General features: G+C 34.7%; 4 protein-coding genes across 4 annotated transcripts; 1 reads left to right on the top strand and 3 right to left on the bottom strand.

The window, feature by feature from the left end:
* Positions 1 to 1294: 1294 nt before the first annotated feature.
* On the top strand, positions 1295 to 3950 carry LOC133316593 (cytochrome P450 710A1-like). Its single transcript, XM_061518363.1, has one exon. The coding sequence runs from the start codon at positions 2180 to 2182 to the stop codon at positions 3725 to 3727; it is 1548 nt and encodes a 515-aa protein (XP_061374347.1). The 5' UTR covers positions 1295 to 2179; the 3' UTR covers positions 3728 to 3950.
* A 20004-nt stretch (positions 3951 to 23954) lies between these two features.
* LOC133316610 (phospho-N-acetylmuramoyl-pentapeptide-transferase homolog) lies at positions 23955 to 29195 on the bottom strand. The gene is made up of 8 exons (XM_061518386.1): positions 29070 to 29195; positions 28882 to 28956; positions 28224 to 28441; positions 27313 to 27763; positions 26909 to 26973; positions 25897 to 26084; positions 24921 to 25129; positions 23955 to 24163 (listed from the first exon to the last, which is right to left on the bottom strand). The coding sequence occupies exons 1-8, from the start codon at positions 29193 to 29195 to the stop codon at positions 23981 to 23983; spliced, it is 1515 nt and encodes a 504-aa protein (XP_061374370.1). The 3' UTR covers positions 23955 to 23980.
* Positions 29196 to 30924: 1729 nt separating this feature from the next.
* LOC133316581 (la-related protein 6A) lies at positions 30925 to 38230 on the bottom strand. Its single transcript, XM_061518350.1, has 11 exons — positions 37844 to 38230; positions 37458 to 37539; positions 36240 to 36334; positions 36074 to 36145; positions 35921 to 36000; positions 35731 to 35815; positions 32576 to 32623; positions 32424 to 32489; positions 32213 to 32350; positions 31494 to 31590; positions 30925 to 31395 (listed from the first exon to the last, which is right to left on the bottom strand). Exons 1-11 carry the CDS (start codon positions 38138 to 38140, stop codon positions 31268 to 31270), a joined length of 1188 nt encoding a protein of 395 aa, XP_061374334.1. The 5' UTR covers positions 38141 to 38230; the 3' UTR covers positions 30925 to 31267.
* Positions 38231 to 50182: 11952 nt separating this feature from the next.
* Positions 50183 to 54653, bottom strand: LOC133316606 (protein BIIDXI). Its single transcript, XM_061518383.1, has 2 exons — positions 54503 to 54653; positions 50183 to 51402 (listed from the first exon to the last, which is right to left on the bottom strand). The coding sequence occupies exons 1-2, from the start codon at positions 54582 to 54584 to the stop codon at positions 50312 to 50314; spliced, it is 1173 nt and encodes a 390-aa protein (XP_061374367.1). The 5' UTR covers positions 54585 to 54653; the 3' UTR covers positions 50183 to 50311.
* Between the last annotated feature and the right edge of the window lie 6295 nt (positions 54654 to 60948).

The raw sequence follows: 60948 nt of genomic DNA, 5'->3' as shown, positions 1-60948 counted from the left end.
TAAGGTTCGCGGACAAATACCTCTCATGATAGGACATGTTACCTTTGTTTCGACGGTAACATTATCGGAATAAACAATATCAGCGGACACAACAAACATTAATCAATCGCACAAAATGAATGCAAAAGATAACAAAACATTTATTTTTTTATAGAGTTTCAATATGGGAGAGAAATCAGAAAAGTCATACTTTATTCTGATTCCCTTCTTTATTTATAAACCATGATTGGTCGTGATGAGTAGTGCTTATTGTCAGTGAAGAGTCATGGTTGTTCGGCAGTGAAAAATCATGTTTATTCATCCATGGGAAGTCATATACGTAAAATAATTAAAAGACACATCTCTTCACTCCAACTTCTTATTCATAAGATTCGAATTCTATAAGAATCTCCCCACACACATGAATAAGAAGTTCAACAATCGAGACCATTTAATCATGATGAGTGAACTTCTTATTTATGTGGGAGATTGTTGAGATTTTTATAAAATTCAAATGTTATGAATAAGAAATTGGGTGTGAAGAGACATGTCTTTTCACTGTCGAACAGACATAACTTTTTACGGATGAATAAGCATGACTTTTCACTCAACTTTTTATTCATAATATGTGAATTCTTTAAGAATTCCAACATTAACTTGGTAGCATAAAATAAAAACAAAAAATTAAAGATACGGCGATTTTAACTTTAAAAAAAATAATTTTTTAAAATTTCACTGTAAAGATATTTGAAATTTTTTGGTCACGTTATTTGTAATTTTTTCCCTGTATTATAAGAGTTTTATTTGTTATAAGAGCATTACACTTAATCCAATAATATTATAAAATATAAACTGTATAATTATACAAGTAATCAAATTTAATTAAAAATATTATTTAATAAAATTTAAGCAAAACGTCACTGTCAATAATAATATACCTTGTAGTTTTTCCTATTCTAGATAAAAAAATAGCTACGGCTCATGTCATAACGTGGTAGCGCTTGAAATGCACAAATTGATTTGTTATTATCCATTTAGATAACTTAGTGGTGGAGCCCAAGAGATCTATTCTACGGGCACAACGAAAGGAAGAAAATATATGACTGAATATTAAATGTAAATTTAATCCAAAACTATAAAAAGAAAATACTATATAATCAGACGCGATTAAGGTAAATTGCACCATTTTGTTACAGCTAATGACTAGCCGTAATAAAACATTATTGGTGATTTTTTTTGTGTGATAAATATTAAGAAAGAATTATATTAAAGATGTGTAGCTTATTCGAATAATGGGAATTTTTAATAGGTGACATTCAAAGAACAGAAGACCCCAACGAGATACAGACAAAACCCAACCGAAGCACGAGGAAAAAAAAAAACACAAAAACAGCAATAGAAGAGGTTTCTAGACTTCTAGAATAGGATACAAAGGAAAAGACCAATCATCGGGTATATTTATATTTTATTTTATTTTTTTAAAATAATTTATATTTTATTTATATAATAGAAGTCAGACAACAAGGCAGAAAGAAAGTAATTTGAAATGAAAAAGGTAAAATGTTTTTGGAAAATGTTTTTCTCGTGTTATATATGAGATAAATTATTTCATATAACACAGAGAAAGATGAATGAGACTCACTAAAAAAAAGAAAGAAAAAAATAAGTCTTACTCTCACTTTATTTGTGTGTTGCATTTATTCGTGTGTTGCATGAGATAATTTAACTCATGGAGAAAAACATATCCCAATGTTTTTTTACTCTTGTCCTAGACGATGTATCCCACGTCATGCCCTGCCGTTACCTAGCTGGATATCAACCCCACCACAGACCCACCACCACCACCACCTCTCCTTCCCCCCAATCCTCGCCGTGCTCTCTTCTCTCTCTTTTTTTTTTTCTTGTATCTCCCACTTACCAGTTACTATACCTTGATATGAGAACCAATTCTGCTACTCTATCTCCACCAACACACTCCTACTCTTTCATTCAGGACGACACCTACCCCCTTTATTTTACCTCTGAAAACTCAAATTTGACTTGAAATCTTGAACACTCACCACCATTTTTGACCACACCCCTCATTAAGTTTTCCTTTTCCCACCTATTTTATTCCCAAAAAAACATTCCCCCTTCCTCTGCTTCTATCAAGATAAATCCTCCCTCTGCATTGCAAAAACAACACAAAAAAACAGAGGATATGAATATGACAACTCTCACATCAACAACCTCTTTCTCCATCACCCAGCTAACCCCATATCTCATATGCTTCATCCTCTTCCTCATACTACTAGAACAGATCTCATACCTCTCCAAGAAGCGTTTCATTCCAGGCCCATCCTTGGTGCTACCCTTCATAGGCAACGCAATCCCATTGGTGCGAAACCCAACAAAGTTCTGGGACCTTCAATCCTCACTGGCAAAGTCCACCAACCTTGGGTTATCCGCTAACTACATCATCGGCAACTTCATCGTCTTCATCAGAGACACCGAACTCTCCCACAAGGTCTTCTCCAATGTCAGGCCCGATGCCTTCCACCTCGTGGGCCACCCCTTTGGCAAGAAGCTCTTCGGCGACCACAATCTCATCTATATGATGGGTCAAGATCACAAGAATCTCCGCCGTCGGATCGCACCCAACTTCACCCCCAAGGCCCTCTCCACCTACACCTCGCTGCAGCAGATTATTATCCTCAATCACCTTAAGTCATGGGTTGATAAGGCCCACCATCCAATCCCACTCCGGGTCCCGGCCCGCGACATGAACCTCGAGACCTCCCAGACCGTCTTCGTGGGCCCATACCTTGGCCCAAAAGCCCGAGAGCGGTTCGAGCGAGATTACTTCCTCTTCAACGTTGGACTCATGAAGCTCCCCATTGACTTCCCCGGCACCGCCTTCCGAAACGCCAGGCTCGCCGTCGACCGCCTCGCCGCAACCCTAGCCACCTGCGCGGAGATGAGCAAGGCGAGGATGGAGAAGGGGGAAGAGCCTTCGTGCCTAATCGATTATTGGATGCAGGACACGCTCAGGGAGATCGAGGAGACGAAGCTCGCCGGAAAGCCAGCGCCGCCGTACTCCAGCGACGCCGAGATCGGTGGTTACCTCTTTGACTTCCTCTTTGCGGCTCAGGATGCGTCCACGTCGTCGCTGCTGTGGGCGGTGGCGCTGCTGGATGAGCATCCGGAGGTGCTGGCCAGGGTGAGGGAGGAGGTCGCCGGAATATGGTCGCCGGAGTCGGATGCGCTGATAACCACGGAGCAGCTAAGGGAGATGAGGTACACGCAGGCGGTGGCGCGTGAGGTACTGAGGTATCGGCCGCCGGCGACCCTGGTGCCGCACATCGCTGCGGAGAGGTTCCCGCTGACGGAGTCGTACACGATTCCGAAGGGAGCAATCGTGTTCCCGTCGGTGTTCGAGTCGTCGTTTCAGGGGTTCAACGAACCGGACCGGTTCGATCCTGGCCGGTTCTTGGAGGAGAGGCAAGAGGATCAAATATTTAAAAGAAACTTTCTGTCTTTCGGGGCTGGGCCCCACCAATGTGTGGGCCAGAGGTACGCTTTGAATCACCTTGTTCTGTTCATTGCGATGTTCGCCACATTGATTGATTTCAAGAGGGACCGAACGGACGGCTGTGATGAAATCACTTATGTGCCTACGATTTGCCCCAAAGATGATTGCACGGTTTTTCTCTCTAAGCGGTGCACACGGTATCCTTCCTTCCCTACTGTGGAGGAGCTCGTCAAGTGACAGCAGTGCCCTTGGTCCTGGGTTTGGTAATTTGATGCAGGCCACACCTTTTTTTTTTAAAATGAAATTTGATTCTTGTGTTTTTTTATTTTTTAGCCGTCACCAAAAGTTGTGTTGACTTGTGATTGGGTTTTTATTTTTTTGATTTGTTGGTTTTAAAATGTCCCCATTCTTGTAAAAGTTTGTGTATGTGAATGTAAGAGGGCATTGGATGGTGGATGATTGGGTGCTTATTGGCAATCAAATAAAACGATATATAGAACACACTAAATTCATTGAGATGGCCCCTTTTAAATTGTGGGATGCTGCTGTCTCTTTGTATCTTCTGTAGCGATCTAGAATGTCCTTTTCTTTTGCAAAAGGCAAATTTAATTTACTGGGTATGATTGTCATGAATGAAATCGGTTACATTATTATTTTTATTATAAATTCTACTTTTACTCTTGGGTGAATGAATAATTAAATAGAATGTGTAGGAGCAACTACCAATACATATAAACTCAAGAGCAACTCAGGTGGCAATCAAAGGATTTGCTTGAGTCGAGTCGGGGATTCAAAGACTCAAACAAATTCTTAGAAAAAACTTTGGGGCCAGAAATTGCCTCTCTCTTTGATGGGGGATTAGCTTCATCTTTGCACCTTCTATTTCAATGAAAAATTAATGTGGAATTAGTCTTTGAGGCTGTGTTCCAAGAACAAGGTGACGGGAAAAAGTCGAATAGAGATATCTCCAGTTCATAAAAAAAAAAAAAAAAAACTAACAATACACATATATACGAGCAGCTCACGTGTTGAAACTCTTGGAAGTTGAAGCCAGGTTATGAGATGGGGCCTAACTTTTTAATGTGATAGTCTTAAAATGTTTTCTTATAACCATCTAAATTGATAATTTTCAATTTAAATTCACATTTCAACTCTTACATTTTTAATCGTGAATATAATGTATAAAATTTTAATATTTCTTAAGTATAATATGACGTGCGAAATATTGATATAATACTTTTCAATGATAATAAGACACAGAAAGTCACAAACACTGACCGATTGGTAAATTTTTATTTTTATTTTTGGGTAGTGGGTCGTCCTGAATTTAATGGAGAACCTACAAGGCTACAACCATAGTCGGCCTTAAAAGTGGTCAATAATGGTCCTCATGAGGAGGGGGAAAAAGCGACTAATTGAACTTTGGATATTTTATTTAATGAATAAACTCCGATACTTTGTTTAATGTCCCACATTAGTGAGTACCTGTTCTTCCTAGTATGATAATTAAGACTTGTTTTATGCTTTCATTATTCGGAATTGAACTTTGGATTAATGTATAGAACTCTTTTTTTATTTGATGTGAAACTGGATCCCGTACCCAACAATGGAATACAAAAGGAACAAAAACAAATCAACAGACATGCTCAAACAAGGCACTAGATATACAACACATGACCAGAGGTGGTTAGAGTTGTCTCATGAGTCATGATTAGAAAAATATTCCCACACATTATTGTGCTATTATTTTTTCAATCATTATTGTGATTAGAATGATTTCTCAATAATTAATTATTCGATGCTTCTATTTTTTTTACTTGAATTTTTCGAACAGTTATTTTATGATAAAATGATTTTTTTTATACATAAAATGATGTTGTTCATTTGTAACATAATCGGACAACAAAAGAACTTGCATTTTTAGAAAAAATTTAGTTAGCTATATCTGTAGGAACTATTGGATTTATGCGAAAGCGATCAAGGACCTAGTACATGGTATGCTTATCGAATAATCCTCGTTTCACAATTACCTCTTGGTGCGCAGGTCTCGTGTAGAATCTTTCCTTGTATGATTCATCTTCACGAGCAGCTCACCTCAGCGCCATAGCACGAACAACCTCCTTGTAGCTAGATTGTGGCAGATCTCTCAGACTATGTCTCAAGGGGAAACGGAAAGTGTGTGGGCACTCTCTCACTTTCAGGGAGATGACCTTACCTCAACCTCTGCAACCATCAAGTAAAGACCAGAGAGGCTGATGACTATAAGCATAGAATATATATTGGTTCCAAAAAATCCTAACCCTAAGCAAAATGAGCTTTAAGTTTCTTGGACTCTTCTTACACTCTAGACCCTATTGAGCTTTAGTGAAAGAGCAAAACCCAACAATATCTTCTTTGTTTTTTTCAAATAAAGCATTCGTTTCATTTGACCTTTTTACAAATCTGAAGGACACTGTAATATTGTTATAAAATACATACAAGTACAACACATCTTACTTTAATATATTTAATAATGGGTTTTATACTTTTCGTGTTATATGATATGAGTCTTCTTATGTCATAGAAACAAAAATTATGCGGGACCTATATATTAGAAAAAGTTATATGTGAGACTCATATCAATACGAAAATTAAAAAATATGTAAGAAAATTTCTCATGTTATATCACACGAGAAGTATAAAATCCTTTAATAATTTAGAATGTCAAAATTATTGCGGAAAGATAGTTGAAGATTATAAACTGAAGTTTATTTTTTTATTTTTTATTTTTTGACTTTTGTCTTAAGTTTTCAAGATGATACTTGTATTTTAAGATTACCCAAAACAGAAAAGGAAAGTAATGATACCCGTTAAGTAGATTAGAGCGAATGTTTGGAATCATGCAAATTTAAAGAAGGAAAAAAAATGGATATAAAATGGCACGAAACTAATTTATAAAGATGATAGAGTTGATTCTTCAAAAAAAATTAAAAAAAAATTAAAAAAAATGATAGAGTTGAAACCTTGTGGTTGTGAGCAACGAAACACGGACTCGCAATTTTTTTTGAATTGGGCGTGTCCGACACGGACACACTCTGACACACAGTCAATATTTTGGGACACATGGTCAACTCTCGGACACGTTTTTCTGACACACAGTCAATTTTTTCGAACACGTGATCAACGCTCGGACACGCTCGAGCATGTTTTTTTTTTAGTCTTAATTTTATTTTATTAACTAAAATTAAAAAATATAATTTATAAATCAATTTTTTTTGTTACGAAATTTGACATGAAAAATTAACAAGGTACGAAAAATTATTTTTGTTTATATTTATGTTATGAAATTTGAATATTTGATTGGTTATATGACTTATTATGGACTATTATATTTATTAAATATAAATTAAATTATATATATTAAAAATATTATTTAATATCAAAACGTGTCCCAACGTGTCAAAATATACTATTTTTTAAAATTAACATGTCGGTGTGTCCCGTGACAGTGTCCGTGCATCATAGGTTGTGAGGATGTAAGATAAAGTTAGAGAAAAATATGATTAAAGAAATCCTCATAAGCAAGTATGTAATTTTTTTCTCTCTGTTATTTTTCACCGAAAACTTCCAGTTTTTTTTTTTTTTAGGCTTAAACATGGATTTTTTATCAATAAAATGAAAGAGTACCAAAATACCATGTTAAATCAAAATATAACAAAGAAATTAGCCTAAACATAGTGTAGAAACGCAAGGGATAACAAAGGCATAACCAGATCGAGGTTAATATTAGAAAGTATATAGCTTTATCTAGTATTGAATCGACATACCAAACTTTACTAGTGAGAATTATCACTACAAAAAAAACTCCATTTAGCCACGGTAGAAATCATGGCTAAAGTTAATAAAAAGCATGACAAAATGAATATACCACATTTTTAAAAACTGTGGCCAATTCTGGCGTTGCATTAATTTATCCACAATTTTCTTTCCACCTCGCTACAGCTATCAATGAGCGTGGTAACATTTCTTTAGCAACGAATTTTTTTTATAGTTAGCCATGCTAGTGATCGTGGCTAATTATATCAGGGATAAAAAAATATCATGTTGCCATTTCTTTTAGCATATACTCGTAATTTTGGTGCATTTTTTTTTTTTTTTTTATCACGACTACTACTTCTACACATCTAAATCTTGAAGAAGTCAAGATGGTAAAACAACGTACCAAAAGTGTTAAATAGTAAATCTTATAAAAGATGTTCAATTTCGATATACTAAATTTTTATTAGTAAGGAGAGATGAATAACATTAATCATGAGTTCAATACAGTATGCCAAAAAAAAAGTGCACATCATTCCCTATAGCTCTAATAGGTATGCTTGTAATTTCAATATAACCACAATTCTAGGGGATATTCTTGCGATAACCACCAAAATACATAATAGCCCAAACTTGAACAAATGATAGGATATTAAATATAAAAAAAAAATTAAACATTATTGCCTAGTTTGACAAGATAATTGAATAAATTATCTCCTGTTTTGACTTGAATAAATGATATTGAAGTGCTGCTATAATCATTTGCATAGTTTTATACAGAATTGCTCAAAACTATTCCTTTCCATATATGAAATGAACAACATCAATCGAGAGCAAATATTTTAAAATTTAAATGGGGAAAGAATGATATTATAGATATAAAGAAAAGGGTAACAAAAATTGTTTGAATTGAAGTGCTCACTTTTCATTTACAGATTGCAGCCTTAAATAAAGGCTTGATTACAAAAATCAGAATCTCCTAATAAAGGCGCCTTAAATAAAAGGCTTGATTACATATGATCAGAATTAAATAAAAAGACTTGATTACAGATGATCAGAATCTCCTAATAAAGAACAATTACAAACTGATCAGAATCTCCTAATAATCTTAACATATTAACAGAATCTCCTAATAAAGGTGCCTTAAATAAAGGCTTGATTACAGATGATCAGAATCTCCTAATAAAGGCTTGATTACATATTGTTACAGCTTTCTTGATACGCCCCCTCAAGTTGGAGCATGGAGGTATGAAATGCCCAACTTGGACAGTAAAAATTGGAATTGTTTTCGCCCAAGTGCCTTAGTGAGGATATCCGCTGGCTGGACATCAGTTCGAATATGAGCAGTACGTATGTTTTTGAACAAAATATGCTCTCTAATAAAGTGACAATCTAATTCGATGTGTTTTGTTCGTTCATGAAAAATGGGATTCGAAGCAATGTGAAGGGCAGATTGACTATCACAGAACAATTGCATGAGACGTTGATGATGAAGGCCAAGAGATTGCAAAAATGATTTGAGCCATAAAAGTTCTGCTGTAGCACTTGCCATTGATCTATATTCTGCTTCAGCAGAAGAGCGAGACACAGTATATTGTTTCTTTGTCTTCCAAGAGATAGGAGAGGAACCTAGAGTGACAAAGTAACCAGTAACAGATCGTCTAGTAATTGGACAACTTGCCCAATCTGAGTCTCAATATGTACGAAGCTGAAGATCACAATTGCTGTGAAGGAGAATGCCTTGACCAGGGTTACCTTTGATATAGCGAAGGAAGCGGATAACAGCATCATAATGGATCTGTTTTGGATGTTGCATGAATTGAGACAGACAGTGAACAACGTAGCTGAGCTACGGCCGCGTTATAGTAAGATATATAAGTCGTCCTACTAATCTTCTATAGCGTGTAGGATCAGAATATTCAGGTCCATCTGCTTTTGCTAATTGGACATTTGGCTCCATTGGGAATTCCACAGGCTTACAGTCGAGTAGACCGCACTCTTTGAGAATGTCGAGTGCAAATTTGCGTTGGCAAAGAAATAGACCAGAGGAGCTGCGAGCCAGTTCAATGTCGAGGAAGTATTTGAGTTTACCAAGGTCCTTGATCTTGAACCATGTGTGAAGATGATTCTTGACCTTAGTACATAGAGAAGAACTATTGCCAGCTAATATGATGTCGTCCACATATATGAGAACCGCAACAAAATGATCAGCAGGAGAGTATGTGAACAATGTATAGTCAGCTTTGGATTTTTGGAAACCAAAGGAAAGGAGAGAGACGTAATTTAGCAAACCAGTTTTTGGGTGATTGTTTTAGGCCATATAAAGACTTTGGAGCTTGCAAGCATAGCCAGGTGATCCATTAGAGAATCCAGGACGAAAACGCATATATACCTCTTCATCTAAATCGCCATTAAGGAATGCATTTTGAACATCGAGTTGGTGAAGTTCCTAGCCCTTTGCAACAGCGACAGATAGGAAAGTGCGCACGCTAACCATCTTGGCAACTGGTGCAAATGTTTCCGTATAGTCATCACCGGCAATTTGATTGTTTCCAGCTATAGCCAAACGAGCTTTGTAGCGCTCAATAGTGCCGTCAGATTTGTATTTAATTTTAAATACCCATTTGCAAGGAATAACCTTTTTTCCATATGGAATTTTTGTGATTTTCCATGTCTTGTTGGATTCCAAAGTCTGTATTTCAAGTCTCATTGCTTGTTGCCATTTTGGATTGTTCATAGCTTCTTTAAATGTGGAAGGTTCTTGAGCATTAGTGGCCGCTGCAAGAAAGATTTGGTGCTTGGGAGAAAACTTATGGTTAGAAACAAAATCGGCAATATTGTAAGGCTTACCTGAGGCGACTGAAGGAGAGGTGATATGCGAAGGGTGTCTAGTAGTAGACTTGCAATGATAATCTTTGAGGTAAATAGGAGGTTGACGTTGTCTTGTTGCTCGTTGAGTGATTAGAGATGCAGGAGCCGAGGGAGCCGTTGCTTCGATGGACGGAGAGACACCAATAGAAGGTTGAGTACCTTGTGATATATCTGCAGACACTGGTGGAGGAGTGTTGTATGGAACCGGCGTGGAAGATTCGGCTGTGGGGAGCACAAGTGGTGCATCATCATGGTTCTCAATAGAAGAGGGTAGTGTCCGTTGTAGTACAGGTGGTGAAGTAGAGGATTGCAATGCAAAGGGAAACATGTTCTCATAGAAAATAACATCACGAGAAACAAAGGTGACATTGGTTTCTAAATCCAACAGCTTCCATCCTTTCTTGTGAACTGGATATCCAAGGAGTACACAATGGCGAGAACGCGAAGCAAACTTGTCTGTAGGTTGTGGCACAGTTGTAGAGTATTACAAACACCCAATAACACGTAAATGATCATATGTTGGAGCGGTTCCATGCAGAACTTCGAATGGGCTGAGACCACCAAGAAGCTTAATTGGGGTTCTATTAATGAGATGAGCAGCATTCAAGATACAATCACTCCAATAGTCAATAGGTAAATGGCCATCAAATCGTATTGCACGAGCAACATTAAGAATATGACAATGTTTCCTCTCAACACAAGCATTCTGTTGATTGTTTATGGAATATTCCTCGATCATTCAACAAAGTTTGCATTTGAGAAGATAAGAATTCTGAGCCATTGTCGATTTGAAGACATTTCACCGATGATTTGTACTGAGTAGAGACCATGTTAAAAAAATTGCGAATGTGGAAGTACGTTTCTCCTTTATCATGCATGAGAAATATCCAGACATTACGGCTATAATCATCCAACAGAGTTAAAAAATATCGGGCACCACTAGAAGAAATAGTACGGTATGGCCCCCAAAGATCACAATGGATTAAATCAAATGCATTCAAACAACGTTTTTTATTAATTGGAAAAACACTGCGAGATTGTTTGGCCCTAGAACAGACATCACAATGGCCAGTATTATTGAAATTTGAAATAAACGGAAGCAACGATAAATAGTGTCTAGAGGGATGGCCAAGTCTTCGATGCCACAACTGAGAAGAATTTGTAGTTTGCACCGCATGTGTTGATGTTTGAGAAACAGTAGAAGATCTCAGCACATACACCCCTTCGTGTTCATCACCCTTCCCAATCGTCGTCCTCAAGTGACGGTCCTGTAGGATACAATGGCTATTAGCGAAAAGGACATAGCAAGTATTTGATTTTTTTTAATTGGGAGACTGAAATAAGATTGCATATAAGAGATGGAACATAAAGCACATTGGTTAAAACCAACGAAGGTGTTAAAAGAATATTTCCACTTTTAACAGCATATGTACACATGCTGTTTGGAAGACCAATAGGACAAGGAGGTATAGGATGAATATCGGTCATATAGGCAAGGTTACCAGTCATGTGTTGAGAAGCACCAATGTCAATAAGCCAAGAAGAAGGTGTAGAAGCATTACCAGATAGCTTTTCAGAAGGTGGTTTGGAAGAATCAACTATGGTCAGCAGTCGTTGAACCACATCTGGAGTAAGGTCAGCCAGAGACGCAATACCTTTGGTGTCTCCATCAGCCGGAATGGTTAAAGCATGTGCAACGGAGCAGAATGAGAAGAAAAACGACCACCAGAAAGACCACCATTGTGCCTGCCACGTCCTCTACCACGACTGTGAGGGCGAGAGGAAGAGCCATCGCGAGGGGGATAGCCATGAAGTTGGTAACATTGAGTGACATCATGGTATGGTTTGCCACAATGAGTGCAAACGACTTTGGGCTTGGAAGATTTAGCGACATCCATAAAGGAGTGTTGACGTTGCAGCCTAAGGCCTCAGCAGGTTCTGTAGTGGAAGAGACTATAGAATGATGAGTTTCTTCTTGTGAGAGCATTGCAAAAACCCGGTTCATGGTAGGAAGTAGGTTGGTATTCAGAATTTGGGTGTGCACATGATTAAAGCATGTTGTGGATCCAGTGCTTTTTGGGTTGGTATTCATGGAGGACATGGTGCTTTTTAGTTGGAAAATACGAGGACCATTGGAGATGGAGAAACGTTCCTTCAAGTCATCCCATAATTCTTTGGCAGTATCAAAACATTTAATAAATGGTTGTAATTGAGGATCAATGGTATTGTGGATCCAGCTATTCAGCATAGAATTGCATAGAGTCCAGGCAAAAAACTCGTCGGATTTGTCATCCTTTGGGGCGATGATATCTCCGGTTATGAAACCAAGCTTATTTTTGGCTTTGAGGGCAGTTTTGAGCAATTTAGCCCAATTGTCGTAGTTTGATTGACCACAGAGCAAGACAGTGGTAAGGAGAATACCAGGGCTATCAGATGAATGAGTATAGAAAGGAGACCGATGGTCAGTTATTTTGAATGTTCTATCAGCCATGGTTCTTGGCTGAAAAAAATTGAAGAAAGAAGGAAAAATAAGGAAGCTAGATCGATAGGCTCATGATACCATAACAAAAACTGTTTGAATTGAAGTGCCCACTTTTCATTTACAGATTGCAGCCTTAAATAAAGGCTTGATTACAAAAATCAGAATCTCCTAATAAAGGAGCCTTAAATAAAAGGCTTGATTACAGATGATCAGAATCTCCTAATAAAGAGCAATTACAAACTGATCAGAATCTCCTAATAATCCTAACATATTAAAACAGAATCTCCTAATAAAGGTGCCTTAAATAAAGGCTTGATTACAGATGATCAGAATCTCCTAATAAAGGCTTGATTACATATTGTTACAGCTTTCTTGATAAAGGGAAGTAATGTTTAATATAAACATTCGTTGAATGACTCAAAGTCATAGACATCAGTGCATTTTATGCCAACAAGTGATTTGTTTATTTCTTCAACCAACCAATCAAGCATACACATATATGGACATTGCCAAAGCATCTCTAGCACTAATAGTCTACACGATAAGAAAAGGAACATTTAAGACAAGCTTTGTGCCCATTCTTTTTAGGGTTTTGCTATTGTTCTGTTACAGGAATCCTATTCTCATTCCTGCACACACATGCACATTTTTTTATTAAATTGTTTTTTTCAAAAAAAAAAAAATATTAGTAGACCCCACAAATATTGTGTCTGTGACATGATGCAACAACTATCATATTACATGATAGTTCTATTACCCTTCTTTTTAATGGTTAATAGAACCAGGAATTTTGACCTTATTATAATGCCAAGGTAAGAACTAATAGAACCAGAAATTTCGTCCCTATTATAAATGGTTAATAGATAAGTTTAGATCATATTATTCGCGTGCCAATTGAAGTAGTCAAACAAAAAAGTGTTGATATTATGATGTTGAAGTGGTACAATGTTATCATTGTCATTTATCCTCAAACTTGTACTTGTACCTCGTTGGGAAAATTGAACTGGCTGATGTTATCAAAAAAAAAAAAAATTGAACTGGCTGATACATATTTTCTTTTTCATATGGGAAAATCATAATATATATATATATATATATATATATATATATATATATATATATATATATATGGATCTAAAAGAAATTTGGACAAGTCAATTAATATTCAACACCTTAAAAAGAACGGATATAGAGAGGTGTTATAGAGAGATCATTCATTACCTTTTGTTTGATATCAATATCTATCCCTGGTGCATAATCCACATTCTATTCCATACATGTGCTAAAGTTCTTGAGTAGAAACTAAAAAGAAATATGTAAGAGAGAGAGATAGAATATGTGAGAAGGAATAATTTTAAAATATCAATATCTTAATAGTGCCTACTTCAATGCCCCTCACTTTAGTTTTAAAATTCAATGAGCTCAGACTCTCACTTAAGTCCTGGTCTGATGGAATTTTGTACACGCTTTGGAATCACCACATAGAATATGTTAAAAAACTATGCAAGGAACATTACCAATATATTCCTGCAGAAATCAGATTTTACTCCTCATTAATGCAAAAGAATCACAAAGAAAGCTGAACTAATTAGACACACCTAGAAAGCTGAAATCAGTATGGTATATATTGTGCAACAACTTATTCATCGAATTTAAATTTAGCTTGACTGCAACACACACAATATAACCTTGAATAGAAAACTGAATCAGAACATTGAATCTGGATCATGCAATTTTCTTCTAATGGTCACATTTCAGTTGTTTCATTTTTGCTATAGTGTATCCATAAACATTAGGATGAGCAAATCAAAATATTAATTAAAGATTTATCAAAAAGATGTCAACTCATCCAGAATATCATTAATACATATATATTGAATAATTGACCTTTACTAAAGCCTCAAAATAGTCATCTACCAATTAGCATGAGAGGTAAAGCAAAATTTTATAGTTGATAACAATTTTATTTGCAACAGTGTATGTTAAATCTAAACTCCACCAAGCACTCTAGTTGATTACCAAGAGAAGAAAGGTTTTTAATAGGTCCAAAATGCACATTTCCTAATTGAGAAATTGTCAATGAAATGGAAAACACAAACTCCAACTTAAAAAATAAAAATCAGTAATTTCAAGTCATTAGTTACATTAGGTGAGAGCTGAGGCAAAATATCAAAACTATATACCACTTAAAGTATAATTGATGGCTTTGAGAAGCTTATAACCTTAGAAGCCTCTTGTACATGGCAACTTGAACTATGAAAATGAAAGAGAATAAAATGAGTGAAGCCAAACTAAACCGCATCCATAATTACGATCTCCATCTATTCCTCTTATCCATTGATCAGGGCATCACCGGCTACTGTGACGATTCCCTTCAAACTGTTCATAGAAACCAAATTCAGTATGGTTTTCCTCTCAAAGTCGTCTCTTATAAGGACTTACTTACGGTTGGACTATGGATCAAATCGTCAACCTCATTGGTACCAAAAACAATTGCACCTTTTGTGGTGTCTTCTGTTCATTCACGACTACTATTACTCAAAGTGAGAGGTTACATAAAAGGCCATTAGAAAAGAATAATAAAATCTTTTGCTAAATATTCACCTTCTTATGCAAATCATCAACCGTTTTTCCAGTGGCTTTGCCTAAAGCTCTTTCTTTAGTGCCTCAAGAGAAGCCTCCTATATTAAGAGAAGGATAATGGAAAAAAGTTGTAGCACAAAACATCTAAATACAGTACATGCTCAAATATAATTTAGCTTAATACAATGAAAAAAGTATTAACTTGCTTAACAATATACTCACCAATGGTTCTTTTTGACACTATCATGTTATGCCTGGTGTTATGATTTGTGAATTGTGTTTCAAGTGGAAAATCATACTATTCATAAATACTACAATATAAGGTGAATTTAATAAAAAGAAAACATTTACCTATTTTGCTGCAAATTATGACTGTTGTTCACTTTTGGCACCTGTGCAAACTTGCTCGATGAGCAAAAAAATGTTATAAAAGGGAAATAAAGGCATGTCGTAAACTTGTTAAATATATTTAATGATTTAAAGAATGTATTCAACAAACTTTTTATAAGAACTTAAAATTCTAATATTAACACATTCATATATATATATATATATATATATATATATATTATTTAGAAAATATAGATATTTGGAAGGGGTGAGTGAGTGATGCGTAAATTATTTAGACAATTGGCACACAGCTCCTCACCCATCGCCATATGGAATGTGCGCATCTCAGGCCGCCATCTCTCAACAAGGGCCGAGATGAGTGAGTGATCAATCTGACAAAAAAATTAAAATTACATTTTTTCACAATTTATTAAACATAAAAAATGTAATTTCACCTATTATAAAGTCAACGTATCACTAACCTCATGGTTGCGCAGACGCGCAACATGATAAAACCCTGCCTGCCTAAGGTAAGGGTGGATATTCTTGGGTATATCCAAATGATCGTGTGACGCAGCGTGTCTGACATCGAGGACACAATCACGTGCATTTGCTTCCTTTGATGTGTTCCACACATGCGTGGAGATGTGTTTGTCCTGCAACGTCAGGAGAGAACGCGAGGATGGACCAGGGTCAATGAAAGTCTCGTGCGGGTCCTGCTGCTCCATGGATCTATTTACAAAAAATAAATAAGAAATTAATAAATATTCAACATTATTTAATTATTCTATAATTCATATATAATTGAATATTACATACTAAATAATAAATTATAACCACATTAATATACTTACAACAATTAATAACACTAGTAATGACATACTAAAATTTGGATAATAATGCCTAATCAATAAATAATATAACACAAAGAAAATTCTACAATGGTTTGTTCAAACCTATAACAAAATAATATTATTTGATTATTAGTAACAACAATTGCATAATAAAAATTATAAAATACAATAATTTAACAAGATTAATTGTGTAATACAATAATATATGATGTTATACAAAAATTAAATAATATATAAAAATTAAATACAAATTACTAAGAAATAAATAAATCAATATTGTTATTTAATATAAAATATTATATTTAAATTACATTATATTTACAAAATAAATACTTGCATACAAAGATATATATTATATTATACAAAAATTATATAATATCTAAAAATAAATACTAATTACTAATAAATAAATACATACATTATTGTCAAAATGTTTCTGACCTATTTTTCAATCCTATAACTAAATAATGTTAATTAATTCAAATATATTAATTATTGCATGATCAAGAATTTATTAAATACAAAAACTAAGACCATTAGAATATATATTTTTTAACCTACAATTCAACCCTATCAATAATATCAAACAAAAAGCTATTATTAAATAATACATTAATATAAATTACTACAGCTAATACGATTATCATACATATTATAAGCCAATGTCAAAATTTTCTAACCTATTTTTCAATCCTAGAACTAAATAATTTTTTTTAAGTCAATATTATTATTTATTGCATAATTAAAAAATTATGAAATACAAAATATAACAACGTTAATATAAAAATTATCTAACCTAAATCCTTTAAATAAATAATGCATATAAAAAAAGTTATTAAATATATTAATTAAACTATAAAATATTTAACTACTAACATTAACATGCAATTACTAAACCAATTTCAATCATAATTAAAATAATAAAGCAAAACATCATCTAACCTAATGTTTCATCCTATATATAATACAAGTAACAACAATTAAATAACAATCAAAAACTGTATAAAAAAATTAATGAAATCATAAATGCCTAACCTCAAGTGAAGACAAAGAATGCAAATGAGAGAGAAAGAAAATTAACAAAGAAAGAGAGTGGGAGAAGAAAAATGTGTGAGAGAGAGAGAGGGGGGAAGGAGGGGGGTTTATATAAGGCTGAGAAAATTAGCCGTTACTCCAAGTTCACTTTCCCCAGCGAACTTGGTGCATGTCAGCCACGTGGCAAGCTAGCCGTTACGCAGAGTTCGCTGATGTGGCCAGCGACCCTCGCATGTGTGCAAGCCACGTGGCCTGGCAGGTGAGGCATTAATTGCACTCAATTTCGCCTCTGACAGCAGCGAACTTGGGATTAATCAGGCTGCTGACACATCACCTTACCTAGTTCGCTACTACTCCCAGCAAACTTACCTGCGTGGCAGTTTGGGAAAAAAGTGCGTGAGCGAGGCATTTTGGTAAAAAAGACTTGGAACAGTGGCACAATGGTCACTGTTCCGTGATTTTTATTAAAATATTTTAAAAAATAATTAGAATTATCGCATTGGTTTGAAATCTTTGCTATTTTTTTAGAAGTCAAAATTATAAAAGAGCTAAATTTTTAAATCGTTGAATAGATAAATTTCTTAAAAATAATAGCGACAATTTTAACCGCCTAAAATTTTTGTTATCAAATACAAATAAAATTGAATAAAGTATTGCATTGGTTTCAAACTGCCACTATTATTTTTTTTTGGAAAAATAAATAAGAAATAAGTAATAACAAATAATAAGCTAATCTGAAAAATAAAATAATTTGTTATTGTTTCTAATAAAATATTTAATATTGATTAATTTAATTTTATAACTTGTATAGTAAAATTATGTGTTACTGATATCATTATTTATGTTTTAAAAAATAAAAAAATAAATAGTGGTCGGATTATAAAATGAGCAAGATTTATAACTTGTTCATGTAACAAAAAATGTGTTTCTCCAAATTTTTACAAATTAAATTTTTTAATTGCTTATATAAAAAATAATTAAAATATATATTGAATTATATGTAGTAATTATTTTGTTATTTTTATACTAGTCCAAAGGCTATAATCTAAATAACATAATATATTTTTATTTTACAATTGTGTAACGCCTGGCCGAGTCAAGAATCAATGAATATCCCCACACACTAACACGAGACTTTTCAGTGTGCTTTTTCCTCACTCACACACTTCCTGGGGAAACTTCCTAGGAGGTCACCCATCCCAGAATTGCTCTAAGTCAAGCACGCTTAACTGTGGAGTTCTTCCGATCCAGGCTACTGAAAAGTAAATGCATCTTGTTAGCATAGGTAGTACCAATTAATTCTTATAAGCTATCCCAAACTGTGCAGTCTCATACCTGCACAGTCTTTGAAATCCCTCTCTTTCGGGTGTCGATTCGATTCATTCATGCATGTAACCCCCCGCTGGAAGCCTGTCAGGAGCCGCTCCTTGTCCGTTCCTCTTTGCATCAGCGATCACTCCCCGCCCTCATCAACGTTCGGGATGTTACAAATTAATTCATAAAAAACATTTTATTCTTCATTTGAGTTTTTATTTTGAAAATTTGTATAAAAATGAAAAAAATAAGAAGGGAGAATAAAGAAAGTTTAGGAAGATAAAAAGATTAAGAATAAAATTTCAAAAAATGTAAATAAAAAATAAAAACTGTTTAATTTGTATTTATAAGTTTATGATATGGCAATTCATGTTTAAGAAATACTAATAATGATATGGATTTGAAGAACTACTTTTACATTGTATACAAATATATAAATAGATAATAAGAATAAACCTCGGATAATTTTATTTTTTAGATTTTTTATCCTTTTGTCCTTTATTAATTAAAAATAACTATTTTGCCGTCAAAACTATACATCAATAATTCAATATGCTCTTGTTTAATCTGTCTCTATTTAATCGATTACGAAGACACTTAATCGATTAACTGTCCAAAAAAAAATTATAATCGATTACAAAACTTTTTTAATCGATTAATTTTCTCCTTTTGCATATTTCCACCCAACTCTTATCAGATCAAATCATCTTCTTGAGCTCTCAAGAGATTTTACCATTTCCATTGTTCTCTGCATTTTCTTGACTTTCTATTTCGTCTTCACCACCCATTCGTACCCCACTGCTGACCACAACATCGTAAGCTTCTTTTTTTCACTTTAATTTCATATTATCTGCTTTTGTTAAAAAAATTTGCATGATTTTCTTTTTTGGGTAATTTTCCTGAGAAACAAACACTTTTTTCTTTGTTTTTTTGAGTAAACAGAGAGTTTTTGTTATTTATGTTTCTTTTTTGTTTCTGGGTTTATTTAATTCAAAGAAAAAAAATCGGATCTTGCTATCTGGTTTCAAGTGGGATGAGGAAGGAAAATTTGAGTAGTGAAAGGAAGCCATGACAGAACTAGATTTCATTGCACCAACTGAGTTATCATGTTTAGGTATTTTGCGCCTAAGGTCTACATCCATCTTATTTGAACAAATTGATTAACCTATAATTATATCAGCATAATATTTTTCTAACTGTTAAACTAACCGTAATTAACACCATAAATACAGAGTAACTTATCTTAGTTTAAGTTATATCACCTTTAAGTTTTTTATTTAATACTTTTTCGGTTGAAGGTTTATTTTCTTTGAAAAAATTTAAAACAAAAATCACATGTTCGATCAGTTTTGAGTTTTTAAACTTACACGCTCTTAAAGATCATTTATATTAAATAATTAATGGGGTTTGTTTAACGTGAAACAAGTTAAAATCTATTTCAGTTCAGGAGTTTTTTTCAGCGGTTGACTTCTACTTTTTGCTATTTAAAGGTCTGAACAATTAAGCACAGGTAAACCGATCGAGAACTCTAGCTTAATCGTGATACCAATGAAAGAAAGATCAATGGGAAAAGGTATGAGTAACACTTCCACAAAAATTATAGTGCAAATTGTTTTAACATTGATATTGTTTTGTGGAACATCACATGCATGGAGTTTGGAGTGGTTACTTTGTTTTGGTGGATACAAACCGGTTACTCTTCATTTTGAAAATCGAATGGCCATTGATAATCCAGGATATGATATGAAAAATGATGAAATGACATTGGTGTGCTACATGCAACGCAGTAAAATGTATGAGTTTAAACTGAATCCAAAGGCAGAATACAAGGTATGCAGTGGAACAGGATGGTTTAATGTTGCCCGAAAATATGAATGCAATGTAAGGTTGACTCACACTAATTGGACCCATGATTTCACTTCATATCACAATAGCTTTTCTTGCACCAAAGACAAAAACTGCTACTGGAAAATCCGAAAAAACCATCCATACCTCTACTCTTCAGCTCGAAATAAATATTATCCACATAAGTATTATCATATTCAGTGGGGACCTATTTTTATTCCTTAACTGAAGAATTTTGAGAACATTTCCTTCCAATTGAATAATTAGTTTCACGAAAGTGTGAACTCTTGTAATCACTGCCATTATAAATGTTTATGACGGGTGAAATTTATATTTAATAAATAAATACTTAATGCATGGTTGAAATTTACATTAATAATTTCTGCCTTAGATATCTTAGTAGCCATATGAGTCCTAACAATTGTGCCCCTCTAAAAGATTCACCTTGTCCCCAATGCCATATAACAGTTGAAATAACTCCACCTCGGTCCAATGCTTGAATTATAATGTCTGGGTTGCCAGTTCCTTGTAAAATATATATTTAGCCTTTAATGTTTCCAAAGAATGTGTACCAATTGGCTGCCTTTTTTTTTTTCTCAACAAGAGATGCATCAACATCAGAATATTTATCAACTATACGAAGATTGAATTCATAAATCACTTGGAACACCAAATCAAAATAAGCATATCACCATAACCAATGCACAATTCATACATATCCGTAGGGGTGTAAATGAGTCAGGCTGGCCCGGCCTACATTAAGTCTGGCTTGGCCCGGTCTTTCAGAAAAAGTAAATAGGTTTAGGCTTTTAAGAAAACCTTTTTAACAAATAGGCCGTAGGCCAATTTTGCCAAGTCTGACCCAAAGCCTTGTAGGCTGACCTATTTAATTTATTAAAAATAAAATAATAAAATGATATTTATTTTATGTGACATAGCAAAGTACCAATACCAACCCTAATTTTTAAATGAATGACATTCTCTTGTAGACTTTATTTCAGCACCCAATAATTGTATTTTTCTTATTTTCCCTATTTCTTTGACTCTATTCCTCTATGATATACATTCTAGAGCTGAGTTATTATGTTGACTCTTTCTTGTTTGTTATTTTTTCTTATGAGAAGTACTAGTGCATGCATGAATGAAACTTTCTTTACTCTATACAATTATTTTTTTTCTCAGTATCTACAGTGGTAGGCCTACAAGGCCTGTAGGCCATGTCGGGCTTTCTTATTTTTTAAAATAGGCCGACTTGGCCTACAAATAAAGCTTTTAATATCACGTAAGCTTGTAACAGGAAGACCGAAGCCCAGCTCATTTACACCCCTAGATATCCGTTACACTGCAGACATCCTCGAGTCATAAGCATTTCACTCTTAATGAAATATCTGCTCCTCCGGGATCAAGCGTAAAACATTACATTAGCAAACATATAAATGCTAAATTGAGTAAATTCAAATATCAAGTGCCCTAGCAAATTGAGTAAAAGAGAAAATTAGTACAGTCAAAGCTTAGGAAGATGACACAAGCCGAAGTGTATTTTTGTAAAAAGGATAAAGTATGAATATTATGAATATTAATTAGAAACTCTTAACACCTTTAAAAAAGACTTGGATGGAAATAAATACAGTCGAGTAAATGATAAAAAAACAAAAAACATAAGGAAATAAGTGATTAAAAGACAAATTAAAATGGGGTATTTGAACTTTTTCCTTGTTTTTATTATTATTTTTGTTAAATATTTATTTGTATAACTGAAACTTCCAAATTTATATTATTATACGTTTCATCAAAAGTTACGTTCATTATCAACTTTTAAAAATGTATGAACTCATGCAACTTTAATTATTATTATTATTCCTAAAGTTTATCTATTTTATATTTAATTTGAGAATGTGGTCAGAAGTCCATAATAGAATCCGACCACAACGACCGAATTAATTATCTTCATGCATAAGGATACTAGATTATCCCGTATAAAAGATTGAAAAATCATTGCATCGAGATTGGAATAGAGAAATGTATATTAAATGCACCTATAATGGCGTTCAATTATCCGAATATATAATACTCATTCAAATTTTTATATTATTGCTCATTTATTATTAGTAGTAGTATTATCATTTTAAGTATCATAATATATAATCCTTTGATTAATATGTTTTGCCCATTTATCCATATGTATTATATTTCTAACAACCTTTACGGAGTCCTTATGTAATTATAATAATTACTTCTTCTTTTTTATGGATATGCTACATGGTGTATTGGTGTTGCTTCCCTTGAATCAGATAAGGCTGTTTTCTTAGGGGTGTATGACAACGTTTAGATGTTTTCTTCTTTATTTTTAGTATAGACATAAATAATTAAAAATAGCGTTTGGTTGGATCAATTTATTATTGAGTTCTAGAGAATGAATTGATTTGTCAATAAAATATGCTCTATCTCTTTTTGGGTATAGAAATATGGGAAAAATTGCAAAAAATTTTCAAAAAAATATGACATTAATGTCATTTTTAAAATTACATGGATGTAATGTAATGCAACTAGTTGCTAAAAAAATTGGGCACAACTAATTGTGCACAGACATTATGCACATCAGCCACATGGCAGTGCCACGTGTGTTGCGGACAATGTCTGTGTCAACTAGTCATGGCCTATATATACCCAACACTTTCAAAAATTCTCTGATTCCTCCTTACCATTCTTCTCTAAAATCTCTCACTAGCTTTTCCCTTTTGGAGCTTTCTCACTCAAGCTTTCTAACTCTCTTTTTAAGTTTTTAAATTACAGTAATAAGTTTTTAGTGACTCAGGACATGATAATGACTTAGGACATAGTTAGTGACCTAGGACATGATTAGTGTGACAAAGGATATGATAGTGACTTTGGGTATGGTTAGTTTATTAGAATGATAATTATTTATAGGTAGGTTACTGATAATTTTATAAAATGACATTGTGATAAATATGTGTAGGTAGGATGACAATTATTTTTATAAGGAGAATAATGTTAATTACATAGTAAAATATAATTTAATAATTAAATTTTTATTTGAGTGTTAGTTATAGTATATATTGTTTGTTAGATTAATATATATTTATTGTATTGAATTGTACCAATTATGTAGTTAATAGAAATTTGTTGTAGTGAATATATTTATTTGCAATTAAAATTAGGGTTATGACTTTTTCATCAACATCATCAATCGTTTATCTGAGCATGAATTTGATGTTCAATGGTTGAACAATTAAGGCGGAAATAGAAGCTGGCTTGGCACGAAAAAGAGACACTTCTAATGGTGCACAACATGGATGAAGAAGGAAATGAGATATGCTAGTATCAGATTAGAATGAGAAGTTTTACACGTGACACAAGATGTTACGCTGAAACAAGACCCACATAGCCGCCAAGCAAAGCCAATACAGATGATATAAGATATGCACCTAATACAATATTTGGTTCTCTGAACCCTCGTAACTGGAGGTGATAATGGAAGGGTGGCATTCTCAAAAAGCGCCACCCTGCTCCCCGCAAGCCCTTCGTTATCTTCCAGTACAATACCTAGAAACAGAAAGGAAAGCAATAAACGAATAAATTAGGACTTTTACTCATGACAATGATAACAGATACCGTCTTCCAAATCCTAAATCTAGCCACAAAAGAAAAGTACACCCAGTTAATCGGTAATAGCATACACATAAATATGTACATTTTAAGTATGTATTTGCTAAGAGGTAATAATTAGTCAATGTACAGAATTAAATGAGAAATAGACTAGACATTAATACAAAAAGCCTGTCCACATGTAAAACTTTTTGTTTAGTTTATAGAATGGATTTACCTAAAACTACGGCACCAACCATCCCTTACCACTAGCTATGCCTAGGTAGCACAAGCATCCCTCTATCCTCACTCCATTTTCGGTTTTGATCAAATCAAAACACACTCGAAGTTTCTCAATGTCATTGAACTAGTGAAGCAAAATGCAAACCACATTGAGTAAAAGGGAAAAATGAATGGAAAAACAATTTGACATAAGACTAGGTAACGAGAGAGATTAGTAGTCATTTCAATCCAACAAGACGCATAAAAGAAATGGATAAGAAACACGATGGTAACATACAAAATGAATAATCCAGTTCTCTGATACATTCACAAACAGGAAAGTATCACATAAACATGAAATGTAGAGGGGCATAAAATTAACTTGTTAGAGCATATTTCTAAGATGGATACTGGAGAGCATGTTTTACTCATTAAATAAATAAGTAATTCAGAGAAAATAAAAGTATGGAAGCATTGCAAGCGTGGGACAGACCTGAATGATAACCGATGATAACTCAACAATGAAAATTCCAGAAGAAATGAATAGCGGGAAGAACATTCCAGTACATGCAGCCATTGCAGCTAAAGCACCACCGAGTGCCAAAGATCCCATATTACCCATAAATACAGATGCTCTGTATCTGTTGTGTAGAAGAAATCCAACACAAGATCCAGCCATTGAAGCTCCAAATATAGCAAGATCTGGTTTGGCATATTTACAAATATATCAAACAAAATCTGTGGTATAATTAATTGTATATAGTACTAAAAATGACCAGAAGGTTGGAGCCTTAGAGCAACGATCAAATTGCTTCTTGTGATTGGAAGGTCATGGGTTTGAGTCTCGGAAATATCCTTTTTACAGAAATACAAGGGTAAGGTTGCATGCGATTTACTTTCACCTCTACCCTCGCAAGTTGGGGAGCCCTGTGTGGCTGGATTTGTCCTTTATGTAATACTAAAAATGACCATTTTTTAGTATCCTGAGGCAAGGCAATTGCTCAGTCCTAAAGAGAACTGAGATTTTCCCTCCTGACTAGTGATGACAGGCTGCAGTACTATAAAGTTAAAAAATAACCAAACTGTATTTAAATCTAGATGGTGATGAGAGATAAAGGTCAAAGTGCTTTGGAACAGATTTTTTTCAATTGAGCATTAAAGTCATTATTGTCGTTTTAGAAAGCTTAACAAGAAGCTTGGTGAACTTACACACAAAATAATGAAATAAGTTTTCAAGCAGGCCAACTTTATTTATCAAGTCATATATTCTTCCTTAGAGCATCAGCATGTTCAAGTGCAAGGCAACAGCATGGTAGCCAATAAAATTTTATTCACTCTACATACTCGTTATTGATCTCTTTTATTGATTATAGATTGAAAATGGATCTGGAATGATAAAAAACGGAATATCTGGCACAGAGATATTTGGTTTCGAAGTCCATAGCTGACTTAAAAGACATGCTACTAACCAGAACATATTGGAAGCACAGCTATCGACATTCCAGTAAAAGCCAATGCAGCAGTACCTCCAGCTAGTCCATCAAGTGCATCTGCTAATTTAACGCCACGTCCCATGGAAACAAAACAAAATGAAGTCAAGAGTTGGTAATATCGTCCCAAGTATACAAGGCCCAGTGGTAATGGAACCAACATCTTCCTGCAAATAAAATATAAATAAAGAAATGGGTAGAAGGAGGAGGCATGAGTGATTTGTAACCAGGTCAATCAAATAGATATCCTAGCATAGAAAATAAATAAGTAGTCTCACTTACGGGCATCATCATCTATATTTTACAGTTAACAGGACAGTATATAAAAAATATTCTTATAGGACTTCAATTTTTTAATTTTCCAAAAAGTGTTTAAAGACAATTCTCTAGTAGTCATATGTCAAGCAGAGGTGGACCTATGTGTAAGGGTAGGGGACTAGGGGTGCAGCCGAAGTCAAAAACAATTTCTTACACATAGTATACATAGTTCCTTGGATATGCATCCTCATAAAACTTAAATTTGCCCCCTTCTAAAATTTTAAAGCGTAGCACCCTCACAAACTTTTCTAGTTCTGGCCCAGATGTCAAGCAGCATTTTCAGCACAACCAATGGATTATTTGCTTTACATATTGAAATAAAGCCTCAACTTGAGTCAAGAGAGTATGAAGAACTTAGAGGACAACTTGTTCCCAAGCTAGAACCATAAATGATGGTTGCACAAAAACAAAATTTTATACCACTAAAGCGAAACTCCTTTCATGCCATCCATCCTACAAGACTTGTCAGACAAGGAAGATTAAACCTGTTGAGTGTATCTATCTGAAGGCAAAACGAAAATCTTCATATCAATTTTTTAATTATTGGTTTAACTCGGGCACAGAAGGGGAAAGAAGTCATGTTTTCAACTGCTTGTAAAATGTTTTTTATGAGAACAGATATGTGAGTTACCATCAGAAATATGTTGATCAGATTAGTTACAAGAAGGTATACATGCCATAGGGTGAAGATATATTGGTGATGCTCAACCAAAATGAAAACCACGTTCCAACAGCTACCTGTGTGGTATCAAAATGCAGATTTAATTAAAAGAAATAGTTGAACCATTGTTAATTAAATAAAAAACAACACGAAATCCATTCTCAATTTAGTCCCTCACAGTTCAAATTTTGCAATCTAGTGTCTCATAAAAAGTTATATCAATTTAATGTTTCTATGAGGCAGATTTTGCTTGCAGAAGAACTAAATTGAGGTGAATTTGGAGTGTTGAGGGATTAGATAGCAAAATTTGATTCATGAGGGACCGAGATTGGATTTTTTTTTAAAAATAAATAAATCAATTAGCACATTAAAAACTCCAAAAAATGCTTTTAATTAAAAAATAAAAAAGTGGTCACCTCCAAAAGAACTTCTGCCGATGCAGGCAAACCTCTCCTATGATTCTTGGTGAGGCCTAATATATCACTAAGTAAACCAACTGCTGCAAATGCAACTGTTACACCGGCTGCCCCAGACACTTCTATAGATGAGGAACCAGCAATGACATGAGCAACAGTTATACCAATAGGTATAAAAAACAAACCACCCAATGTGGGTGTTCCCTTTTTCAAGCGATGTCTAACGGGCCCTTGTTGCTTGATTACATGGATAATCTTAAAACGCCGAAAAATTGGGACACAAACATAGCCAGCGAAAGAAACCAAAATGGCTGATATAAGAAATGGACGGGTCAAGTAAAAAGCTGATAAGGGTAGTCTAACAATTCTCCATGCACACCAATCAACATACAAAAGCAGCAGTGTCAAGAAGATTATAAGCCCCATAGTGATGAAAATGCCTAGTTTGATCCTGCAAATACATTAAAACCCGGACTGGGTTAACCTAGCATCACACAGAAATGGAAGGGAAATTGGTAAGGATTTAAGTAATAGCTGACAGAAAAGGCTATCAAGCATAAAGTTATCAATTATATTAAAATGCATTTCCATTTCCAGCTCCAACAAAAACAAATGAAATCTTATGTTCATTTAGATCACCACACCTTTGATGTCTATTAATCTTCAAATCTTGAACGTGCTTTTTTGTAAATTTTCAGTCATAAAGCATAATACATGCAGTAGAGCTCCCATTATTATTATTATTACTATTATTTTATTAATACCGTTAAATGCATAAGTGTAGTGAGATCAAATCAAAGTTCTAGAAACCATATTATACTATAAAATAACAGTTTCAATATATGAAATATTCCCATTAACAGATAAGGGTATAAAAAACAAAACCATTTGCATAAGTTCTACATACTTGCCTATGTTTCTTGCGTCCCCTCCCAAGGATTGCAAGCCGATGAGCAGCCACTGTTAGAGCATCATTATTTGATGAAGAAACAGAAGGCAAATCAACATCATTTACCGGAGTAAGAAAGACTTCACCATCACTGTCTTCACCGTCACTGGACGAGAGCGCATAAGCATGAGAACTCTCATCAGCACCCCAGTCATCGAGCAGTGGCATGTCAAATGAATCCTGCAAAACATAACAAATGTCACGAGACAGAGTCAGCATAGATAAATCACAATTCATGACTTGCTAGAGCCTTTAAGGGACTCATTAAGTTAAATTCCAAATATAAACCCTGAAAATGCACGCATGTGGAAATATGCATATATTGTCACATCAGTTCCCCAAATGTCACCAGTAGAAGCATCAAGAGCACTTGTTTACCAAAATAATATCTCAGCATTGATCATCATACAATTGTTTCTTTATATGCGGTTAAAATCGAAATTAGTTATATCTCAAAATCAATCTCTGCTCTCAATCAAAATTAGAGACTATCAGAACATGAAACACCTGCAGTGAGAATTGTAAGACTAGAGCCATAGTAAAACTTTAAAAAAAAAAAAAAAAAAAAAAAAAAAAAAAAAAAAATGATTGATTGATTATCAAGAGAAGTGAGAATGTACATCGTCGAAGGCTCTCGTAGAAACAACATTACGTCGAACACAGCGGCTATATTGTTGAATAATCAACGGATGTAGCTGCAGAATATTGAAGAAGGGATTAAACGGTAAACGATATTACATGATTCACGCAAGATAATAATAATAATAATGATGATATTGCATAAACATTGAGATCAGAATGGGAGTACCTTGAGAGTGGCGCAGTGGAAGTTGGAAGGGGGAGAATGGATGAGGGAAGTGGATGGAGGGAGAGAGAGGCGTTTGCGAGAGAGATGGAGAGGGAGATGGCGGTGGTTGAGGAAACGAGAAGACATGGATTCGATGCTAGAGAGAGAGAGTAGAAGATCAAGTAGATCTGAGTTGAGAAAAGAAGGAAGGAAATGGTGATCAAATAGAATAGAATGGACGGGAGAATATTCCATACAAGCTTTTATTATATATATGTAGAGAGGGAAATTGTCAAATGACGGTCATCAACTGCGACTTTCTTGTTTCTCACTTCGATATCATCGCGTCGCCGAAACTGTTTCCTCAGGTTTGGCTCACTTTAATTCGTCACGTCACGTCACGTGGACCCTCACCATACGTGCTGGTGCTACCGATGCAAGCGAAGCATCTATTCTATTGTACAGAGTAGCAATGGATGTGTCTAACTAACTAAAACACATGTTCCATATGGAGAAAAACTTTTGGCATTTGTTCTCAATTCTTTGATGTAGTTTTTTTTTTCCACTTTAATCAGTTCATCTTTCAGATTACTTCGATTTATTCAAAGTGAAGACAGTTCATGGAAGACCATTTTTTCCTTTCCTAGGACTCGAAGATCTAATTTTACCACTTATACACAGCATTACTATTTCGTGTTTGATGTGGTAGATGTATTTTTGCTTTTGTTCGTGTCAGCTGCTAATGCTGTGTGCGGCTCAGCATGCTAGCAGAGTCTGGTACAACTCTTCTCGATCCCCATTTTTGGGAGATAATTTATTGTGAAGGACCACTATTTTTTAGGTGGTCTGTTAGTGTAAATAGGAAGGTAAAATTAGAAGAAAAAAAAAAAAAAAAAGGGATAAAAAGGAAAAAAAATTAATGATGTGAGTGGGAGCACCAAAAAATTCAGTTGTCCTTCACCATATTAAATATTTTCCATTTTTGGAAACCTCAAGAGCCACTTTCTGAATTCTGATATACTATTTATTGATTTAGTTTGTTAAATTTGACATTTACAGAATCACGTTATACTTTGTCATCAGAAAAAGAAGATCCTCATTAAATTCCATGAAAGACTAAAGACTTATCCGGCGATATTTTAAATCAAAGCCATATCCTTTTTTAAAAATAAAAATAAAATCGACATATAGAACAAAAATTAATTGAAAAGCATGAAAAAGTTGTTAAAAGGTAGCTCATGAATCTGTACTAAAGTGCAACTGATTATTCGTTTGGAAGGCAAGAAAACAAAGGGATATTCAAGGAAACAGAACAAGGAGGATGGAACATTTAAAACACGAAAATACATTTACTTTATCTCGTATCTTCAAAATGTGGAAATTAAACAGCAATCTAAAGTGCTTATTTTCAATGCTCCTGAATCACATGCTCCTTTACTAAAATTGAAAAAATAAGAGATAAAAGTAAAAATAACTATGAAGGTATTATTTTTGTCATATTTAATAAATAAAATACTATGTACTAAGTAGTCCTCAAATACTGCAAATAAGATCTGCGATTTGACATTTCTGGAAATTCCTTATCCGTCACTATCCCTTTTATTGAATCGAAAAATTGTTAAATAAAGGAGACGAGTTATCTCCCTTTCTCTCATTTTCCTGAACCATTTTCATACTCAGGCCTTCACGGAGGACCCATCAAACGCTATGTTCAAGAGATTAATAAAGCTTAGTGTTTGATTTACCTGGCTCCTTTATTACTAAGGAGTAAGAAGTAGAACTCTACTTTAAGGATGACTAATAAGTTCCATGTGATAACAAATTTTAAACCACCAGTCCCGCTGTTTCAACGACTATATGGTGAGTGGTGACCATTATAATGTCAACCAAGAAAATTTCATTCATTATGGGACTCATAGCTTTCATCCCCATTAACAGATTTCTCATAGCGATATTTTGTTACACAAACTCCTCGCAAGGTGAGGAAATATAGTTTTATCTTTCCCAGCCAAATATTCTGAAAATGGTTATGTCCTCTACCACCAACGCTCGCTTTCACAAGCTTGAGCCAGCAAATTTAACAGTCCATCAAACCCTTGAATGTTTGTTGACTCAAGCAAAGACACATCGGGGGACTCAAGCTTAAACTAGTATATCACTAAAACAACTGACAAAATACTGTAAAATACAATCCTTTATATGTGTGGTGCCAAATCTTGCTAATTCGATGTAGGGACAGGAGGCCGACCACGTCCAATTGCGAAGCCCCTGGTTCCATCAGGCATTCTTGGTCCAGGAGGTGGCTTCGATGCTTCGGCAGTATGAGTAGATGATGTACTTCCATGGCCTTGAACAATGCAACGGGTTATCAAAAAGAGAAGGGGTTCAAAATAAAAAATAATAATATAATAAAATGGAGCTGTTAACTATATAGAGAAAGGATACCCATTCCATTAACGGCTCGATATTTATGTTTTCTTGATCTTCCTTGATTTCTATACCTCTGCCCACTTTTATCCTTCGACAAATGCTCTCCCCCATCCTGTAATGAAAAGAAAACAACGGAGGCAAATGTAAGCTGGATTCATACTGAAATCAGTTTGTCACTATCACTGATTGTGCTAAGAAATGAGGATATGCAGCAAGTTAGTTGCATATACCAGAATTCTGCAATACTAAGAAAAATAAAAAGCTATATACTGGATGCACAAAAGACAGACAGTTCTGCTATCATCCTAAGACTTAGGATACCGGCCAAGGGGAAATGATTCAAGGCATAACAGACATCAAGACTTTGGGGACTTTTGCTTTTCGCAATACTGCAAATGTGAATTATTGCTATTCTCCAAAACACAACTAGTGTAAGTTACTGCTACACTATATTGAAACTGCAAAGTTATGGGAACAGTATAGCGAAGCACCCCTTTGCTATTACTGTAGTGCCCGCTTGCCATTGCATTATTAATAACTATGATCTTATCACATCTTGATATTTTCACATGCATGGTTAAAAAAAAAATGTAATTTCCCATCTTAAGAATATATAAATGAACAATATGTTTTTCATACTTGAAAGGCAAGAAACCAGTACTATTAGGGCTTCAAAATACTAACAGATACATTATAGGATGCAGCCAAGGGTGGAAAACAAATGCAATACACACCTCCTCGTCAAGTGTATCTTCATGGTGCTCATTTGAGCTATGATTCTCCTCATCTCCCGTTTGTTCAGATACATGGCTTGAGCTATTCTTCTCAGAATTAGATCCCTTCCAAGCCTGTTTTTTGTGCCCATACTTCCCCTAAATCATAAAATCACCATCAACACCTTTTGCTGTCAAATTGTCGGGTGAAGAAAAGAAATATGCTACTAACCATTCGTTTGAGAAGTTTAACTCGCATGCCATTTCTCCAGTCTTGTTCATCATTTAACATAACCACCTAATTGGAATTGCAGACGTAGTAAATTGTCCAGGAAATAAAGGCCAAATGACAATATGAATTATAATGCATAAAGTAAAACTCACAGCTTTCTCAGCAGCCTCAATAGTCTCATATTCCACAAGAGCATGTAACTACACAAAAATAAAATAAATTGACAACGTAAGTGAAAAAAATTAAATAAAGCAATAAAGGCACTGGAAGAGAAGAATATAGCAGGTATGAGCTTAACACACACAGTCTGATATCATCTTATGGGTTGTTTAAGAAAGAACCAAAGTTATCAAATGCAGGTTGCGACTTGTCGCGGCCAACCCTTAAAAACACTATAATGCTATGGTGGATTGCGGTTGCAGAAATAGCGGTATAGATCAATAGAACGTAGATATACCGCATATATATGCTCAAAAATAAATACATTCATTTATAATGAAGAATTGTTCCAAAACAAAAAAGAATTCCAAATAGTCAAATAAAAGGATTTAAACATTGTCAATATTCCAAAACAGAACTAATCCAAAACATCTCAAAAAGTAACACCACAAATAAATAAACTATTAAACAATTATTCAATACAACACAACAAATTATTAAAAAAATAATGACTCCCACAAAAAGCTACAAAGACAGAATCTCAGAGAGAGAAGCAGAGAGCTTAAAAGGTAAATAAAATAAAAAAACACATAGATAAATAATAAAACATGTTTTTTATTTATTTAAAAAAAGCAGATAGCTAAGAGAGAGATGAATGAGAGAGAAGGACATGAATTTTGACAACAAAGCGACAACATAATGGATATTTAGTAGTTAGTATTTAAAAGTTGAAACAAAAAAAAAGTAACATAGAAAATAATAGAGAAGAGAGAGAGGAGTACCTCTATAACTGTTATACGAGAGAGAGAGAGAGAGAGAGAGAGAGAGAGAGAGAGAGAGAGAGGTGAGAGAGACAAGTCAAAATGTGAGAGAATGAGAGACCAAAAACCAAAAAAAAAAAATTGCAGAGAAGAAGAATGCGCAACGCAAGTTTAGTTCTGAACTCCGAGATGACAGAATGAGAGAGAAGAGGCAGGGTTTCATAAAAGGGGTTAAAAGGACAAAAAAAAGACCCCAAAAAATAATTGTTGCAAATTTGAAATTCTCCATTTCTTTAATGTTGCAGCGCAACTATGTGCGCAAACAGCTGCAATATGCCGCAATTGCAGCCACAATGGCTGCATCTCCTACTTGTTTCGTCGCGGTGTGGTTTGGTGTAGTCGAGCTCTACAATCTGCTGCTATAGCAGAATTGCATGCTTTTGCGCTGCAATTGATATCTATGGAAAGAACACAACATAGTTATCTTGTATCTATCTAAGACCATTTTAAATGAGGTCCAGAAATGCCAAAAATCAACCCAAGAATAATAATTCTTGAATGCAAGGCATCTCATGACAAATTGAAAAATTCATCAGTCCTTAGTCCTGCTTATCTGTCAGCAGCACTTATGTTACTGATAGAAAGTAAAAAAAAAAAAAGAGAATTTTATATAACTAAATCAAGGTGGAAGGTAAATGACACTCCGCTAATAGAGCTCAAGCTGCAGCATTGATTCTTTTTTCACATCCAATCAAGAACCAAAATTGTTATCCAATTGAACCAGAAGAAAATAAGCACATTAAGCTGTAACATCTATGGCTCTTACACAGAAGAATTATTTACAAGGTGGACATTTACTTAGTTTGAGGTCAGAACTAGAGCTTTGAAAACTTTATGTTTCACTCACCTTTAAAACAAGAATCAAGGCCGCAAGAAGTTTCAAGGGTAATCACCAAAGTGAGACTCAAGTTTTACACCATTAACAACTATGATGGTGGATTGAATTATCAAGTTCATGAGCATCAAAGAGAAGGAACTTTCTTTTCTTTTATTTTTTTGCAGCCTAATCATAGAAATCGATTTCAGCAAAAAGCATGCAATTCTACTACAATAGCGGATTGCGGAGCTCCACCACGCCAAACCACATCATATGACTAACAATTAGGAGATGCAACAATTGCAGCTACAATTGCGGCAAAAACACGGCTGTTGCGGACGCAATTGCGCCACAACAGTAAAGCTGAAAGTTTCAAATTTGCCCCTATTTTAATTTTGTAACCGTTATTTTTTGGGTTTTTTTTATCTTTTTAATGGGTTTTATGAAACGCCGCCTCTTCTCTCTCATTCTCTCAACTCGAAGTTCAGAACTCAACTTGCATCGCGCATTCTTCTTCTCTACAAATTTTTTTCCTTTTTGGTCTCTCACTCTCTTTTGTCTTGACTTGCCTCTCTCTTTCTCGGGTCTCTCTCTCTCATACCAGAGTTATAGAGGTACTCCTCTCTCTTGTCTGTTCCTTTTTTTTTTCAATTTTCAAATCCTAACTTAAGTCAAATTCCCATTATGTTTGTCACTTTGTCGTAAAAAATTGTGCCCTTCTCTGCTTCTCTCTCATAGTAGGTAAGTTTTCTGCTTTCTTTTTTTAAAAAAATTATTATTATTTATAATTGTATTTTTTTTATTATTTACCTTTTTAAGATTTTTGTGTCTCTCTCCCTCATATTTTGTCTTTGTATTTATTTTTTGGGTGACATTGTTTTTTAATAATTTGTTGTGTTACTTGTATTGAAGAATTTTTTAATAATTCTTTTTTCTTTTGGGTGTTATTTCTTGAGATGTTTGGATTAGTTCTGTTTCTGTCTTGGAATATTGACAATATTTAGATCATTTTTATTGACTATATGGAATTCTTGTTTGTTTTGGAACAATTCTTCATTATGAATGAATGTCTTCACTTTTAAGCATATATATGTGCATTATATCTAGGTTCTATTGATTTGTTCTACTATCTCTGCAACCGTAACCCGCTATAGCGCTATAGTGTTTTTTTTAGGGTTGGCCGCGATAGGCCGCAATTCTCATTTGATAACTTTGAGCCTAATTTGTATCATCTTAGGACTTGGTACCCTAGCTGGACTTAGAGACCATGAAACCAACTAAACATTTAATCATATCTATATTCAAAAAATTAAAAATAAAAATAAAAAGAAGAAAAGAAAGTTTTAAAAGGGAAAAAATATAAAAGGCAGTCGTATAGTAATTCATTGCTAACTGCTACGACAGATTAAATCTTCAAAATGGAAGTGTTTTAATATAAGCAACAATGCAATAAAAAATGTAAGAATACTACGTATTTAAGTTTATCCGCTAACATAAGATGGTTCAATACCTTACTACTAATGAACATTTCTTGCTTGATATGTTTTGCAGACTCTGCAGTAGAACGTGGGTCACGAATGCTTATCCTCTTTATACTGCATATTGGAAGACATTTTAAGATCATTAGATATTTGGAAGCACAAATGTAACATCCTTAACGAGACTGGAAACAAATGCATAAGTTAAGGAAGAAATCATACTTTCCAGCTTCTTGGAATATTTGCTGAATGTTCTCCTTTGTATGGTCCTCTGGCAAATTCTCTACCAAAACAGTGTATAACTGGAGTCCAAAAATAAGAAGCAGGATAACACAGAACAGACTAAAAAAGTAGAATGCTCCTTGAAATAAATACCTTATGATCTTTAACTTCATTGAAACGAAGTGGATTGAGCCGCTTAACCCTTTTCCCATCACCACTCAGAACCTGCAGTCCCCATGAGAAAAAAATTTCCTTAGGACTTGAAGTAGAGGATATCAATGCAGTTTATGTTGACAAAACAAGGAAGGAAGAATCATACAAGCAGTGAAGATTCCTTCAGTGCAGCAACAAGAAATGAATGATCTCGAGTGAGCTTCTTCATTTTTCTAAATGAAGCAATTACTGATACTGGAACTGCATGAACAATTTAATAAGGAATTACAAGATAGGATAAATAAATACATGTATGGAGCTATGGACAAATAATAATGATAACTTTATAAATAATACACAATTAGGATTAGCTAAATTATAATAATAAAGAAGGAAAAGACATCGATTGATGCATCATTATAGTCCAAAAGCAGAAAAGAAACATCTTATTCTTACATCACATTGCTTATACTTTTATTTTTATTTATCACATTGCTTATATTACAATTGAAAACATATAATGCATGCATAACTGCATGTGTATTCTTATTTCTTTATACATTAAATAAATAACATTTCTCATTTTGACAAAATTTTAGTAAGATTCTCATATAATGAAGTAATGAATTGAAGAGTATTCTAGAAAAAGCACTACATAGTTAATATTAATTCGTTGTAAGGGTGCCATCATTGTTTATATTACATTCAGTTTAGTATATACATATCTATACAAAAGGTGGGCTGCTATAATTGATACAACTTTCAATTCAAATTAGTAATCACCTTTCCTTATCACGAACTTCAATAGATCACCTTTAGTGAAATATTTGGAAATGAAGAATAAAATTAAGCCCACTTGCATTGACAAATGCTCTTTTTTTCCATCATCTATAGAAAAAGATGAATTATGATCACATCCCTTATCCCCCGGCCCCAAGTAGTTTAATTGAAGAACTCGTATGTCAAATAATAGTAATTGCACATATGTAATAAGTTATGAATCTTTAAACAATCATCATGATGCCAATTAAACTTTGTTACTATCAGTACTTCATGAGACATGAGTTCACGTATATAACTATATAAGCAAATTCCAAATTCCGGGCACTCTAGAAATAAGAAGATCCAATACTTATCTTCCCTTAGGATCTCCTTCTACAAAATATATTATACATTACCCAGATTATTCCACATTTCATATTAACACATTCTATTTAGCAACAAACAAAGAAAAACTCCTAAATGGAGATCCCTAGGGAAGTAATCGCACAATGCATAAAATAAGTGAACAAGTCAGGCAACAAATGAATTGGAGGTAAAATCTTGAAAATGCGGAAGTTAAAATTAATTAGACCAAGACACTTAAAAAAGACTTATCACTTACCAAACCCTTCCTTGTTCCTCTTGACGAAACCCAACAGATACCTATCATTGGGCAGATTTTCATCGCTGAAATAATACTCCACCTGCAAAATCAATATAAAAATATCACCAAACTATGTCAAGAATTCCGCCAATAAATTAGAGCAAAGCTAATACAAGCAGGGGGAAAAAAAAGTCCAAACAGAAAAACCTAGTAATGTGAAAACACAAAATATCCAAACAGCAAAACCTAGTTTTGAAAAGCTGGAAATGATACAAAAACCATTTTCACTCATTTTTTTTAACTCCATCAGTCCCTTAAACTCTACAAGACAGTATCACCGAACGCCAATTACATAAAAACAAACCAATTGCGCGAGAATAGTTGAAAGGGAGAAGAGTTGTTGCCTGCTTAATGATCTTGAGCTTGAGATCATCCAAGGAGACACCAGTCACAGCCGCGTGATCGCGGTCCTGGTCCTCGTCGTGGTGGTCATGCTCGTGATCGTGATCGAGCTCATGGTCGTGGTCGTGCTCTTCGTCTGAAATCAGAGCATGAATTTCGGGTTCCGAAACATCGTCCAGGCCAGCAGCGGGATCGGGACCACTAACAGGATCAACGAGGAGAGGAGGCGAGGCGGTGAGGTCGGCGGCGGTTGAAGCGGCGGCGGTGGCGGAAGAGAGACCCTGATCGCCGCCTTCCATTGAGGAGAGAGGAGACTCTCTCTCTCTCTAAGAAATTTAGCCCGCCTTTTATTTTCAGTTCTTTCTCTCTCCACGGTGTTTTGATTTCTCAGATCAGATCCTTTTATATACGAAAGTTACAATAGCTTTCCCTTGTTGACATCTCTCTTCGGTCATCACCACGGTTCATGAAACGTGTTCACGGACTTCTCATTTCTAGTAATTTTTCTCCTCAATTATTTTTTGAGTAAATTCAATTTTTTTTATTATATATGAAATTAATATTATAAGGGATAATTTTATTTCTTACACACATGTAAAAATATATTAGGTCCAGCATGTGAGTAAAAGAGAAAAAAAAATATAGGTTCTACGATAAAATTATTTATACAGACAAATATTTTTGCAGTTATTGCAGATAAGTTATCTGCATTTACTTTTTTCTTTTTTTTTGTAAATAAAGAGGGGCTAAGCCCCAGAGACAGAAATAAATTACAAATCAGAAACTAACAAGCTAGACATATTTCTAGCATCAGCAACTATAAGTTCCATCAACTGAGGAGGAGGATCTTTAAAAATCTTGAAATGGAGATTATTAGTCTGCCCAGCTTTAGCTAACCAATGAGCACATTTGTTGTTTTCTCTCTTGGTATGAACAAGATGAATAGTCCAATCTGCTTTTAACCATAATCTCAATCTGCTAGTGACTTGAGAGTCCCTAGGATCTTCATGCTGCTCCTTTAACATCTGGATGGCTTGGCTAGAATCACATTCTAGCTCTATTCTTTTTAATCCTGTTCCCCAAAGCAGTTCCAAACCTTTCAGTAATCCCCATAATTCTGCATCAAGAGGATTGCAGGAACCTAAATTACAATAGAAGCTTCCCAAAAAGGATCCATTGTGATCTCTTAATATACCACCACAACTAGCTTTTTTCATGCCACTAGAAGAAGCTCCATCACAATTCAACTTAACCCACCCTTGCTTGGGGGCTGTCCAAACGCTATCGTTGGAATCACCACGGTGCTGATAAATTCGGGCTTGCAGAATCTGCATTTACTCTTTAAACAAAGTTATTTTGAGATTGAAATATTAAACCCTAAAATAAATTAAAAATACCATAATTTTCACTTCAAAACAACGTCGTATTGGACTTATTGCATATAGCAAAGCAAACCCAATATGTAAGAATACTTTTAAAAGAACAACTAAATTGTCTATTTAACATCGCACCCACGATAAAAACTTTAGATTTATAATATTACAAAAAAGTTATTAATTAATGGATTAAATTTGTAAGATCAATTATTTTTATACTAGTGTCAAACTTTTTATTTGACCAGCAAATGTCTTATCCCTTTTTTTCAAAAAAATTTTGCATTTTTTCGAAATTTGCTTTATCCTTTCATTAGAAGAAAAAAAAGGCATGTAGGCGTATGGAGAAAAATAAGATAAGGGGTTTAGTGTTTGTTCTATTAAAAGACATGAGTTATATTATTTTAAGTAAAAAAATACAAGCAATAAAAATTATGGAAGAAAAAGTGTGTACTTTTTTTTAAATTTAAATTTTAAATAAAAAATATTAAATTATGTCTTTCTCTTAGGGGTGGCAATTTGGGTTGATCCGCCCCGCCCCGCCACCAACCCGTCCCGCCAAAAAATATGGGTTGGAAAAATGAACCCACCCCTTTTTATGGTGGGTTGGCGGGTTGGCGGGTCAACCCCCCTACCCGCCAATTAAAAAAATTAATTAAAATTCAAAAATAAATTATATTTTATGAATTTTTCTAATATTATTTTATTTTATTTCACATCTCTCTATATTTTTTTAGTCTCAATCTTAAATGTATACTAATATTTGTCAAACATTCTTTAGGAATTTATATATAGATAACATTTGTCATAAATAAAATTATTATTCTTTATTTTTCTAGGAAGTACAAAGATAAAAAAAAAATTGGATATCACAAAAATTTAAGGACTAATAAAATACTACCTAATTGTAAAAAAAAAAATTATAACTCAGCGGGTCAACCCGCCCCGCGGCGGGTTGAACCCGTTTTGACCCACTTCTAGGGCGGGGGGTTGAGGTGGTTGGTGGGTTGAAAACCCCAACCCAACCCGCCCCGTTTTGGCGGGTTGGCGGATTGACCCGCCAGGCTCAACCCATATTGCCACTCTTACTTTTTCTATTTTAAAATGACACAATTATATATCTTTTAAAAAGATAAATATTTTCCCATAAGATGATGATGATAAAATTATAGAAAATATATTGAATAGGATATGATGGATTATTTGTTTGGGTTTTTAAAAAAACGATTAATTGACATAAATGTGTTTTTGAAATTACCTGAAAATAGTAAAATAATAAAGTTTTTACTCATTTTCAAATTAATTCATATTTATTTCTTTTTAAATTAATTCCAAGGCTTATAAATGTTTTTGAAAATACTCCCTTAAAAAAATGATTATTTCTTTCTCTAGTGAGTTTTCCTCTTTGTTTAAACTTTAAAAAAATTATGATATAATTTTGTTTTAAATTTTGAGAAAAGCAGTAATATAATATTTATTTATACTTTTCTCTTTTTTGAAAAGCTTACCTTTTTATTGTAATTTTTTTAAATATGATTTTAATTAAAAAATCATTTTTTCTTGAAAAGAATACAAACATATAGCCCTATATGTTTCTTTCATCTAATAGGTGCTCTCATTCTTTGTCCAGTACTAATTAAATGCTCTCCGATAAAACATTTAGTAAAGTTTAAATTGATGGCGTTATAGCAGAAATTAATGGTGTGAAGGCTGATTTGAAAAGAGAATAAATATTTAGATTAAATTGGAAATTCGATAGAAAGTATTGGGACTAAAATTTAAATAAAATAACTAAATATTATTTTAAAATTTCTTTCTAAAATATGAAGATATAAAATTGCAATAGTAGAGTTTCCCTCTTATTTCCTTTTGTGATGTATCAGTCTTTAACAATTAACGGTTAATATTTCTTCCTGCATTTCACATATTTAACATCGGATCGATCCGGGAACCGGTAAACTGGTCATATAACCGATTTGGTTGAAGCAACAGACCGGCCATGCATCAGAACCGGTGCGACTCGGTCGGTTTTCATAAAAACCGGTCACCCGGTCGGTTAACCTGTGACCCGACCTGGTTCCAAAAAAAAAAATCCAAAATTTTTTATTTTTCAAAAAAATTTATAATTGACATATTTGAATATTTTTTTGCTTATTGACTTACATAAGTTATGTACCTACAATACTAATATTATCTTCATTATGTACTATGTAGAAAATTTTGAATTAATTTATAATTAGAGATGTCGTTTTCTGAACCTAAAGCTCTGTATCACGATTATTATATTTTTGTTTGATCTTTTATTAGATAATAATATGTGATTTATTATTTTTATATTAAAATATTTGAAATTTTTTTCATTTTTTTTAGATATTTGAGTATGTTTATAATTTTTTAATATAAATTATAAAATTGCATATAATTACCGAGTCATGCGATTGAACAAGTGACCTAGTGGTTGAACTAGTGATCCAATGACCCAATACCTTGACCGGGTCAATGACCGGGCCGGTTTTAATAACATTGATATTTAGAATACAAATACAATATTTTTGTATTTTATATTTTAATTAAATAAGATAGTAGCTCCTCACAAAAAAAAATAAAAAAATAAGATGGTAGCTATGCTATTACCAAGGTTACCGAAAAAAAAAAGTAGCTAAATATCACCATTTATTTAGATCAAAGTAAATAAGTTTGAGTTAGGATATTTTGACTATCATTTTTTTACTACCACTTTACTACCACTCTAATCACCATTAGATTAGAGAAAAAGTTGAATGAAGAGAGAGAAAAGAAAAATAACTTTTGATCCAATGATGATTAAAGTGGTAGTGAAGTGGTAGTAGAAAAAATTGAAAAAATTAGTAGTCAAAATATACTACCTGAATAAGTTTTGCTATTCAGTGTAGGAGCAATGTTTTAAAGCCTACGCGATTAAATCAATTAAATTATCCTCAGTATTTAATACGAAATAGAAAAATGGTTTGGATGGGCATTTTTTTCAACATAAAAATGCTTTTCATTTTAGATGTGTGTATAGATGTAACTTCTATAAAAGCCAAAAAATTGTACTTTTATATAGATCAAGATTTTTACCGTTTTAAAAAATCCTAAATACTCCTTTTTAAATTTTGATTCAAATATAAAATTGCTCTTATTTTTTAAAAAAATATTTACCAAGAAATGATATATATATATATATATATGGCTTTAATGTTTCTACAGTGATTGTAGATAAGTTATCTACATTCACTCCCAAAACGATGTCATTTTGGATTAAAAAATTATAATAAAAAAGACTATTATAACTCTGAAATAAATTATAATCAAAAAAATAGCTTGATTCTCATCCCAAAATAACATCGTTTTAAGTTCAATGTAGATAACTTATCTACATTGACGATAGAAAAAATGAACCTTGTATATATATAGGTAAAATCATTTCTGCAGCCGCTTTATGTACGACAACGACATGTGTATGGTTATGATTTCCCACATTTAATACATTCATCATTTGTATGGTTATGATTCCCCGCATTTAATGCTTTCACATATATATATGGCAAATATTTGATTGCTGCACGTATGCAGAAATGTAAATCCTTATATATATACATATATATATATATATATAGGGCTTATCATTTCTCAAACTGCTTGAGACAATGTTATCTCCGTCTACTAAATCATAACCATATAAAGATGGATCAATAGTGATAAAGGAAGAGAGAGAAAAAGGGAATCATAATTATTTAAAGGTGAATCAATTAGTATAAGGAAATAAAGAAACAAAACGACGTAGTTTTTGTTAGGCTTCTTCCTTCAATGCTAAGTCCAAACCCATTTGAGGGGTTTCCTAAAAACCCTAACCCTAATTTTCACCTCCTCTATATATACTCATTACTTGAGGGTGGAGACTAGGTCAGATTTGAGAGAACAAATTTGAGATGAAAACTATTTGATTGTTTGAGTAAAGCTTTATGCTTTGCATTTGAGAGATCTCTAGAGAGAGTTTGAGTGAAACATCTCTAGGGTAGTTTGATTATCACCATTGTTGGAGAGGTTGAGTTAACCACCACATTGGTGTATTTGATTCTTTGTAACCATTATTTTTATAGTGGATTTTTGATCTGGACTAGGTCCTGTGGGTTTTTACTTCTTTATTGGAGAAGGTTTTCCCACGTTAAATCTGGTTGTGTTCTTCTTCTCTCTCTCCTGTTTTCGTTTTGATTTTTCGCTGCGCTACCCGACCTGGTGAAGTTCAGGCCGAGGTATTGCCGAGATCCGAGATCAGGATCTTGTTGATTGACTTCCGCACAAAAGGCCCCTGAGCCGATCTGAGGGAACTGAGTTTTCCCAACAGTGGTATCAGAGCCCGAGTTCGACGGGTTCTGAGGGAGACAAGATGGAGACCAGTGGCATAACTCATGATGGAGATATGTTCAAGTTGACCGCAGACAACTTCACTTATTGGAGACCGATGATGGAAGATCATCTCTACTGCAAAGATCTACATGAGCCCATTATCCTTGGTGAGAGACCGGCAGGCAAAATTGATAAGGAGTGGGAGATCCTGAGTCGGAAGGCGGTAGCCACGATCAGGAAATATATTGATAAAAGCCTCTTTGAGCACGTGTCCGAATTCACGAACGCGTATGAGTTGTGGACGAAATTAGAGTCCATGATTCAGAAGAAGACTCCCAGGAACAAAGCACACCTGGTTCGCCAACTTGTTAAGCTTGAATACAAGGACGGCATGAGCATGATTGAACACCTGAACACCTACAAAGGTGTTGTGAATCAGCTGTCAAAGGCTGATATGAAAATTGATGAAGAGCTGCAGGCATTGCTGCTGTTGAGCTCGCTACCAGAAAGCTAGGATACTCTGGTGGTGACCCTGAATAACTCGACTTCAGATGGAAAATTGAAGATGGATGTCGTGACAGACAGCCTCCTGGGCGAAGAATCCAGGAGAAGAGAACGAGGTATTTCGAGTACGTCTGAGGCCAACGTTGCTGAGAACAAAGGGAAATCCGACTCCTGCGGTGGAAGCAAAAGTCGAGGTAGAGGTCGTGACAGACGAGACAAGTCCAGAGGTCGGTCAAAGTCGAAATATGAGTTGAAGTGCTTCTACTGTGGAAAGACAGGCCATAAGAAGCCAGACTGTTAGACCTTGCAGAATGACGAGAAGAACGGCTCTGTGAAGCCGGATCAGATTATTCCCAAGAAGAGGGAAGACAAGAGCACCACTGCGGTGGCTGCCAACCCGGATGCCGAGATATTCCTCCTTGGTGAGGATAATTATTTGAATGTTGCATATGATGACTGCACCTGGATTGTTGACTCTGGTGCCTCCTTCCACGTTACTCCACACAAAGGTTTTTTCTCCTCTTATCGAGGTGGTGATTTTGGAGTCGTGAAGATGGGAAATCAAGTGACCAACAAGATTGTTGGTGTCGGTGATGTAACTCTGACCACGGATGTCGGGTGCCGACTTGTGTTGAAGGATGTGAGGCATGTTCCTGACATGCGTTTGAACCTAATCTCGGTAGGCAAACTTGATGATGTCGGGTTAGTGAACTACTTCGGTAGTGTGAGATGGAAGCTGGCCAAGGGAAACTTGGTCGTGGCCCGAGGTAAGAAAGAAGGCTCCTTATACGTGATGCAAGGAAAGATCAATGGCGAAGAAGCCAATTCTGTTCGAGATGAAACTAGCTTGGAGCTATGGCACAAGCGTCTCGGCCACATGAGCGAGAAAGGGCTACAGATCCTGAACAAGAAAGGATTATTGACCGGGTTGAAAGGCCAAGCGTTGGAGAGTTGCACGCACTGCCTAGCTGGAAAGCAGCACCGGGTTTCTTTTGTGAGACCGGATCAACCTAGACGACGCAGGTATATTCTTGACCTCGTCCATACTGATGTCTGCTCCATGTCGGAAAGATCCCTTGGAGGAGCTCAGTACTTTGTTTCATTTATTGATGACCATTCTCGCAAAGTGTAGGTATATTTGTTGAAGTCTAAAGACCAGGTACTCCAATCCTTTAAAGAATTACATGCTATGGTTGAAAGGGAGACTGGCAAGAAATTGAAGGTGGTCCGATCTGATAATGGTGGTGAGTATTGCGGCCCATTTGATGCATACTGCAGAGCGGCCGGGATTCGACTTGAGAAGACGCCCCCCAAGACACCTCAGCTGAATGGACTGGCTGAAAGGATAAACAGAACAATTGAAGAGAAGGTATGAAGCATGATATCCAATGCCGGGTTACTGAAATCATTCCGGGGAGAAGCCGTCAAAACAGCTGTTGACTTGATCAACCTTTCACCATCACTGCCACTTGAAGGAGAAATTCCAGAAGAAGTCTGGACAGGTCGGAAAGTGGCCTATAATCAATTGAAGGTGTTTGGATGCCGAGCTTTCGTGCATATCCCTAAAGATGAAAGGGCCAAACTTGATGCAAAGACTAAAGAATGTATTTATCTTGGTTCGCCGAGATGTGAGTTCGGGTTCTGACTTTGGGATCCAATCAATAAGAAGATAGTGAGAAGCTGAGATGTGATCTTTCATGAACATGAGAACATTCATAACATCTCGAAGCCCAAAGTCCGGGTTACTGTCAGACATAAGAACCCATCCCTCCTGTCCGAGCTGAAGCAGGGGGAGAAAATCAAGAAAATGAAGAAAATGATGATCAGCAACAAGCTGAAGATGACCAAGACACTGAAGTCCGAGTTGATGATGAGATCCGGGATGAGAATGATGAATCGGGTTCTCAAGCTGAAGAACAGCCGAGATATCCAACTCGAGAAAGAAGACCCTCTACAAGATACCCATATGATGAATACATCGTTGTTGCTGAAGACGGTGAGCCTCAGAGTTATGATGAGGCTGTGACGGGCTCAAAGAAAGAAGAATGGGAAAAGGCAATGCGAGACGAGATGAAGTCTCTGCACGAGAATCAAACTTATGAGCTGACCGAGTTGCCTAGAGGAAGACGAGATTTGAAGAATAAATGGATCTACAAGATTAAGAATGAAGGGAACGGGCAAAAGCCGAGATACAAAGCCCGGATTGTAGTGAAAGGCTGCAATCAGAAGAAAGGAGTTGATTTTGAGGAGATTTTTTCTCCTGTGGTGAAAATGACCTCGGTCCGAACCGTGTTTGCCATGGCGGCTTCAATGGACCTCGAGGTAGAACAAATGGACGTGAAGACGGCATTTCTTCACGGTGACTTAAAAGAAGAAATATATATGGAGCAACCTGAAGGATTCCAAGCTCCAGACCAAGAAGACTTGGTATGTCGGTTGAAGAAGAGCCTCTATGGCTTGAAGCAAGCACCTCCGCAGTGGTACAAGAAGTTTGAATCGTTCATGACTGATCATAAGTTTGAAAAGACAGATGCCGACCACTGCGTATTTATGAAGAGGTATGAGGCCGGAGATTTTTTGATTTTGTTGTTATATGTTGACGACATGCTTATTGTAGGGAAAGACAAATCGGGGATAGTCACCCTGAAAAGGGCGTTGAGCTCGTCCTTCGCAATGAAGGACCTCGGCCCTGCAAAGCAGATACTCGAAATCAAGATTATCCGAGATAGACAGAAGAAGCTACTGTGGCTGAGTCAAGAGAAATATATTGAGAAGATTCTGAAGAGATTCAGCTGTACACATAAAGCTGAACCAGAAGCAATGTCCGAGATCTGATGAAGACAAAGATGAGATGATGAAGGTCCCGTACCAATCCGCCGTCGGAAGCTTGATGTATGCAATGGTTTGCACTAGACCCGACTTGGCGTATGTTGTTGGAATGGTAAGCCGGTATTTATCAAACCCCGGCAAAGAGCACTGGGAAGCAGTGAAGTGGATCTTCAAGTACCTCCGAGGTACGACCGACTTATGTCTCTGATTTGGAGAAGGCAAAGCCGAGTTGCAAGGCTACTCGGATTCTGATTTAGGGAGAGACGCCGACTCGAGGAAGTCGACTACATGATATTTGATGAGATTTGCCGGAGGAGCTGTCTCTTGGCAATCAAGACTTCAGAAATGTGTTTCACTATCGACAACTGAGGCTGAGTACATTGTCGCTACTGAGGGAAGCAAAGAGATGCTGTGGATGAAGAAGTTCCTAATGGAACTCGGCCATGATCAAGACAAGTACGAGCTGGGTTGTGACAATCAAAGTGCAATCCATCTTGCGAAGAATTCAACCTATCACTCCCGCACTAAGGATATTGATGTGAGGTATCACTAGATCCGGGATGTGGTGGAAGGTGGTGAGCTCGAACTCATCAAGGTGCACACTGACCAAAATTGGTCAGACATGATGACAAAGCCGGTTCCAGCAAGAAAATTTGAAGACTGCTGCGAAGGAGCCGAGTTGATGCTGAAGCCGACCCATTGAAGTCGGAGGGGGAGATTTGTTGGGCTTCCTCCTTCAATGCTAAGCCCAAACCCATTTGAGGGGTTTCCTAAAAACCCTAACCCTAATTTTCACCTCCTCTATATATACTCATTAGTTGAGGGTGGAGACTAGGTCAGATTTGAGAGAACAAATTTGAGAGGAAAATTATTTGATTGTTTGAGTAAAGCTTTATGCTTTGCATTTGAGAGATCTCTAGAGAGAGTTTGAGTGAAACATCTCTAGGGTAGTTTGATTATCACTATTATTGGAGAGGTTGAGTTAACCACCACATTGGTGTATTTGATTCTTTGTAACCATTATTTTCATAGTAGATTTTTGATCTGGACTAGGTCCCGTGGGTTTTTACTTCTTCATTGGAGAAGGTTTTCCCACGTTAAATCTGGTTGTGTTCTTCTTCTCTCTCTCCTGTTTTCGTTTTGATTTTCCGCTGCGCTACCCGACCTGGTGAAGTTCAGGCCGAGGTATTGCCGATATCCGAGATCAGGATCTTGTTGATTGACTTCCGCACAAAAGGCCCCTGAGCCGATCTGAGGGAACTGAGTTTTCCCAACAGTTTTGGGGTGGCCGGAGATAACATTGTCTCGAGCAACTTGAGAAATGTTTTTCCCATATATATATGGGCTTATCATTTCTCAAGTTGCTTGAGACAATGTTATCTCCGGCTACTAAATCATAACCATATAAAGATGGATCAATAGTGATAAAGAAAGAGAGAGAAAAAGGGAATCATAACCATTCAAAGGTGAAATAATCAATATAAGGAAATAAAGAAATAAAACGACGTAGTTTTAGGGTAGTCGGAGATAAACTTATCTCAAGCTGCTTCAGAAATATTTTTCAACTTTAATGTTTCTACAGTGAATGTAGACAAGTTATCTATATTTACTTACAAAACGATGTTGTTTTGGGCTCAATGTAGATTACTTATCTACATTGTCTGTAGAAAAAACAAACTCATATATATATATATATATAAAGTTTTTTATTTTTATTTTATTTTTCAAAGCTCATCTAAATTGCCCTAGTTGGAATCAACTGGAAAAGCTATATCATAATCAATTGTACTAAAAAAAAGTTAAAAATAAAGTTGCTTTTAAGTTAAAAAAAAGTGAGGAGTTTGGTAAAAAAATTTAGCGAGAGGATATACTTACCACCAAAAAAGTTTACCACATTTACAACCAACCTAATCATTGCTGATTTCCGTCAATCTAACGATTATATTTTATTAAAATTTAATAATTGATTAATAAATGCGACCCAATAATTTCCAATAAATTATAATCGTTAGATTGACAAAAATCAATGGTGATTAGATTGGTTGTAAAAGTTGTAAACTTTTTTGGTGGTAAGTATATCTTCCTTTTTTTTAAGCTAAAAGTTATTTTTACGTTAAATTTTAAAAAAACTTTAAAAATAATATTTGATAATTATATAAAATTTTTAATTTAAAAACTGTTGATTTCAAAAAAAAGTTGACACAACTTGGGAAAAAACTCTTCCTAAGAACACTTTTTTTGGCTTTTTTTTCTTCATTACAAAGAATTTTTTTTTTTAATTATAAAAACCTGTCTAATATCCAAAAAAAAAAACTTGTTTGCCCCTAAGGGCATGTTTGGTGCATAGTATAGGATAAGACCTGATAGTATAAGACCTAATAGTATAAGGCTTGATTGTATAAGACCTGATTGAATTTTACTACTATCCAGTGTTTGGCACAATATTGTATAAAATAACATATTGTATGATATAATATCATCCAGTATTTGCTAATGCACTGTATAATACTATATATGATAAAAATAAATATTTTTAATAAATAATTTATAAAAGAATATATGATATTAATTTTTATAAAAAATTATTGATTAGTGTGTCCAAAATATAAATTAATTTTTATAAAAATAAAAATATTCAATATTTTAAAAATTAATATATTGAAAAATTAATTTTTATTTTAATAGATTAATATTAAAATAATATATCAAATTTTTAAAATTACATTGGTCAACGATGTTAATACATTAATAATCTCTTATCAGGTCTTATCCTTCACCCTTAGGCTGGATTAAGTTATACATCATTTTGATGTATTAAGGGATTATGTTGTATAAACTTATACTATACGATAGTCCCACCAAACAACTGAAAATGTCATAACGTAAAGTATAAGCTTATACTATCATGCCTGTCACAAGCCTAAGTTACATCATAATCTTATCATGAAAGATACTAACAGATTTGTACAACTGAATTTGTGCAGCACCTTCATGCGAAAGCAAAATTAAATCTAGTTTCATCTCACCGTAGAGAATTCAGCACCACAAATGACAAAACTTGAGATGCACATCAACTATCACGTTTCCACGCATCACACATCGTACCTAGGGGGTTAAATTAATTTAGAAGCTTATTCGATCGTTGAGTCAAATCTTGAAAGTGGGTATACTTTGCAGGAGATACACTTAAGCATCAAACTAAATATATAGTGTCTTTACCAGCGAAGAAGTATGAATGACACAGCTAAGACATTTTTCATTGCTTAAAGCATAAACTATAAACTTAAGGCCAGTACAGATACAAACAGATTCGGAGAACGTAACTACTACTTCACTTACACCTCTAATCCAACAGAACCTATTAGGCGTGGTAACAGTAAATAAAAGCAAACCCCTTTAAACCAGAACCAAGAGCAAACCCAAAATCACAAGCCCGAGCCTTACTAAGCCCAACCCACGAAGCCCGTTGGACCCAGAAAGCCAGACTTTGACATCATCTACGACAGGCCCACACAGAGAGCTCATGTCATCACTTCTGGTATTATAGTACACACTGTAGAAGGCAATTCTAGTCCTATCAGCCTTGGCAGTGAAATTGAGGTTAGCAGTTTGGAATGTAGAGTTGGAATTTGGAGTGTAATGAATGTTCTGAGCTTGGTCACCAGCAAAAGCCATGACAGCAAGTGGTTCCTTGCATTTGTCATCTGCATGACCTAAAGAGAAGGTTAAGGAATATGGTTTGTCAGGAGTGGTCTCAACCATTTGGGATATGATGCCTTCTTTTCCTGAGAGCAACTCAATGGCTCTCTTACCTTGTGGAACAGCGTAATGATCAGAATCAATGTAGCGAATGGCTCGGTTGGATTCAACTATCCAACCGGGCAACGAGGTAGTTTCCTCGTCCAGGTTTGTTGGAAGCAGGACACCAAGTGAAGTATTCCTAAACATCCATGGACCTTCTTCAAAATCACCGTTGTTTACTGCGTTGTCTTTGGGCTTATCGGGAGTGAAAAGCTTCTTGATAGCAATGTTATCAATGATGGGGCCACAAGTGGGGTCATCTTCCATACCAGGGTTCTTAAAAACCAAATTAAAAGTGTCGCCGTCCGCATTGAAAGAAACCGCGTAAGGGTTCCAACCCTGCACGTTGTACAGGGTCTGCAGGTCTATCGTCTGTGATGCAGGTGGGACTGACACGTTGAGGGATTCCAACTGGGCGCACGTGCGAGCCGCACAAAACGTGACCGAGTAAATCGAACCCTTCTCCACCGGTATTTCCTGGCTGATCTCAGCGTCGTTCCCCAGCCTCACCGCGTGTCTACCTTGTGGTACGATGAGGATCATCCCACCTTGTTTTTGCCCAGACTCCACAAGCTCAACGGTGCCGTTTGATTTCCAATTAGGGACTTCACTCGGCCCCTCCACCATTGCCTCGCTTGGGAACCCATTTGATGGGGTTGCCTCAAAATCTCCATTCGCCACTAAACCTGTATATAATAATTCATTTTATAATCAATTTTTTCGTTCATATAATTTATAATGTGTTGCAGCATAGCACTAGTGAAAGTAAATAAAATCAAACACCAAAGGAATATTCGAACTCTAGTATAGTTTTTTGTTTATAATTTCTTTCCTTAAAGAAAGAAAGAGAAGAGTGAGGTTGCCCTGTTCAGAGATTAGAATATTTTACACGGCTTTAACGTTAGGGTGTCATTACAAGCTACATATTAAAAAGCAAATTACTAGTGATGAGATCGAACCTAAGCTTTATAACCGAAGGACTCTAATCCTTAGGTACTAAACTAATCCTATCATCCTTCTAAATTAATTCATATTCAAACATATGAAATTTAATTTACAACATTACAAATATACCCGACCCGAGCCTTTATCACCTGAGTCATGTCCCTGTAACAACTTTTCCTTTCTAAAATATAGCATAGTCGACAAAACTACATACGTATTTTATTAAGATAGAAAATTGCGCTTGTCGATTAGATTTAGACTTCAATACAGGTGACAAATGGTCAAATGAAAATTATATAAAGTAATTGTGATGAGTGTAGGGTCACATTTCGCTCTCAAGGTGTTTTCAAATAAATAAGAGGACCAGCAGAATCACTGTCAAGGTGCAACTCCTACCCACATGAAATTCCAAGTTTCCAACCTAACGTGATGGGAATCAACATTTATGTTGAATTAGAAGGTAGCAAATATATGCGTTGTTCTATAGTGAATGCACCATCACCTACGCCATTCTTTCGAATTTATATCTGGTCCCTTCAATATATTTATGTCTTTCACAGCAATAACAGCGACACACCAAGAGTAGTGCTAGATTAGCTATTGCAATTTTGGAGCGCCTAATCCAAGAATGGGCCTCGAGAATTAGAAAGGCCCATCTTGGAACAATAAATTACGGAACAAAATAAGCTACCCTTCAAAAGAGTCTCTGTCAGATCCAGCTTGCCAAGCACACCAAGAAGTAACAACAAAAAACCGAAACAAAATATGCTACCATTTAAAAAGACCCCCTCTCAATGTATGTGACAACTAGCGAAGCCAAACAGCATGGGGAAGATTAGAACGAAGATTTTCCCAACGGCAAAAACGACAAAATATGATGTTGACGGGGAACAAATTGAGATCTGATCCAAATCAACATGTACCAGAAGCCGTGTGAGCGCGTGAGTCCTAACCCACGCTGCCGCTCCACTCCCAATCCTGTCCCTTGAGAAAAGCACTTTTTCTTACCGTGCTTTTTATTATTTAAAGGATGACCCAAACGACAACAATAGTAAAAGTATCTGGGTGCTTGCGTCCTTTCCGGAAAGGTCCTTGCCCTTTGGTCAAGATTGGAGGAAAAAAGCTTGTTTCGAGTGGCGGGAACACTGTGTCAATATAGTCCTTTCGCATCCCTAGGATAACAAGAATTGCAAAGGTCTTTTGCTTGGGACCCATACGCTTACTTGCCTTCCCTTTTTTCATGTTTCTCTAGGCTGGTTATGATTTTCTTCGTCTACTAATGGACTATGGTCATATCATCCTATAACAAAACACTAACTACTTTAATCTACATTTTTTAGGGTCGAATATTTGGTACTAATCATAATTGCAGGATAGCGATGTTTTGCGGTGTATTTTCCTTAAACTCGTATAACTAATTCTACAATGCTACTTTTTGGTAAAAAATATATAAAACTGATTTTACCTATTTTCAAGAATTATGTAAAAAGTAGCAACTGAATAATAGCTATGTAAAATATTATAGCGTTTTATTAACATTTCGTGTTTATATTTGGAAATTAATTTTCTTTTCAACTATGCGTGCTTTAAAGATCATAGATTAGGAGCATATGGCGCATTTCACTTTCAAAAAAGTTGGAAGTTAGAACTAGAGCCATTTTTTATTAAATTTTTTGCCATCATATGTTTTATTTTTGGTATAATTTTAACTTCATTACTGACTCCATGGACTATAGACAAAGAAAAAATAGGGGATGACAAAAAATCAGAAGCTCACTTCACCCAAATAAAACAAGTATTAAAATTAGGAGCATAAATAAATTAGGTTGGGTTAGATTTTTGTTTAAATAGGTCAGACTGTGTAAAAAAACCTTTTGTCTGATCTGATCTATTAACTTGTGTAGACTCAGATTACAATTCTGTTCTGTCCTACCTATATTTAAAAATAAAAACTTTGGCTTAGGCCAATTAGACTATTTAAACCTATTAAATATTTCATAATTAAAAAATATATATAAATTAATATTATTTTATTATTCAAAATTATTAAAATAATAATTTTATTTATTTTATTTAAAATAAATAATATGATATAAGCTAGCGATAGACCTGTTTGGGACTTAGGACCCTCTGGACCAACTATTTACACCAGTACTTAAAATGACTGGTCTGTGGAAAACGAAAGAACACAATGGGGTGGTTAGAAATGTGAGAATGACAGAGAAAAAAAACACTCATAGTAGAGTGAAAGGTGGGCGTTTTGTGTTGGAAATCATTAACAGCCTCGTCCAAATGAAAACCGGATAGAGTTCATTCACTTCATGGAGAAGTAAAAACCATAAACTAAGTCAAACATTATAACTACATTTACTTGCAAGCAAACAAGTTAAACAGAAACATTATAATCATGGTCAAGCATCACAAAGCCTAGAGAACCATATTCCACCATGCCCAACCCGAAAATCAGTCTCTTATTTCTATAATTGGCATACATAAGATGGTCAGCCCCAGCACTTAAAAATAGTAGCAAAGTAACCTGGTAAAAACAAAACCCAGAATTTGCCCCACCCCCACCCAGAAAGCTATTTCAAACAGAGCTAACAATTACTAGCATTTCATCTTCGTACCATAGTACTAGACCACACAATGGAAATATAATTAAAAACCCACCAAAATCATAGGCATAGTACACAAATCGAAGCACATAAACCAAGTAACAAGCGCAAAAAAAACAGCAGTTGTAAATTGTAATGTCAGATCTCAGCAGATAGAAAAGAGGAAAACTTGAAAACCGTAGCCAAACTCTATGTACATTTAAGAGGTAGAAATAGTAGAGATTACCATCTTCTGCGAGGGCCAAATGGAGTGAGATTAGGAGCACGAGGATGAAGACCCGTTTCATTCTTGTGGAGCTCCGAGCCATCTGCACGCCCAGAAATATTCTCTCTCTCTCTATTTCTCTCTATGCTTATCTGATACGTGTAGTGTACTCTGTTTTTGAGGAGCACAATGGCAAAGAGGGTTGGCGAGTGTCCTTTTATCTAAGATTCTCACCAGTCACCGGTGCTTATGGTCCTTTTTGCTGTTTAGTTTAGGTTAAAACCACTCTATCAAATTAATTAAAGCTTGATTTGAAAATACTTATCTGCAGTGTGGACACAGATTTTTCTTTTTTATTATATATATAGCAAAGAGTGTTATTTAATATCTATTAAATTTTCTACCAAAAAAACTATTATTTAATTTACAGGCTTTTTTCTGCGGGTTCTGAGACCCCGGTCTCACTGCGGGCCCTCCCCCCCTGCCGTATTACGGCACTCGACAGTGTTCACATATCCCGTGAATTAATCTATGTATATAGTACGGTGTTATCAGAATAGAGTCAGATAAGTCGGCATAGGACATTTTATAATAAAATAAATATTTTTTCATATTATAAAAAATAAAATTATCTAATGTGATGAGCCACATGAAAAACAAAAATATAAATCCCACACTATTTTTTTTTTTTAAGCAAATCCCACACTATTTTATATGTATATAAGAGTACAACGTGAAAAATAATAATATCTAAAATAATATACTTAATTTATAAATTAAATAAAATATAAAAGTTCACAATATCAAATCATTCTATTGAAACTAATGTATTTATGAATTTTATTTTTCTTATGTCATATCTACTCTCACAATAAAAGGCGAGACTCACTTTATTTTTTTTTTAAAAAGAAAAAAATATAATATGGAAATCAAAATGAGAGTAGAAAATAAATTTTGAATTTTGAATAAATTTTTGAATCAAAATGACATTTTAGATAAATTTTATAGCAATTACGATTCGTTTATGGTGAATAATGAATTTTGAATTTAATTTATTGATAGGTTATTTTATCTATCTCTTTATCTGCTTACTTTTATTTATCAATTTTCATACCATTAGATCATAATCTCAACTACATTTATTATTTCTTTTTCTTATCGAGATTCTGATCTAATGGTATTGAAGAATGATAGATAAAAATAAGCAGAAAAAAATAAATAGAATAATATATCCCTTCTTTTATTATAGAATTGTCTATTCTTTTTCAGAATTAAAATCTTGAATACGATTGGTATCTTCCAATTTTTGTATATTTAAAACTTCCCTTTTACCACCTGTTCCATGTAGATATTTTTCTTCAATGATTAGTACTTTTTGTTATACGTTTTATTATTTACAATATTAATAACTGAATTAAAAAACAATAAAATAGGATAAAGTTATTATTAAACAAAAATATGGATAAATAAAACGTAATCATCAAATAACACAATCAAATTAAGAACTTTTGTCTAATAGAAAGAGAAAAATAAAGTGGCACAATATTATCAAAACAATCAGGCTAATGTTGTTAAACATATTCATATAAATTTACGACTCAGCCAGAATCAGAATACTCACACTCACTAATTATAACTAATCTCAACACTCTCTAATTAGAATACTCTTAGTCACGCTATATTCATATAAATGTATTTGTATGATATTTACTTAACTAATTTATAACTAATCTCATAACTCACGTTTGAATAAGTATAGAGACTCTGGGCGTATTAAGAAGAATGAGTAAATATCTTTTTTGGTCCTCAGCAAATTTTATGATGTCTGCTTTAGTCCTTAGTAAATAAAAAGACTACTCGTGGTCCTTAAGAAATTCAAAATGAACTCATTTTAGTCTTTTTGAGTGACTAATGTGAGTTTTTTTTGAATTTGTGAGAGACTAATGTGAGCCTTTTTTGAATTCGTGAGAGACTACGATTTCAACTAAATGGATCTATTTTAAATTTTTTAGGAACCACGAATAGCCTTTTTTATTTGATAGGACTAAAAAAGCCCGCATCGTAAAATTTGATAAGTACCAAAAATAATATTTACGAAAAAAATACTCTCTTACCTTGACGGGAGATTGAATGCATTTATTTCTTTTGTAATCTTCTTGCAGATCCTAAAATTGCAACAAAGGATTCAGTCTATTCAACCTGGAAAAGGGAAGACACATATCATTTTCCACGGTGTATTTTTTCAGCATTGTTGTTGTCAAGTTTCAACTGTGCTAAGGTTGGGTCTGTGTATATGCCTCTTGTTTCTAACTTAAGCTGACACCTTGAAGCTCTTGACAGTTATTCTTGAGAGCCTTATGGATTATTATTACTGATTAAATTTATAATTTTTTGTTTATCATGATTGGTGGGCTTGGTTCATTTTGTTATTTATTTTTTTGCTCTTTTTCACTATCTCCTACCCCAGTTACCTTTCATTTGTATAAGTTTTCTCATAAACCAAATGTTTTATCCCTCCTCTTATACCCCTTCCCTTACCCTGATTGCTTCCTTTTTTCTTTTTTACTTTTTCCCCTTTATTTTTTTGCATTATTAATAATTATTGCTGTTGCTAGCAGTGAATTGTGGTCCCTTGAAATTGTCTTCTGTCTTCACCCCATGATTGGGTTCCAGCTCCTTAAAAGCGTGTTAGAACTGGCAGTCATATTATACCTTCAATTTTTGTTGTTTTCTTTAGTGGTGCATTGGAGAGAGGTTTCAACTGCTTTTGAGTAGTGTACGGTGGTTGCAAAGAATCAACGATGAACAACCGCGTGATTAGAGAACTATTGGCGAGGGTCAAGGGGTCTCATTGATGCATTATATGGGTTTCTATCTCCCATCTTAATGTAATGCACTTGAAGTGAGTACAGTTACATAACTATAGATTAATTCAGACCTGATTATTTGTTAATAAGACAATTAGAAGTGAACAATTTGTAGGTAAGTGGAGAGTTGCCCACTCTTTAAATTGTAGGCTAAATTACAATTTATCCTCTTGTACTTTACCTGTGTTTCAAAATACCTATACTTTTAATTAAACCAATTTAGATGTTTGTACTTTCAAACATTCAGCAATTAACTACATCTGTTAAAATTGCATCCACTTCCGTTAGCATATCACGTGACCCAATCCTTCACACATCATCCTCAACCAATTCCTCCCAATATCAATGATGTGGGTTTTCAAAGAAGACAATAAGCAAGATGAAGAAAAGAATAGAGACACAAATTGTTTTTCTCATTTTGGCTTTGAAGGGAAGAAGAAATTTTACAATATAGAAGTTTTACTCACATATACATTAACAGAATCGGATGGAATTTTATCATACATGGTTAATTGATGATTTTCAAAAGTACAAGTAGGTAAATTACTTTTGTTAGAGATATATAAAACCATTAATAACGTATCAGCTTAAGTTTTTGGATTGAATTGGTTCTTTACATGGTATCAGAGCTTCAGTGACCATACGGTCACGAGTTCGATCCTTACCTCCCCTACTTTCTAGTGGAATTAAATAAGCACAAGGTAAACAAAAAAATTTGGCCTATGCAATATCTATTCTTCAAGCCCAAAGGGCTCTTGCGTCGTAAGGGGACGTGTTAGAGATTAAAAAGGCTCTCACCTAACCGTTTAAGCTATTGGGTTGAATTTGTTCTTTATATGGTATCAGAGCCTCGGTGTTCTAGGTTCGATTCTCGTTGCCCCCCATTTTTTTTTCTGGAATTTCTTAGCACAAGTAGGCTAGGCCTGATGCATCTTCCACCTTTCAAGCCCAATGAGCTCTCTTGTGAGGGGCGTGTTAGGTTAGAGTATAATATAAATCATTAAAGAGACCCTAAACTAATAGCTTAAACTTTTGGGTTGAATTTGTTCTTTATTTGGTATCAGAACCTCGATATCACGGGTTCGATCCTCACCGCCCCTATTAAGTAATAACTAATTAAGTTTTATGGAGTTTTTTAGCACAGATAGACTGAGCTTGATGTATTATCAACCCTTCAAGTTCAATAGACTCTCGTATGAGGGGGCATATTAGAAAGATGATTCTTTACAATTTTAATTGAAAGTATATGAGAATATTTTGAAACATAACTAAAGTACACGAGGATAATTTGTAATTTAGCCTAAATTGTAAGTACATGTTAGTCTCTGTTGAGAAATTGGCTCTAAAACTTATAAAGTAAATTTTCTTCCGTGAATTTTTCACGTATGAAAAGAAAAATGTTATATGAAAAACCTTAGATAAAATAAAACCCATCGGTAGGCCAAGTCAAAATTTGTAATGTCAGAATCAGATGGTCACAATAGATTTCACACGAGTTAAAAATGTAGTCTATGAAGTCTCGTTTGGGCCTCAACGATACTAAGTAAAGCCTGTCATACATAAAGGATCCAACCTCATACTCTATTTTATTGGGTTGGACTAGAAATGGATCCCTTCAGTGCAAAGAAGTAGGTTTGTCTGAGCAGCTTGGATTCTTATATTGGTTGCTGAGTGTCCTTTATGGGTATTATATTTGTGGCTCCGGAGGGTACTTACACAGATCCAACAAAGAAAAATGCTAATTTTCCCCGTTCTCCATTTACATTTCTGGGTTACCATACTTGTTGCTCACTAGGGCTCTTCAATTATCTGGCTATATGAACAATGAGATATATTTAATATTCAATTGAAGAATATAAACGTAATCTCTTTATAATTAATTATAGAAACTTAATCTATATTCACCAAAAAAAAAATAATAAAAAAAAAAAAATTCCCTGTGAAAAACCTTATTTTTTTTTTCATTTTCCTTTTTGTGGAGAAGGTTGCCCAATTTCAAGTTGAGGGAATAAAACACAAATCCTTTTTGCCCAATGTCATCGAGGTTTGAAGTGATAATCATATGTAAATTATCTAAGCTCCTCCCCACTACATCACTGAATGGCTTATATTTAATTCATTAACCAATGTATTAATGCTCACCCTAATTGCCCAAAAATACAATCAATCTCACTTAATATTTAGATGATTAATTAAACTCATACAGTTAGACGCTCTTTAACTCAACAATCGTAGCCCCTAAAGATCCACAACATAAATTACTAAGTGAATTAATTCGGCACATAAGAGTTATAATGAGGTATGATACACAGCTTGCAGAACCTCTACATTTCCTATACCGTTTTCTCTTTGTTTTGTAGTGGCAGTACTACTGAATTCTTCTCTTTCTCGTTAGCATAAAACTGGTATTTGTTTAATGGTCTCTGACTCTCTGCTACGTTAGAGGTTGAATCACTTGGGTACGGGAAGTAATTGGGCTAATAGAAGACACCTCCAACAATTTTATCAGACTCAAGTTTTAAAAACTTAATAGACGATGCCAATTGAGTTACGAGTTTGAAAGTGTTGTAATTTTGGGAACTCTTTTCTCAAACAATAACCAGATTCGCATAACAAGAAAAGTTAAAGAAATAATAAAGAGACAGAACACCAACATTTACAGGTTCAGAAACTCAGTATCAGTGAGTTTCCTACATCCTGGGGCCTAATGAGGGTTAAACACCCTATGATATCACACTTTATTCAGATATCAAGAATCACAGAAAGAGTTATGGTACACTGATACAATGACAGAAAAATAAGCATATGGAGAAACTATAAAAGAAAACAGAATCAACAAGAGCTACAACTTGAAACGAATAAAATCATCAAGCATAACAGATCTGTAAACAAATGTAAATGAGAGCTCAAATAGTGGAGTAGACATCACCAATCTTCACAAAGCAGTAGAGAAATCGTTGTTCCTCTCCCTGGACCTCCAAGCCCAACCACCGTGAGCTTCCCCAGTCCTTCTTGAAGATCTTCCTCTCCACCGTTTGAGCACCAAACAAGATTGCGCACCGATCAAACGAATCGCCTTGTTGAGCTGAACAAGGTTCTCCAAATCAGCATGTAGAGATACTCACTCTACAAGCTAGATTTTACCAATCTCTCACTCTCACAAAACCCTAATCGAAGAGCTTTTCAAGAACATAACAAGAGCAAGAGAGAGAAAAACTAATTCAGTGTATCAGCCAAATTCACGCATATGGTTCAGCCTCAGTCACAAAAGGTTAATAAACATTCACATTGTAAAACGTCACCGTTCCAATTAATTGCTTAGTAACAAAAAACAATGGTAACAGAAGCTGATCTAAGTCATGAGGTAAAAGGGCCTTCAACTAATATAATAAAAATCAGCCCAATAAGAATGAATGAGTTAAAAAAAAGCCCAGTACATTTAGAGAAATATATACAACAAAACTCCACCTATTTTTCTAAACATATAACAGAACAAGTATAAAGATACCAGATTTGGTATAGGCATTTAACCCATAGGCCCATATGCAATGCATGATTATGGTGATTCAATTTTTAGCAAACCTAGAGCATCTCTAAATT

This window comes from Gastrolobium bilobum, unplaced genomic scaffold (genome assembly GCF_033153095.1).
Source record: "Gastrolobium bilobum isolate Gb01-03AN ecotype WA unplaced genomic scaffold, APGP_CSIRO_Gbil_v1 utg8498, whole genome shotgun sequence".
Taxonomy (NCBI): Eukaryota; Viridiplantae; Streptophyta; class Magnoliopsida; order Fabales; family Fabaceae; genus Gastrolobium; species Gastrolobium bilobum.
The sequence above is the reverse complement of the archived record's forward strand: the minus strand, read 5'-3'. Positions and strand labels throughout refer to the sequence as shown.

Coding starts and splice junctions, on each gene's coding strand:
- LOC133316593 (XM_061518363.1), top strand. CDS start 2,180: ATGAATATGACAACTCTCACATCAACAACCTCTTTCTCCATCACCCAG.
- LOC133316610 (XM_061518386.1), bottom strand. CDS start 29,195: ATGTCTTCTCGTTTCCTCAACCACCGCCATCTCCCTCTCCATCTCTCT. Junction 28,442..28,881: donor CTACGAGAGCCTTCGACGAT/GTACATTCTCAC, acceptor TATGTTTTGCAG/GATTCATTTGACATGCCACT. Junction 26,974..27,312: donor CGGCAGAAGTTCTTTTGGAG/GTGACCACTTTT, acceptor GATACCACACAG/GTAGCTGTTGGAACGTGGTT.
- LOC133316581 (XM_061518350.1), bottom strand. CDS start 38,140: ATGGAAGGCGGCGATCAGGGTCTCTCTTCCGCCACCGCCGCCGCTTCA. Junction 36,146..36,239: donor TGAAGGAATCTTCACTGCTT/GTATGATTCTTC, acceptor TGGGGACTGCAG/GTTCTGAGTGGTGATGGGAA. Junction 31,396..31,493: donor TCGAGCCGTTAATGGAATGG/GTATCCTTTCTC, acceptor GCATTGTTCAAG/GCCATGGAAGTACATCATCT.
- LOC133316606 (XM_061518383.1), bottom strand. CDS start 54,584: ATGGCTCGGAGCTCCACAAGAATGAAACGGGTCTTCATCCTCGTGCTC. Junction 51,403..54,502: donor TTTGGCCCTCGCAGAAGATG/GTAATCTCTACT, acceptor TATTATATACAG/GTTTAGTGGCGAATGGAGAT.